The following is a 72,089-nucleotide window of genomic DNA, read 5'->3' as shown; positions in this document are numbered from 1 at the left end:
CCGTCTATGAGAAGGAATGTTAGAAAAAATGCAATACGAAGCGGCTAAAATTGTAACTGGGTTAACCCGATCAGATTCTAATCATAAATTTTTAATGGAAATTGGTTGGATTCCACTAAGTGAGCGCAGGGAAATGCAAAAAAATAATTTTCATGTATCGTCAAAAGTTCGGTAGCTTGCCACAGTATCTTCGCGAACAAATACCACAGACAGTTGAACAAACAACCAAGTATCCGCTTCGATACAGACATAATAATGTCGACATACCTAGACGTTTAAATATTTACTCGAAATCAACAATCCCATTTTCCATAGATGTTTGTGGAACCGGCTTGATGTTCACCTTCGTAACAGTAACACGCTTAATGAATTTATGGCACGTTTAAAAGATACGTACAAAGGCTCAATTGTTCCGAAATATTATTTTGTCGGGGATAGACTTTCAAATATACACCATACAAGAATCCGAAATGCTTGTAGCAGTCTTAGTGCACATCTCCACATAAACTTTCTTCGTGATAATCCTATTTGTGACTGTCGACAAGGCACAGACGATGCAAAACAGTATTTCTTTAAATGTAGTAGATACGGCGAAGAACGCGTATTATTTTTCGAAATACTCGAATATTTCATCCTTTAAGTACATCTAAATTATTATGTGGGATAGAAGATAACACAGTTGATGAAAACAGTGTGCCTTTTCTTGAAGTTCTCAAGTACATAAAATTAATGAAACGTTTCTTTTGATATCACCCTCACTCACGATATAAACGGTCTGGGATGTTGTAATATTGTATTTCCTTTTGGTGGCAACCAATTCTTTTCTTTTTCCAAAAGTAATTAACGTTTTCTCATTTTTCAAGTTACGTTTAATTATAGATTTAAACGACATTGATGCTATATTGACGCCTGGGAAGGGCTGAAACTAATGTTGTAATATCTTGTAGCCCAACCCATTTGTCCTTTTTGTTTTATTTGATTGTAAGTGAATGTGTAAATTATATGCAAAAATAATTCTGTTTACAGAAACAAGCTCAGTAGCAAAATGTTTAAACATAAACCGAGTTTACATAAAAGTGATGTTAACAAGAAATGCATTTATATTCACAATGTTCTATCAAAAATTATCACATCAATGAAATATTGAAATTACTACACACATTGGTATAAATTAAACTTAGGCTTCATGAGTAAAGCTCACTAATACAATAAAAAAATACAGGGACAAGCCTAGTAATCGAAAATTCAAATATAAACCCTGTTTGTAGCCAAAATGCAAGGAACAAAACGACAATGAACTATAGACATAAATATATTAACATCACAAAAACAAACACCAAAATCAAACTAACACCACAAACACAAATACAAACTCCACAAACAAATCATACCCTTATGAAAATTGCTTTATCGTAAAATGGATGAACAACCGCCCTGGGACGGTCAGTGAACCAACAGTACGTAGGAACTCGAGTCTACTGCTGGCTTAAACTAGTGAGCATAACCTTACACTTGTCCCATCATATATCAATATTTAGTAAATTAAAATATATAAGCCTCATATCATTGTAGTGGCATTCTTCTTTCAAAGCCATATTCCTTGGCCTGTGTCAATATATTTGTTATATTTTCGAAGAACATCTACATTGGACGCTGCTATTTACCTAATAAATAATTTATTAGAATGTATGTTTCTTACCATAAACATTCGAATGTTGACTACCTTTGTAGCACTGTTTACAAAATCTTGTAAACGCTTGATTGGTGTTGATTATGTTATAGTAAACATACATAAACTATTTTCAGCTGCGGTCAAGCGGTAGAGGTCTTGTTTCTCATGCTTGAGGCCCCGTCATCGAAACCTGCTACCGACGGGTCCTTGTATTTTTGTGAACTTTGTTCTTTTTTATTCATAGATTTATATAATTATTTCTTTTCTAAACTTCATAGTTTTTAATGTAGATCAACATATCAAATTGTTTTATAACTTCCAGACATTACCTTATGTACTTTAGTTGGCTTTTTGGTTCAACATTTATGATTCAAATAGTTTCCAAAATCATGTTCCCCCTAGGTGCAATTATATTATGGATTTAACGATAATGAAATAAGATTCGGATAATTTCGTCTGATGTTGTAAATGATTTTATTTTGTGAAAATTTTATACGATTTCTGTTCATTGGGAGTTCCAAATTACAATAAATATGATTACAGCAATGTTAAAAGTTAGTTACTGCAGACTGTATTTGCAGGTAATGAATGAATTTCCATGCCAGTAACACTGACAAAATAAAATTGACAGTTTTCCGCATCACTTTCTAGAAAATAGATGCAGGATTATTCTGGAAACAAGTCGACAGATGATGGTTCGCAAGCGCAGCTTATACCTTTTCTAGTGTACACAGCTTTGTAATTAAATGTTTATACGTGCTATTTAGTTGGAACAGTAACCAAATACTGTTGTCTGAAGGCTGATGCCTATAATCGTGAGACTAAAATAAAAAGTTTAATTGCAAATATGGAAACACTACAAGTTGCAACAAATGACTGCATCATACAAAATCATATTTGTGCAAGCATTGTTCCTTACGCCCTTGTCAATTTCTCTAATATGTCTTCTGATAATTTACGCAACTTCTTTCAATTCTTACTGATATGCATATGTTTTGATGTTAACACAGCTGATGAATTCACGATCAAATTTAATTAGCATTGCTCGCGACAAACCTATATACTTGTAGGCTAACATAAAAACTCTATAACCATCATTAATCCGTACGCAAAACATATCGCAAAGAAAATTTCCGTAATTCACTCTAATGCAATATCTATGCGAAAAACGGACCGCAATTCCACTCTGCTGACGTCACACCATAACAAGTATCTTTGCTTCATATAAAAAAATCCTGCAAAATTGTGCTTAGTGTTTATGTTTTTTTGAAACAATGATTAAACCCGTAATATATTTAAAAAGTAGTCTGCTTTGATCCGGGAGGTTGTATTCGATTCAAGAGACCTTTTACAGATTCAGATTTCATTAGGCACTTTCAACCCGTTTTGATCATGCAATCCAATCATATCATATCAAATATCAATTATATAAAATGACTGTAAGCTGAGGCATATTAGTGAACAGTTAAAACCCGTGCTAAAGTTAATAGTAAGATCATTTTGTGTACAATATTAGGTATAAAGAAGGGCGGAGCGAGAATGGCAAGCTCTTTTTACTCATTACGAAATTACACGATGATATTCTAAATGCCTTAGAATACGCTGTGATTATGCAAGCGGGGAACGAAATTAATACGTCATTTTTGTTCCGTTGGAAATATAAAAATCTTATCTATTAGGCATTGTACTTACTGGAGACCGATACGCAGCTTTGGCTATAAAAATGTAGGCTATAATTATTATAATGCTGTCAAGTTGTTGACTTGTAAACATTTGTAACCAGACGGTTTGATGGAGGAAATTACTTATTTTTCGGAGTGTTGATCGAAGACATGATAACATGTTTGTATTCTGAGTGCTGGCATGGTTTGGCACAAAACATGAATAGAGTGTTCGTGGAGGAAGTTACGACACTTTAATAAATAGTACACAATTATTGTATGGTTGAATTTCTGCGCACCCGATATCACGATAAATGTTAATTACTGTTCATTTTAAAAGCTTCTTTCGATAAAGCATCTATTTCTCACTAGAAAGCAATGTGATACTCATACTTGACGTTAACTGATCTGTTACCTCAAAACGCTTTCAAAACTTCAAAGGAGCAGTGTTTTTGATTCCATACAATGGGCGCCCGGGTATTCTAGAGCTTATGACAATGATAATTAAAACAGTTTGTGTTTAACATTCCCTCTTTATCTTTTATTCATTGCATTCACTTCTCGGGCGGTAGCTGTACGCGATGGTAACGCCGCAAAGTAGTTTTCTAATTCTTAATATCATTATGATCTAAATTTGTCTTTCTTCGAATAGCTGACGAAGGTCGCACAATCAGAAGTGAAATGTGGAGTAAGGACAGTGCAGTGAATAACAGATATTTTTAGTCTGCAACATATGAGCATACGGAGTATACGGAGTAGATACGTTTCTAAGAATATTTCCAGCTGAAAGAAATGTAGAAAATGTTAAGTCGAGAGACAAAACTAAATATAGTTCGATCTTGGGATAATCATGCAGGGCTAAACGTCATCGTTGCAAGTTTTACATCATTATTAATACGGAACTTAAGTGGCCGTCATACGATCTAAAGTCCTTCTAATGATGATTCATTAAACCCTTTACGTGTTTTATACCCTATATGAGCATGTTACAAAATAGTTTTTCCTTTAACAACAATGTTATTTACAACGTTGTTATCTCAAACAAAGCTCTAAAAATCAGCCCGAAGGAATTGCCAATTTATACATTTGAATAATGTGGCTGCTAATTGTCTGTTAATAAAACTTACTTTTTCGTGTAAGTTTTCTCTTTTTCTTTTCGCATTGATGCAATTTAGACCTCTAATGAGCAACCATTTCAAGATCAATCAAGATCGAAATTTCAAACAGCCAACTTTCATATTAATTGCTTCATATAGTATGTTCCAATAATTGTCATACATGGCCGTTACGTTAAAGTTTTAAAGGCCTGGTTTAACCATTCCAGACATTGTCACAAAATTTATACCATACAAAAATCAATAAGAGAGCCATGAAATCCACAGATACAGCATTGCACATACTTGATGAAAGTAATTTGATTGTTAATTCTATTTCTTCGATGTGCCGTAAAACACGGGTTTTCGTTACCTTCTGTTGCTGTTCAGTCTGTTCATCATTTTCATTGAATCATTTATATATGATACTATGTTTCAGCAAGATGGAGTTGCCGTTTCTTATGATAGGATGTAATGTGATACACGATTTCATTGCAGTTTCTTTTAAAGAATCATTATCAGCGATTTTCGGCCGCAAGTAGGATTTAAGTGAAAAGTAATAATACATAAATATCATTTTCTTAAAACCCCTTTTATGGTTCATTGTTATGTGCTCACATTAAATGTTTATTTTGGCACGGTTCAAAGGCTATACCGACGTTTGGCATTAGAATATCTTCATACTACCAAGTGGTTATAAGGCTAGAAAGTCATTGAGACTGTTGCCCTTTTATACCACCTCGTGTTTCTCAGGGTAGAAAGCCATTTACCATGAGGATTTCGTCATCATACCAAAGGTATGACATCTGTTATTGTTATGTCCTCAAACTACCGCGTGTTTCCCAGGCGTAAAAGCCATTTACCAGTGTTCCGTCTCTTCATAAAACATGGTTTTCAGGCAAGAAAACCATTTGGCATTGTGCTATCTTCATACTACCGTATGATTCTCCGGCTAGGAAGTCAGCTGGCATTGTTTCGTCTTAATACCACCTCATGTCTCAGACAAGAAATTCATCTCGCGGCTGTTGATATACAGTTAATAAGGTTCGCATATCTGTCTATCGATTATACCTTTGTCTATTTTAGTATAATTGTAGTTTCTTCGACAAGACTCAAAACGTGAACTCAATCTTAAAGTACCACACACTTAAAGAATTGAAGGATTGTCACAGAAGCATGTTGACAACGTATTATTATTGTTTACAAATGAGGCTCCTTAATCCAATTATGTTATAAGATCTACGCATCTAGTTAATACATGATTAATCTCTTTTTGTTTTCTGGCCTATGTTTTAACGAAAATAAATCGATATAGTTTCACGGCCTTTTAATGGTTGATGTTTTCGTTAGCGTGAATAAACCTTGGACATAACTCAAAAAGGATATTGAAATAAAATTCAGTACACATGTTGTCATCTACAGTAAGGGACGGCAAATTATGTCGTGCTTCTATTCACATTTCAGGGATTACTGCTTTCTTAACCACACTGTTCATTTAAACATAGCTAGCTCCAATTAAGCACGACACCAAGCTAACCAATGACCGACACATGTGATTGATTTGCTCACTCATGTGATGACATTTCGTCATAACCCGTCGAAAACATGGTTATTCACATTAAACAGTATTTCATTCTCTCGTATAATACCAAAACGGCCAGCTTGTGTGTTTCCTCGAAGGCAAATCATGATTAAGTAAGCTTTAATACTAAAGCCCTGAATTCATCACAAGGACAGTGGCAAATGTCATCATGGGGAGGAGTGTTGAGTCGAAAGTCATTCAAGGGCAGGGGAAACTTTAACTTTAAGTAAATGTCTTGTTAAGTGCGAACGTTTATTCATAACGATAATTTAATATCCATGTAATCATGGATATTCATTGTCTTGTGACGTTAAATTTCTCTCATACCATTACCTGACATGTCGCTTAATTTTCAGTTTGTCCACAGCACTTTTTATAACGGTGGCCTTTTTTGTTTCGTTAAATATTTAAAATATCTCTGGAGCATCCTTTAGTTATCGTTTATTAAACCATTGATTTCACGGTTTCGATCTCGTACAACTAAGATTGAGTGAAACAAATGAATGAAGAAAAAACACGAACAAGTAATAACTTTCGTCAATTTAACGATAATGTTGAGCATTAAATATTAAAATATAATTATACCTTCGCAATTCAAAATGGCAAAATTTAGTTCAATTAGTCATAACTAGTGAAACAATTATTATAGATAGGTGAATACTATATTTAAAAATGAGCTTGTAAGTGTTTATGTGTGCCGACTTATATATCAGTATTAATTGCATGCACCAGAATGCCATTACGCTATTGCTATGTACCGAAGTGTAGCTGACATGCTAGCAGATATCAAAATATTCTAGTGTTTGAATCGGGATAAAAGCCAGAGTTTGGAAAATTTTGAAACGAAATAGTAGCAAACTTGAAGTTAATGTGTTTTTACACGGTATCACATTCTTCTCTTACCTAGATATGTACTTAACTTAAAATAGCATACGTGTATATACTAGAACAAATAATGTTTTCATTTGAGACATAGGTGAATTGCTTTCGTGTTATTGGGTCCTGGTATTACAGCACAGCAACAGCACAAGTAGCTATCATGAACGTGTTGTCCTGATATTTGACGTAAACATCAACATATCACTGGTAATGTGTTATATTTTTTGCTGGGCGATCAATTACCAAACTGTAGCACATGTACTTAAAGAATACTAAATCAATATATATGTTTTGTTTCAGTTTGTATGAGCCATAGTGAAGTATTTAAATATTGGAATTTTATTGCAGAAAAATTGATATTACACCATATACACAACTTGACACAATATAATATATTGATGAGTTACGCCTGGAATTAATAGTCGGCATAAGACGCTGACTTTAAGTGTTTTTATAGGCACATGCACAGTTGCAGACATGCACTTAACACTTTATATAAAAAGTGTTTAGTTTGTGGACACCAAAACACTGGTTCCACTACAGTTTCAACCACAACACAAGACCGCACTCTCGAGTATCTTCGTGCCACCGATAGTGATTATCTTGTTGTGGTGACTTGTTTCACAATTGTTTTATATTAATATTATAAGTCAGTTTAAAATACAACTAATGAAATAATGGTATACCTATAAAATACAGCTTTACCTATAAATGTACAGATGGCGCGTATTGGCCTTTTTAATACATCATAGAAAGCACAACAAAACCATGAGCTGAACTATACAATCTATACACAAACAAAGTACTATATCCATCGCCATCAGCCATTCGGACATTTCAAGGACGATATATTTATGTACCTTATCTGGTGTTGTCTCTTAAAACTTTTGTAAATACAATATAAACGACGAATAAGAATAAACGGAGGTTACATACATAGAAACAATTTGTTAAAGGGTGGCACGTTGTACTATAATATATATGTAGTTTTATAAAGAAATCAGTCAATCCTGGACATTTGTACTGAATTGTTAAACAAAGCTCTTACAAAAGCAAACACATAGCATCACATCGCATTGGCGACGCGCATTCATGTGTCTGTTATATGTAGATCAAACCAATTCATGTTTTGGTGAGTGGCCTTAAAATACCGTATCAAAATAAAAGGTAACTGTTAAATTCAGTATTGAATCAGGTGGAGTTATTTCCAGTAAATAAAGCAGGTTTTAAAGCGGCACCAAATAAGCTTATGCATCACAATGATATATTTTTTTGTTTTGAATGAATTATTATCTTTTAACATTAAAAACATCTTTAATTATAAAACATTTTAACGATGAAAGCATAAAAAACTACAGTGTGTGTATTATAGAGAACAATAATGTTAACCTTTATAAATCAAAACTTTTAGTCAAAAGCTACGCGGCCACAATCAGCAATGCACCACAAATATCGCTAATGCAGTCGAAACCCGATTTTCCAATGCTGGAGGTAAGCATTCATGCTTGGCTGGAATTCCCCGTTGCCCGAGGTATTTTTGCCGGTCCCTGGGAGTTCGAGTAGACGGGTTCGACTGTATCTTTTATTTATATATATATGTACAAACATCATCTTTGAATTTAACATAATAATTCATCAAAATAATTGTTCTTAAGATCAACCTACATTGTGCCCATTTTGCCACGTTCAATACTGTAAACAAATGACAATACAGTGCAGTGTTCTAAAATACCAGTGAAATTAACGTTTCTAAAAATAATTTTAATATCTAATCGAATTTGCTTCACAAGGTTTTATCCCTAATTGCCAATTAAGTGTGAAAATTGGTCTTTGACAATATATGTAAAATTCTGTCATAAGATATTTGTTTTCCATGTTTTAGATCGACAATAATGCAAGCAAATACTATATTAAGATCAAATACAATGTTATGTTGTTATACGACAAAACCAAGGATAATGCAAGTTACCGATGAGCTTGAAAAATAATTTAAGTAACGCTTACATGTGTCGCCGTTTGTATATAGTTGGAAAATTGTCCGATTTCCTTCGGTTTTGCCGAAATCAGCCTAGTTATCAATTCGACGCTACCATATTTACATTCGGGCAATCATGTTAGGTTTTTCGAACATATTATACACTGTAAATGCAATTGTCTGAAAATGAGTTTGTAAAAAATGTATTATTAATACAGTCTTGATTAAATATTTGTTAAACATACCTGATGTACTAAAACGAAAAAAGGGCATTGTTGCTTGCAATGAGAATAAAAATGTGGTGAATGTGTGATTATTGCACATAAGATTTTGTTAATCAAGATATAAGGTTCGCATCGATTCGCCACCAAGTTAGCAAGCTAGGTTGTTAGCTCGATGCGGTATATATGAAGTTTAATAGAATATTGCACTTTACTTCGTAGACCTATACTTCTCTGGATTAGGCAAAAACTTCAAACCATGACTTGGCCAAAAACAGGGTTTCAGATGAGTTCAGGTATTTATAATAATCTATTTTCGCGTTGTTCTACCATAAACCATAAACATTCAGCATTAGTACAGATTTATTTGAAATACAGCAACACTAACGTGTATATGTATTTAATTTTAATATTGCCTCAGTGAAATATGCCCAATAGAGAAAATACTTATTGAATGCCCGTGTTTCTTTTGTGATGCAAATATCAATGAAACAGAGATCAGCACTGATAAAAGCCACTTTTAGTCCACAGAAAATCAACACATCACGTGGACATTTCGTACATAGAACGTATTTCCTACAGGAAAACTACAAAATTTTTCTTGGTACAAAAAATGATCCCATGATTAATGATGAATACCCCCACCCCAAACATACACACCCTGATATCAGATCCATAAAAATTCTAAGACTACAAAATAATTTCCCGCCAGAAATCTAATATTCATATTAAACAGTTATTATAAAAATCTAATTATACAGGCAAAACGGCATTGCTTTGTCTCTTGGACAACAAAGGACAAAAGGTTGTTTGTAAAACCAGACAAAGTTCCACTTTCCTAATTTCATTGCTTTAATCACCTTTTCCCATAATATCAACTTAATCAATGAGGATATTTTCTGAATTGAAAAAATGAATAGGTTTCAAGAATAGTTTATACCATTACATAGTGACAAAGCAAGATATGTCGTATTAAAGTGCCACTGTTTTTGAAAACGTTTCTGTTAATCTGTAAAATGATATTCCATTCTATACAATAATGCATTTCATAATCAGTACATGTCAACGGCAATGACATTTTTATTCTGTTGAAAGAGTTTTATTTGCAGAAAATGTCGCTTTCCACTCTGCGGCATATTGTTTTTTTATGTTAACCGACAAGAAGTACATTGGGTGTGAACAGGTCAATTAAATAATCAAGAACAATTGCCTGTCATTGCTCTGTATATATTTCAAAAGAACGTTTCGCGTGGTAATGGATGAAAAAACAATTTGCCGTGCTACGTGGTGACGGTTCTTTAATGAAAGCAACACAATGGTGCCTGATCGTTTGAGATTAAAGCATCAATAGATCCATTTTGCCGACTATTAAAATCAAATTCATGCAATACTTTGAATTGCATTTCAATCATTTTCCGGATTTTCTTAAACAAAAAGCTTGATTAAGCAAACATTTGGATATTTCTGTAAATAACTGTTTTCATTTTGTATTGTGATAGCAGTGTCTTGAAAGTTTCATACAAAAAAATAATCAATCACGATAATGGATGAGTTTTCACTCCAAATCTAAATATGGAACAACAATCCCAAAGCGTCTTAATTTGTAGTCATATAGTTATAATGAAAAGCGAAAAGCAAGACGATCATTGACTTAAAGCGTTGAACTTTCGTACTTTATAATTTTGTCACTGTACTTTATGAATAGTTAAGTGGAATAGGTGTCCATCTCTACCTTAAACCATAGTAGAAGCCAACATTTGTTTTTGTCTGTTTTATTTTTACTGCTGTACCTTAGTTTAGAAACTGATCAATAAAGGATATACTTACCGCTTAACTATACTTATTTGTTTATATGTCATACAAGTAAATGATATATAAAACATAATTGTTATAGTATATCAAAACAGTCTTTAATGTTATCAAATTATGATATGAAAACAATCATATTATGATTTTAACATCTTTATAAACAGTACACATGTAAAAACACTGTCCAGTCACTATATCTGTAAAGAGAACTTAACGCATATTGTATTGTATTTGTTCGCTGCTGTATCACTGAAAGCTTTCTGAATAGTAAATGCTATCTCCTTTTAACACACTTGGTCGTGATGGCATCACTTTTGGGTCAAGCCATAACAAAGCCAATACCGCAGGGCAATCTTTCATGAACTGTTCAAAACAACTTTGCTTGATATCATTACTAACTACTTTGATACGATATCGGCCGGTTTCGTTTTTCAGTGTTTGTGAATTAACTGGGCACAAGATAGGTTAATGCAAAAACATTAGAATAATTATAAAAAAAAATGTTTTAATTATTAGCTACGTGGACACAAATTCCTAAGTTAAAAAAAGCTACAACATAGCAATTATATTTTATATATATTCAAATTATTTGTTTTTATGTTCAGATCATTGATGTCAAATAAGTTAAGCATAATAATGCTTTAAAGTTAAAAACATATTTTAATTAACAGTTCTTTTTTTCAGCACTATAACAATATTGCGGTAAAAACGTTCGAGTTTTACTTCTAATTTGTCGTCGCTTGGGATGTTAAATGCCAAGTTGTTATGACTTTCAAGTTTTTGTTTAATTTGTTTTTAATCTTGATTTTACATGAATATAAAAAGTATTTCCTTTTAGATATCATATCAAACACCATTTTGATATTGTTATTCCCGTCTTTGTTTTATAGCACATACTTTATATAGACTCTGGTGTTTTAGAAGGAGTCCATTGAGCACGTTGTTCGTCCTCTCTGGAACGTTCATCAAATTAGGAGTTAACGATATTGCCCAGTATGATATCCTTCAGAGTTGTTTATGACTTCTTATGTACATTTGTCAGATTACAGTTCTTCCAAGTGTGCCTAAGATTCATGAAAATGTCGGAGTTTAAAACATAAAAGGATTCTTTGGATTTAAGCAAAACAAAAATTTAAAAAAGTTTGAATGAGGAGATGTTTACCCATAACGTCGCACGATTATAAGATATCAGGCATGCGATGCCAAACGTTGTCAGAAACAGTAAATTATAAGATTTGAAAACTGTTCCCAATATTTTTTATAGAATCCGCTTTTCAAATAGCAAAGTTATATTGCATATATAAGTTAAACTGATATTTTTTGTAAAAGAAATGTTTTGTTACTAGTCAATTTCAAAGTTTATATGATTTTGCAAACAGTTTTTACCTCATAAATACCTTTAAATTAATGTTTTATTAATGTTTGCTTTCATACCAAACATGATGGATATTTGGGTAACATGATTGACGTATTTGTGTGTTTTCCAAAAATAGGTATAAGCTGTAATAAAATACCCATCTATTAACAAACTTTTTAAACGCACAATAATGCATATATTTATTGAATATGTGCGTTTATTTTGTGTGCGTTTATTTTGTATCCGTGTGAATATGATGTGTCGATGAGCTGTTTATCCTTATGTCAATAATATATGTTCTGTTTCTGTTTCATATTTGTCCGTTATTTTGTGGCTCTGTTTTTATCGTTCGGTGGATACTTGGCTTTAATCCTTGTGTTTTTGAATTTTTGGCTAGTTCCTGCGATATCAAATTTTCTTTTTATGGCACCTGACCGGTAATCATCCTATTGCATGCTTCAAAAAAGCATGTCATGTAATGGAAATTGTCAAATTTCAAGAATTGTAAAGAACACATCATGATCAATCAAATGCAGTGTTAGAGATTTAGTATAAATGATCGAAAGCCTCAACTGTTGCCCTTTCCTCATCTGGATTTCCGTAATTTCCTGGTACACACACATGTGTGTCCAATTCTAAGACAGTTCTATCTGCGCGACAGATTCACATTCAATTATATTTCACTGTCTAGATTCAATTTCCTAATCGAGTTTACAAGAAATGTATTTATCCGTAATGTTTTATTGAAATGTATTTAGTGAATGAAATATTGAAATTACTACATACACTGGAATAAAAAAAAAATAATTTACGTTTTAGACACATATTTTAAGCTACCAACGGGACCATTTCTTTTAATGGTCTTTGTTTGTTTATACTTATAGAGTGATGTTATTCTGTTCTCAACTTCGTAGATGTTAATGTAGTTTCAACATTTTTTTTTTTTTATAACTTCCAAACATTACCTTATGTGCCTTCAAATGTTTGAGTTCAACATTTAATATTCTAATACATTCCAAAAGCATGTTCCCCCTGCCTGCGTAAAATTCAATTATGGATTTAACGCTACTACAGTTAAATTCAAAACTGTTTTGCATTTAGATAATGAAATCTGATTTTGCAAATGATTTTTATTTAGGACATCTTATACTATTTCTAGTCTTCGGGGTCGCAAAATTACAATATTTTTGATTACAGTAAAGTTAATTGTTAGTTATTGCTGACGGGATTTGCAATAAATTAATGCATTTAAATTTAGAATTGTCTTTGTCTTCTGATAATTTACGCATTTCTTTTCAGATACCAGGTACATATATGCACACTTTTCGTTGCCACAGTTGATTCATCACAATAACATTTAATTAGCAGTCCTTGGTATCATTGCAAACCTGTATAAGAATCATATTAAGTGACAGGTAGCTTAGGCATATCAGTGAACATGTGAAACCCGTGCTAAAAGTTATAGCAAGCTCTTCTTACCAATTACGAGTGTACATTATTATTTACTGACTTAGAATATACTCTGATTCTACAGGCGGGGGACAAAATGTATGCGTCATTTCTGTTCAGTTGCAAAAGCTTTAACGATTAGGCTTTGTACTTACGGTAGACCGATAGGCAATATCGTCTGCTGTAAATGCAGTTTATTGTAACTGTATGTTGTTGAGTTGTTGAATTGTCAACATTTACAACAAGACTCGCTGTTTGATTGAGAAAATTACTTAATTTCCGGAGTATTGATCCAAGACATGATGACATACTTGTATTCTGAGTGCTGGTAAATATAGTACAGAAGCACGAATAAAGTGTTTATAAAAGACATTAACGACACTGCAGTATGCGGTGAACATTTAATGTATGGTTTAAGGTCTGAATACCTGATATCCATATTTGCATGAAAATCAAGTATATTTTGTTATTTTTTTAAAACCTGTTACGATGATAAAGGCATTCTCAAGTTATCACTAGAAAGCAATGCAGTACTAATATTTGACGTTAATTGATTTGTAACCTCAAAATGGTTTTCAATAATTCAAAGGAGAAGTGTTTCTGTCACCAAAAGTATTGAAGTATTAAAGAGTTTATGACAATAATATTTTGTTTGTGTTTATCATTCGCTCTTTATATATAATTCATTGTCTTCACTCCTAGGAAGCTGCACGGTGTACGCGAAGATGACGCCGTAAGGAATATTTGGATTTCTTAATACAATTATGGTCTAAATTTGTCTTTCTTCGAATGACTGACGAAGGTCGCACGAGCAGAATTGTTGGGTGAAATGTGGAGTAGGAACAGAGCAGTGAATAACAGTTAGTTTAATTCTGTAACATATGAGCATATACGAAATATGAATATTCGGAACAGATACGTTTCTTAGAATATTCCAGCTGAAAGAAATATGGAAAATGATCAGTCAAAAGACAAAATACTTTTGGTTCGATCTTGGAATAATCATGCAGAGCTTAACGTCATCGTTGCAAGTTTTATATCATAATTAATACGGAACTAAAATGGTCCTCATGCGTTCTTCTGTCTTTCTAACAAGGTTTTATTACACCTTAAGGTTATTTATAACTAATTTTGCCTTTAAAAACAATGCTAATAACAACGTTGTTATCTTAAACAAAGTTCTTAAAATCAGCCCCAAAGGAATTGTCAAATATACACTTGAATAATGTTGCTGCTAATTGTCTGTAAAAAAACGCATTTTTCGTGTGAGTTTAATCTATTTTCTTTCGCATTTAGGAAATTTCGACCTTCAATGAGCAACCATATTTAGACTTATCAATATCGAAATTCCAAACAGCCAACTATCATATGTATTACTTCAAAGGTTATGTTCAATGATTATCATAAATATCCGTTACTTTTAAGTTTTAAAGACCTAGTTTTACCATTCAATACATTGCCAATAAAGCTAACACAATAAAAAGACAAGAAGAGAGCCATTAAATCCACAAATATAGCTGTGCACAAACTTTATGAAACTAATTTGATTGTTTCTTTCTATTTCTTCGTTGTGCAATAAAATACAGGTTTGTGTTACTTCTGTTGCTGTAAACTGTGTTCCATCACTTTTATTGAATCATCTTTAAATGATGCTATGTTTTAGCAAGATGCAGTGGCAATTTGGTATGCCTTAGATATAGTGTAATGCACGATTCCATTGTCGTTCCATTAAAATAAACTTTATCAGATATTTTCGACCGCAAGTAGGACACACTATCACGTGGTTCATATGCTAGGACGCCATTTGGCATTGCAACATCTTCATTATAAGCACATGTTTCTCAGACTAGAAAGACACTAACAATAATGTTACTTCCTCGTACCACCGCGTGATTATCATGGTAAAAATCTATTTACAACTGTTACGTGGCCATCATACCGAATGGATCCAAGGCTAGAAAGGCATTGGCATTGTAACGTCCTTAAAACACCACTTGGTTCTAAGGCTAGAAAGTTACCTTACATTGTTACGTTTTCATGCCACCATTTCGTACTCACACTAGAAAGTCATTTGACATTGTTAAGTTTTCATACCACCAAGTGTCTTCGACTAGAATATGGACGCTTTATTTACATTCGTTTATCAGAGCTGTTTATCAAATTTTCCTTTGCCTATTTCAGTATAATTGTTGTTAATTACACGACAGAAACCTTTTTACTCGAACTTTGCAATATTGTGTCAACTTCTTAGAGCCATTCAATAAGGACTGTCACAATAGCATGACGTCAAACGTAGAATTATTATTGTAAACACATACATATTACACAAAACCGGTATCCTTTGGTTAATATGTTTATATTTGATATAGTTTTCTGGTCTGGTTTTCGGCAGAAGAGCAATCGAGATAGTTTAAAAGCCTGGGCGTCATTGTTGTTTTCGTTGACATGACGAAATCTTGGACATTACCCAAAAAGAAGATAAAAATGAAACATAACTCTGACTGTAACAAATGTCTAGTCATTAAGTCCATAAATCGGCCTCCACAGAATAGAACTATACATTTGTAATGGTCATTGAATCTGAATGCAGCTAACCATTTGTTGATTTAACGGACCAATACTTTTTCATGCATTAACACTGACAGTGTCGTGTTCAACAACAGTACATACGTGTGAATAAAAATATTTGTCCCGAATTAGATCATAGCGTTATTTTTAACTCGGGTGTAATGTAACCACAATAGAAGATTTAGTTTTCATGCAGATGACAACATATGTTGTCAAATTGTATGTCTTAGTCTATACGACCATAGCTTTTTGAATAGCTTAAATCTTTTCTGTTTTCAGAAGAAACTTTGATAAAAATAAATTAGTTGTATAATTATTTGTTCAGTAATTGCATTCTGATTTATGCAATTGAGTGTTAAGAAAACGCCGAAGATAAGGAATATGTGAAATTCATCATTACCTCCTCTAATCGAGAAAAAACCCCACACTCAACATATGTAGAAAAAAAACAAGTTAATATATGGACCGTTGTTACAAAGCACACGAAGGCATTCAATTGCTTTTTCCAAATTTTAAACCAAATCACCTCAATGAATAATTGACTGATACAAATGGAGCTTTGATCAATTAGAAGACGGATTAAGATAGTAAACGGTGGTCTTTCAAGGTGAATACCTGGAATTCGCGAAAACAAAGGCATGTTGCTGTTGTGAAGGGACTTGTAGAAGAGAATGAGTGATAAATGGTATTAAATATATCTTATAGAGATTAGATTTCCAAAGCGATTATATACATTATTCTGTGTTAAAATTATGGATTTAAAGGCAAAGTTCTTGCTCAAAAAATAAATTGATGGTTTGATTTCGAGACAAAAAACGCACGGTTGGCTAAACGTCGTGTTTATTCTATATTGAATTCTTTGAAACTTTCATTTTATTGTCACAAAAAAAGTGGTGCGGATATTTGATACAAGAAATGTCTTTGAAACAAAATGTATTAGTTCCGTAAACATTTATGACAGGCCGATCACTAGTGCATTTCTCGACAGTTAATAGTAGAAAAAGAAAGGTGTACAGGGGTCATGTTATCTGGAATAAAAAAAATTGTATTCATCTTGTGTGACTTTTATTCCATTTGTCATATACTATAAGGGTTTGAATCACCCTCGTGGGTAGAATATTCACATGATGGCATGAACCGCATACTCGCGTCATGTTATTCCTAAGATATATGAGTTAAAGTCAATTCACAATCCAATTGCCGGGCAGTTGCGAGTAGCAGGCAGTAATGGCTAGGGCATTAACGGTTTTACGTTTTAAATGTTCTTGGTTTGAAATCCTTTCTCACCCGGCATCCTGTAGTTCATGTTAGTAGCAGGGATACATCTTGGTGCTTTGAATGTATTTATGATGCCTACCACTGGCTTGGCTTATTGCTGTCTAAGATTTCATGGGATTGTTTGTTTATTTAGGCTCAAGATAAGTCCAACTGTCTTAAAGCCCAAGGCGGCATGTAATATTATCACTGTAGAAATCTTACATATTACATATTAATGAAAACATATTCTCACATTGATATGCTGCAGGCCCGTATTTTTGGTTTAGATAATTGTTGCCCTTTACCCTTTGTTTCACAAACAATCGGACGAGTTTTGGCGTTCGCTCTGATGCTTTTTGCTTTACAGTGTCTGTCTTTGGACGGCGCTTCGCGCACTGCAATTTTATGACGTTATTCGATGACAAAGTTCAAACTTAAAACGAAACAGAAAAACATTAAACTGAACTATTTTGAAAATGGAATTCGGAGTAATTTAACACGGTTGTCCTTGCATTGTATCAGGTTTATGTCTGTGTTCGTCCCCAAGTGCATAGACATTGCAGTCATTAAATTGTAAAGACAAAAATGAAGTTATTTTTTACCACATAAACTATATAACACATACTTAACTTCTTGCAAGCGACAATTCCAACGGTCTCCCAGGCTGTTTCTAGTTGTCGCACCCCTCCTACTGACGTCATTGGCGTCCGATAAAATAAGACGGTTTTGTATCTGTTACCAATTGATTAAGAATATATATCGTTGCTCAAGAGCTTGTAAATACAGTATTTGTATTTCTGTTCTCTCTGCTGTTTATATAGAAGTTCTATTAAAAGATAAAATTGCTATTATTAAAATTGTTTTGAGCTTTACTCCATTATATTTTTTCCTCATGTTTCTAAACTATTTATAAATTGCTTGATTCAAAATTAGCTAGCGCTACACACAGGACACTTCAAGCTGATCCTAGCACACATTTTCAATTGGCTCTAGCATGTTTTTATTAAACAGGGCCTTATAAATCATATCCATATAAATGCTAGTGTTGTTCCAGTGTTAGATCGAAATATATAACGTTCCCAAGATTAATGACGCCATTGGTCCAGGATTAGTCACGCGTTGACCCTTATTATGTTCTATATAAAGTCAGTAAATTATATCGTACCAAAATGGCACAATTTTGCAATTCCGATGAATAAATGAAACATTTTCAATACATGGATCAATGTTAACAGGCTGGCGACGTAAATTATACTTTTCTGTGACCCGATATGGGATATTCCGGGCGCAGGAAACAATGTTCCTTTTCCTTTTCTTTTGAAATACGGTTTCCTTTGCCCAGCCTCGCTTTTACCCGATATGGTTTTCTTTGCCACGTCTATCAATTATCGGGCGGCCTACTACCCCCGTAACGTATATAACTTATATTTCGACGCCTGACCACCGAAAGCCATGTTGCACAGGTGGCGAACCCACGAGTGAAATATTAGATGTTGGTGTTCAGTAGAAAAATATAAAAAAAATCTTACATTGAAACACACATTTCACAAGATAGTTGTGTATGTGCACTTAACCTCATTTCGGCAATGACGTCGTTGATATTGGTTCCCAGCTATGTGAGCGTTAATTTTTGTTTGGATAGCAAAACGCGCTAAACTTTATCGAATCAGCGAATTATCGCTTTAAGTTCACTGATAAATATCTTTTAAACGAACGGAATCAATAAAATAACCTATCATATATAAATATACACCACCGAGGATCAATCTATGCCGTATAGGTGCAACATGTATGCTAGAGTGTCTCGGAATTTTGAGATTTTGTTTATGGTGCTAAAATACTTACGTTATGACTAATTGAAAAGAGCACTTGTCGTGCAAAATATATACGATATATGTAAAAGGTCGAATTTTTAATTTGCATAAGCTTCAACATTTTCTTTCACATTTGAAATAATATAAAATTGAAATCCACAGTACATTAAAGAATGCATTCCGAACCAAGGAAAATTAAAAAATAAATTAACACCTTTGGTTCGATATTTATTTTAAACTTTAGATTATATAATGGTACATAGATGGGCCGAAAATAAACAATAGTCGAGTTCTAATTCTACTTTGAATTGTTAAAACAAACAGATAAAAACATCACAAACACCGACTGTATTATTCCATTTCTTATGTGATATGTTAGATGAATAATGTGTTTGAAAGCATAAAACAAGTATTTTCCATGTATAATTAAAGACTTTTTGGACACTAAATGTATATTATACAGTTGGTGACAGTAGATCAAAACCGGCACCAGTTTTTGATATAATGCATATTATTCTGATATTTTGATTCATACTTTTAAATGATTTTGAAAGCTTAACATTAATTATCTATTAGGTCACTATATGTATTTTTTGCAGTAGGCTTTCTTTAAGATATTAGATTTTGTGTCATTAATGTGTAATTTGTGTTTAAAACTAGTGCGCGTCCGCGAATTCTTATAACATCTACAATACGGGTACGAACTTCTGACAATTGAAAACATTTTGCATACACATTTTGTAAAACAATACTAGCAGTCCAAATGGCTTAACGTCTAAATCAAATTGGTTCAATTTTCTGAATCAGTTAAAACATATTTTGGTGGTCCTGTTACTTCTCACATATGCATTTCCATCCACGCCTCAAAACGATGATTTTGGAAAGATGGCGTTAATGTCTCCCTGCAATAGAAAATAAAAATATTTTTCGAATATAACGGTTTTGTTTCAATAAAGCATACATTATGTAAGTTATGGAATCGTTTATCGTGTACACTGATACTGTGATCATGAGCTCAGGTCGATTTGATTTATGTCGACTTGAAGAGTTATATTAACATAAATTGTTAAAATTTTGTCGACAAATCTGGTATGCCTAACATCAATGAAGTCCAAATAGTGTTTTGAATTTGTTTTGACGATAAAAAACTTTAAATATGAAAAAGGTGATGGATTGCCCCACATCCCGCCTTTTCACATGATTATATTGCTTACACAATGCAATAACTTAACTTAACCAATATATAAGTATATATTTTACATGATGGAAGCTACAAATCACAAATCAGTCTAAGTTTTAAACTGATATTCAAGAGCACATTGAAGCTTAAGAACCCAGGTGTCATCTTTTAACGATGGTCATTTTTGTCCAAATATTTGGGAATTTAGCTATATATGGTATTAGTAAGCCAAAAATATTACAAAACTGATCCAAAGCGCGCACAGATCTTGAAGGCGATATGTGATCTTAGAGTGATATTGGAGATATTGGAGATAACCATTTCTGTTTTCAAAGATATTCATGTAGGATACACCTACAACTATTCGAACCTTCAGTTAAAATACAAAGTGAAATTATTTCCGAATCCTACCTTGAATAACCAAGTTATTAATCAGATGCAAACTACTGTCATCCGTCAGGCTTATACATCAATAGTTCAGGATATGGACAAACTACTGTCACCCGTCAGGCTTATACATCAATAGTTCAGGTTATGGTCGGAACAGTAGTCGACCAGACGGACGTGCGATGCGCGTGATTTCTATATAGTCACCGCTTAACTTTGTTTAGCGCTGATATTTAAGTCGTAACATTCATTTAATTCGCGGACAAACCTTCGCAACATTCCAGGTTGTAAATCGTCAAGTCAACATTTACCAAGTCGACAATATTACACGATAACATCATCAGTACCTACGATATGGGCTTCAACAGTAGTCAACATGAAATTACATGTCAGAATAACATCTTCAATGCAAAGAATTCAGGCAAAAAGGCATACATCAATACATTTGGCCATTTTATGCGGTATACAAAGTACTAAACATGAAAACATAAATAATACAGTATGGAAAGAATCCAAACAAAAACAACGTTTGCTGATATATACACATTTACTCATTATGAGCAGAGCACGACATGCTCAAATGTTTTCACAAAACAGGTTGACAACCATCGACTTGTATTTTAAACTTACAAACTAATATACCAAAGTAAAGGTAATAGTCGATTTCTCTTTTAAAACTAATGAAAGTGTTATAAAAAATAAAAAATATACCTATGTTACGAAGCTAAACAGCCGGAGAAGAAATGTAATTTTTAAGTATAGGTTATCACAGCAATATATCTTGTTTCCTGATTTGGTTTAAAATAATTATGTTCTGAATCGCTCATTAATTGACAAATGCTTACATGTATATCGGTTTAATGGGTCAAAGAACGAAATATTTACGAATGTTGTCATTTTTTCAAACGTTTCTTAGCCAGTCCGTGGTCGATAATTGTTTTTACTATTACCATTTCATTCTCTACGGAAAAGGTCAACAGGAACGCATGTTAATGACGATGTCAAAACCATTCCTGATGTCAACGATAATCCTGTTGGATGCATTTCCATTAAGTCCAATCTGTTTAAATAGAACCCCTCGAAATTGATCACAATAGTTTGCCTGACTTTGATAGAAAACAGGCTGAAACGGAAGGAAAAATAATGAAACTCCTACCGAATTCAGACTTGGTAACCGAAATCATGATCCGATAAAATTTTAATTACGGATTGTCGTCTGAAGATATGAGATTTTTTGAGAGAAAATTGTCACCTTACACTTCGTACGGGTAATGACATTGAAGCATTACAATTCAGTTGATCAATTTGAAAATTTAAACTATTTTATGCCTAGTAATTACTGCGCAGTTTCGCGTGGATAACCTTTTTCACAATCCTCATTTAAGTTCGTTTTCTCGCTGTCACAATCCATAAAAGATTTGTAGAAATGACTAAAACAAAAATTCCAAGATTTCTTCCGGTTAACATTTTTTAGAGTTTGCAAGTTTTAATTAAATTATATAAGATTAAGAGATAGTTAACAAATGATTTCTTGGCAAATTCTGTTATTTTGAAGATATGTACCCAGACAAGAACAACGATCTGAAATTAGTCTTAATCATATGACATGTGTAAAAGGGTAAACAACACATTGTAAAAACTATAGTCATGTTTTGTTAAGCGAAGCTTTTTTAAGGTTTTACAATTTAACCTTAGACCTTGACCTTTGTGAAAAGGCCCGTGAATACAACCTTAGACGTCTTGAAAAGACATATAGGTTAGGGAAATCGATTTAAAGCAAAAATATGTAAGTTTATAATAACAATACATTGGCGATGATAGAAATACCTCGAAATAGTTGTACTGGAATGTTAAACATTTTATTCATCAGGTGTTACTTTCAGCAGTTGAATAAATAAAAGCATATTTAATGTTCATGAGTGAATATAATTGACGGTAGCAAAGTAAATCATCTGCATGCAGTATATGAAACAACTGAGGAGGTATATTTTGTGCATCTGCAAATTATAAAGTCATGCTATTTAAGCCTGTTTCGACACAGCATATGGTGATGTATGAGCAAATCCTAGTTCAGTATTCTGGGATCTAAGGCCATACCAAATCGATGTTATGTTATCTGATGGTTTCTTAAGCGTTAGTTTGAAGCGAGCTAATGTCTTATATTTCATTATTTTTTTAAAGAATGCAGCCTTATTATTGTAATCGCATTATTTCATACCCACACTCGACATTATGAGTAATTTAGGCAGTTTCACATGATTCGAGTAAAAATGACTTCAGATTTTAGTCAGTGTTGTGTGAATGGTATTGTTCCAGTACAAATGCTTAATTGCATTAGAATGGTAAAACTGATTTTTTCCGGCATATTTAAACTTATCCAAAAAACTCAAATATCTTTCATGACACATTTTACCCATTTTACATAGTGTGTTGAGTTTCTATAATAGTCTCCTTGTGCATCTAGTACAAATAATGAAGGCTAGATGTTTTTACGACATTTTGTATTAGCAAACGCATACCTATTATCGTTAATCAAATCCGTCGCGATAATAAGCTCCGCCGATGGTACCAACATTTTTGATATTGGTAGTTGAAATTCATATAACACACTTTTCCTATCCTTTCACTAAAAAAGTATTTTAAAGCAAATCATAAACCATAGAAATAAATATAGTATAAGACATACAAGACTAAAGGAGGTGTCTGTTAAAGCTTTTTTTTTGAGTTTTACCTATAATGTGTAAATGATGAACAGATGTTTCACATGGCCGATTTAAAACAAAAACAACAACATACTGTCGAATTAAGAATTGGACTACTTATTATGTTTTGGCATGGGAATTCATATGAGAACTGTTGCTTCACAGGGAAACAAACACATGTCCGAATAATAAAGGGATGCCTATTGTGCAACAGCATTCCAATGATTCACACTTGCAGTTGCCTAGAAATCTGCTATGAGCACTACTAATTCATATCAAACTGAACGATTGTGCTCCTCTACTTTATGGTAAAAAAGGAAAGACAAAGATTACCGGTGAAGCTAATTGTTTGAGAACGGTGATATACATCTGTTATACTATTCTGCTAAATTATATGAAGAATTCACATTTCCATTTGCAAACCTAGTTTAAAACCAGTTGAACTAAATCCATTTCAAAGACATCGACTTCATAAAGTAACACCACTGTGTGTGCGTGTCTGATATTGATAACCGTTTGTGTTTCCATTAAATTATTCGATTCTACATTTACTGTCTTTGATTTAATGGTTTTAATCAATAGTTTAAGGATACACTTCATAAAATGTTTTTGATTTACTCATCTTCGAATACAGGCTTATGAAAATGTATCCGCATCAACATTCTTATTTCATATTGATTTCTATGTGCGCATGGATACCTTTTAGAATTAAATACATAGTTTCAACTGAAAAAAAACCGGCGCGGATAATTAAATCCGATAACAAAGACATCAATTTGGTGTGGCCAAAGTTTATGTATATTTGCATTGATATCATAATAGAGAGTGAAAAGATAATATAATTGCTTCGATTCATGTGACAAAATGCTTTCAAGCTCCCCGCCTTTCTGAATAGATACTTGATAAAATGTAAATATTTGGCCGATTGATCAGAACTTTATTTTGACCAACAACTTTACAGAAAAACTATCGTTGTCAATTGTCAAATTCATGTCCAATTGTCATTACTGCTCTAGAAGTTTAATGGATTCATACGTGACCTATATTTTGACAATATATATTTCAGCAGTACCTGTTTGATTTAAATATGAGCTGATTATAACAAATACATTCATGTGTTAACAATGACCTCGTTAATCACGTTGTAAACTTTAACAAAGTTCTGAACAATAGGTCAATGTAAATAAAATGTTATATATGTAATTTGATATTAAAATAATTAAGATCAGTGTCTGAAGCTAAAAACTGCACTTTTACATCATGACATTGATACGTTGCAAACTGGGCTTATAATTGGTACAGAGTGAAAGAAGTACAATGAGTAAGAAAACAAAGATATGAATATGTAAAAGATGATCCATTAAGCATATTATTACAACGTCAGAACTCACCAGCTACCGCCAAAAATAAGCGTTTGATCTTCCTGAATATGAAATATTATATTCTTGAATATGCGTTCGATGATCTTGAATATGAAATATTATATTTTGAAATACGTGTTCATTGATCTAGTATATTACATATATAATAATCTTAGATAAGCAGTCGATGATCATGAATAAAAAACAAAAACAATGGGCTTAAAGATATTGTAATGCAAATTTTGTTTGTAACGTTTGTGTCCTCGTTAAATGACTGCTTGGCCTGAACCTTATGCTGCGAAATCATTCTTAATTCACTGTGTTTGTATCTGTGTTTTCAATTGAATTATTATCATTTAGAATTCAATATAATTTATAAGTTCATGTCGGGGTCAGTACATTGAAAGTCAATGTCAGTGAGCAATACAATTTGAGTATTCAATTAAGCATATATTCTTTAAACAAGCACTATTAGAATAACGTTTTTTGAACTCTACTTAAACTTTGTTCATTTCAATAGAGCATCGACTAAGCAATGCAATGTAGGCTAAATCGACTAAAATCGTATTATCTCAACAAGCTTAATGAGGAAAAAAATAAGAATGAAATCATATTAAGTTTCAAGCTCTGTTTGTTTAATTACATCGGCACAAACATGCACTTAAGTATTCATCATCGATTTTGATATAAGTTATTGCATCTATTAATTTTAATGAATTAATCATTTTCGTCGTATGTTGTCGTATATGGGACTAAACCATGCAAACTATCCTTCTGTGACAAATCATGCACATTTGAGAAAATTTATTTTCTACGTTAAATGGATTTCATTGTTCACAAACGTGGCAAATGGGTGTGTACACAGTAAGCCAAGCCCGTTATTGTTTAAGATAAGAAATTTTCCTGGAACGTTAAGATTATGAAACTTTAATTGTAGTGATAAAATATGTCACCTGACCATTTATCTTATAACAATCGGTATTCCTCTTCAATGTTACTGTTCAAATAATAAGGACATTTGATATCAGTGCGATAAAACGTCAGTGCACAAGCGGAAGATGTTATGACATTAAATGAATGCTCAAATATAAACGCGGATTGCAAAATCACTTGTCACAATAGTCAGTTCAAGAAAATTGTACACAAGCGTGCAATAAGCGTGCAATGATATTATTTGGTTATAAACTATTTTGAATGAAAACGAAATTTTTCAGTGTGTTTTTTAAACAAAGTAAATAGATGCTAATGTTTCTCATAAGGACATATTTTTCTCAAAGTCTTAAAACACTGTTAATTGCCAAATGAGCTTGTGTCCGCAGAATTGGCGTTGTTTAATTTTCGCATTTTTTCGTAACATTTAATAACCTTTGATTGCGTATAATTTGCTTTTTCAATTTTGGAAACATAATTGAACCTCCCTTTTCGATTAAAGTTCCAGACTATGATGATGTTGTATTATTAATGAATAAATTTTAACGTATTCTTGGTAGTGATAAAAACAGAAAATAGGAAATATGACTCTACTTTTTTGTATCAAAAGCATACTCGAAGATATGAAAATGACGTTAAAGAACAAACACTCTCATTGTGTTTTTATTTCAAAAGAGGAAATTTTAACGAGGAAAAAACTTATTGTTTATAAAAACGATAATAAATATGAACGACGTTGGCTTCGGCTGTTTAAAAAAAAATAACAGTCTGGGAAATAGACCACCATCCCAGATTACTTTTACGAAACTGATTATGGACTTTGCATATAACCTAGACAAACGGCGCCGTTTTAAGTCGAAAACGAGCCTGTTAAGAAATTATGGCTGTTTAGAATGACAAAGCAAGAATGCACCCAGATCAAAACTCAGAATAGATTATCATCATACACTCATATCAGAAACTGACATGCGGTGATCAAAAACATATTTAAGTGATATTCTACAAACAACATAATGTAACATAATTCAGAATCATTTATAATGGTATTATATTATTTAACATTTTCTACACACAAACAAATAAATTCGGTGCTTTAAAACGGACTGAAGAAAATTAAAACAAGAACTAAAATAATACCAATCACAGCTCCGACAACTTGACGACATTGAATCGTATTGTAGCCTTTGCCATCACCAACATATTGGGCCGATGGTTAAAAGTCAGTACTCATAAAGCTCATTTGTAAAAACATCAACTTAGTAAACCCTTTCCAAATTTAGCCAAAGCTTAAAAATCAATTTATTGTCATATTATTTTATGATTATGACTATTTTCTTGCTTTTTTATCTTTATAGTGCAAAAACCTTGTTAGTTTTCATCAAAATCAGCTTTAAAAACAAAGTTTTTAATCAAATGGATTTTCTTCACTCACATGCTTTCTGAATACGACCCCATGACTTTCAGAACATTTACAATGGTGTAATGCACTGGAAACCTGCTTTATTTCTTAAACGATTTTAAGACAGCTTTACAGCGGTATTTGTTCATATTGAAACAAATGAAATATATAAACATATTATCCAATATTTCGCGTTTAAAGGTTAAGAATGATGTCGTAAATCACATTTAATCTATTCATCTTATCAGTTAAGTTCTATACAATCGGCCCATTATGTCTACTAAGACATTTAAGACGTTAAAATGAATGGGTGGAGGGTAGGCATAATGCCCTTAAATCATAATTGTGTGCAGGAGCTGTAATGGTGTTACCAGTCATAATAACATTATGAAAACATCATTCCAAACATCATGTTCTCTTACCACATATATCTGATTTTAAGCTGAAACGGAAAGTTCAACGTTTCTAAAATCAAACACAGAAACTGATAAAAACACTTTATCTTTTGGAACTAATTGTCAAATTCAAAGTACTCCGTTTTGTTTTAATTTTACATGTGTTTTTACAAAGTGCAAATAAAGCGTATTATTGATTTTAGTTCAATAAGAATGACAATATTTTAATATAGAACAATTAAATTAATTGCTATTTTTACACCATCAAGAATTGACGATACATCCTTGGAGGAAAACCATAAAAGAGCACTTGCTACATCTTATAGGGGCACAATGTCGGTTGAAGGGGAAGCAATGAAGTTTGATGTAAATATACCTCTTTTTACAAATTGTGATGCATATTAATAATGTTAAACACAATTTGCTAAATCGGTTCAATAGGATCCAATATTCATTAAGACATATCCAATGGTTCGAAAAGATCAGACACCTAAATAACTACATTTAACACTTAAAAGATGATGGATGTCTAAAATAAATGTTAAGCGAGTAACATAATGCAAAAAAGTAGTATGGAAGCTGATCGTTAGATATGTTTGTCTTACAAATTTTGTGTTTGTGATTGCCATTTTGCCTGGGAAAATGTAAATCGAGGATCTTTAAGTATTCAATTTAATAATTAACTTAGATTGATTCACGAACACAAAATGAGTAAAACTTTAATTCTTATGTTACTTTTAACGCTCTACAGTTAATAGATGGCGGGGATACCTCATTCTGGAGTGCCGTAATTGAGCATAGTACTGTAGTTAAAAACTAAATACGAATGCAAATGATGATGGTCTACTTAAAGCCGGTATGGGTTTCATTCAGCTATCAGCTTTGCTTAACGGGAAATTATGGAGATTAATCACGCGTTAAACTTATAAAGTAGTTTAAATATATGGGAAAAACTATTAAAGGGCCTTCAACAATACCAAGGCAAAGTGTATAGGGACGGCAAAAAAATGATACGTTTTAAAACGTCTTTTTAATGGAGTTTCAAGTGACAATCATTTCCAAGGGTAGAGAAATCATCTATCGCAACAAGTTTCGGTGTAAGAAATATTTGAGCAAATTTTACGAATGCGTATTGTGTGCAAAAAATCCGTTTTCATTTTTGGCAAAGTCTTTCGGCAACATGTTTTGTTTTAAAAATGTGTCAGACTTTCCATTCAACAATGTTTTGTGGCTTCAGAATGATATCCTTTCAAAAAAGAAAGATGTTAAATAAAATAATGACACAAAGTTTTGTGTTTACATGCAAATGGTTATTGAGCCAACATTAATCAAATCTTCTTTCGTAAAATTTGAATAAGCTCATACACACAAGGCTTTTAAAGAATGTAACTACTACGCTTGTGGAAACATATAGCATTTGGGGTTTTGATAGTTTTCCTTCAACTTATAATGTTCTAAAAAGGAGAGCACTAACACAATCGGATTATGACGTAAAGCAGATACCCAACTTCATAACAATAAGATTACACAAAGTTCACCTACCAGACGACTTCCAGCAAGGTTTGGCCACGAATCCTCCCTGTTGATTCCGGCGGATGCATAGCTTCAGCACAGCGCGCTTATTCTCCGTCATCGGCACTTCTGTTGCGGGTTCAGGTTTTGCCAATATATCAGGATTAATAATACCCTCGTCAATGAGCTGAAACAACAAACTCAAAGTATTCGACGTGCAATAATGTGAAATTTGGAAACCTGATGGCATTCTATTTTCTAGTGTTATTAACACCTGAAGTATACGATGTACACTAATCAGAAATTTGGAATTCCGGTAACCTCATATCTTAGGGTATCATGAACATAAGGTGTAAGATGTAAAAAAAAAATTTCATTCTTGGTGATCCCATATTAGTTTGACATCATTGGACGTTATGGTATAAGATGAACAATGATATGAATTTGGAAGCCTGATGTTCCAGTATTATTTTTGCTTCATTTGAGGATAAGGTGTAAGATGTAAAAAAATGTGTATTTTGGGAGTAAAACTTAAAGCATAAGATGTACAGTAATATTTAATTTGAGACCTGATGACCCAATACTACTTATAATTTATTTGCGAAAGAATTATGTGGAGGGAAAAGAAAATGTTAATGATACAAATATTGCAAACACACTGTTTTACCCTTAAACATTGAAATAATAGTTCACTCCCGATTTCATTTCAAATAAAAAACAACATTAAAAACTGTCGTTAATTGTTATGCAATATGCTAACTATAATTCATTTTACATATCCTTAATAGTAGTGCATTTCTAGAAATTCTTATTAAGTGGTAAGTTTTAAATCAAAAAAAGAGATTGTTTAAAGTTCCTTGAATATTGAGACAGTCACTTTAAATACTGCAGGATCTAATTCGGGAACACTCGTTTGTATGTACTCCTAGACAAGATTTACCTTAATTAATAATATTGTTTTAATATTCCAAAAAGAATGAATTAATGTCGAACACAATGGTTCTTATGAAGGATACCGAGTTTAAATTGAAAGAAATGAGCATAGAACACGGTATTTCTATCTTATGCAACTATAGTAGACCACAGTAAATCTTTTAGCATTCACCAATCATTTAATATTTTTTGCGCTTTCTGCTTTAAAATAAACGGTTACAATCTTGTTAATATCAGTAAAAAATATTTTCCATAAATGCATTATTTAGTAAGTAGTTAAAGGTTAATCAGTCAAAATTGATGTTTGTTACACATGTGTATGTATTGCTTTTGAATAAGAGTGTCACTTTAAGAATGATATTTCACTTACCTGTGTTACTCACAACAACTTCATTTAACAAAGCAAAAAAAAACAAATATGTCTTTCATCAATATAATTTCATTTAGTTCCTAAACGAAAGATAAAATTTCATTCATTTTTAATTGTTCAGAATACGTGCCCTGGTAATTCTTGAATGCGTAATATATATGTATTGGAACAAATTAGTCGTTGATGTCAGAATTTGTATCCGTATATAGCGCAGTTAAGTATTCTTTCATGACTTGAAAAGCGAAAAAGGTCCTGCCAAAAAACAATTAAGCGTCTTAAAAAGAGCGCTTATCTCATTTGCGGCCAATCTAGGACATACAACCATATATGTTGTGTTCTAAGATTGTCCCATGAGTACGTTGGTTTATAGTCAGGTTTGAGCCTTTGAAAGATAAATATGTAACAGAACCAGACACCGTTTTACCAACTTCTATTCTGTTACTGGCTTCTTGTTTAATAATATCTTATGAAAGTTGGACGAGAAAGACTATTTTCGTTAGCAACAAATATCTACACGTCAGCAATTTATAACTATGAACAGCTGTGAGAACAAGGCAACTTATATATGGAAATCGAAAGTGGAATCCAGTAACAGGATCTGGTTGGGATTCAATAAGCTATCAACTTTCGTCACAATCAGGCAAAACAAATGACCAAGTGTATTCGCAAGGTTGCATACAAAAATGACAACAAGCATCCTCATTAAGCAGTGTTCTTTTGGCTGAATAACAAGGCTACTTATACATAATGTACCGTTAAATGGCTAGTCATCGTCGGCAACCACGTTACTTTCTTCTTTTACACTATATATATATATATATATATATATATATATATATATATATATATATATATATATATATATATATATATATATCGTTGGAAAATTGACTGACAAAGTCTAGTTTGTAAACATATGAATGATGCAGGGGAGAAAACTCTTCTTCAAATGAAATCGAGTGTAACAATTAAATACTCATGAATATAAATGTATTTTCAGTTGTTTCCGCGAGTGTGTTGCGTACGACGCTGATTTTAAAACAAATATTGATCCGAATCCAATACGAACTTTTATCAGAATACTATGTTCTAAGGTTAAAATTGGTTTTTAAGTCTGTGCATATGTTAGAGTCAGATTTCTGGAGTAGTTTCCTTGCGGGACCAATCAAATTTCCTGATTTATCATTTATGATTGCAAGATTTAGCCAAATCGCAATACGATACACAACGAAGCATAGAGGCAAAAAAGTGTATCGGGCGAATCCGCAATCTACTTATCCTGCTTTCTGCAAAGACCAGTGGTGTTTGTGTAGAAGAAGAAGAAGAAAGTTTATTCAAAAGCAACACACAACACATTACATATTTGAAATATGCCAATATGACCCTTGATCAAATTTTTACATAACATAATACAATAGCTTATGTATACATGTATGGCGAAGCATATTTATAAATAGGTTTATCTATATCACAATGTTAACAACTGTATCTTTATGATTCAATATACTTTTCTAAATGCATCAACTTTGAAATATTTTCTCTGTTGTATACCTATTATAGGGAATACATACGCTTGTAAATACATATTTAATAATGAGCAAATGGCCCATGATCGAAATTAAGAAAAATAAATAAAATCAATTAAATTATTAAACAAATGGACAAATCATAAGACAACAACTGTATTCAGCATATCAATATGATAATAATATAATGTTTATAACCTTAATAGTGAATAAAGATTTAAATGAAACTGGTAAAATATATTGGTCGACCAGCATTAAAGCCATTTACACGTATATTTAACGACACTGCGAAGCAATCGACACACTGAACGAGACATGACCCGGAGGTGAGTAATTCGGGAACTTGGCTCGTCCATATTCTATTCCATTGTATATTGTTATCCTAACCGCCCTGTTCATAATCCATCCGATATTTTCATGTCATTAATCATTTGTTTAACCTGGTGTATAAATTCTTTAAAAAATGAATAGGTCCTAATCAAAACTTTATGTATCATGTTGATGCCGTGTCTTCTCCAAAATTCTTCAGTTCAATGTACTTTCCTTTATCATTAAACAAACGAAAACTTCTAATAAGAGTATTGTTTCATGTTAAAAGTTATACAGAACATTGATACCAGCAAAAGTAATGTGCCATAGTGACTACTTTTACTTTTTCTTAAGCCGATGTGGAAGAAAATATCCACGACAATTGATGGCAAACTATTTTAAACATATAAAAAATTATAAAATGTATATTGTGGTGTTTTTAATCATAAAACCATGTATATACACACCGATTTAATAGCGTGTGCTCCGTTAAATTGTCAAAACACTCATACGCTACATTTAGTATATTGTTCCTACATCATCTTTAAAAGATTTTTTTTATTTAATCATCAAATGATATATAAAGAAGACGTCATTGATTAATAACTTTTTACAGACGATCTACGTTTTTATGGCCTTCGTACATTTCATGTTTTCAAGAACACATTTATGATGTATTATGTGATGTATCCGATAAGTAATTAATGTTCTATAAATATTTATTACTTAATTATTCTGTGCACGGATATAAGGGGGTGGTGTCGGAGTGGTGTCATGGGACTTTTCTCCAGTTTTGTTTTGTGATAAATCGTGCGTTGAATGATAATATAATTGCATGTACCAAAGGGTAATACGATCAAGCAATCAAGAGGAGACATGAATACTAATTGTACAACAACTATAAGAGACCATCTACGTGTAAACAGTTTTTCCCCGATCAATTCATAACTTGAGAACTGCTTTGTAAATGAGCTCTACGATCTAAACAAGAACTGAAACGTACAAGTTTAGGTTTGTTTAAATTTGATATGACTGACTTATATACATAATATGAATCAACAAATCTTTGCGTCACTGATCGATTAGAGTTTCATCAAACTAGTTTGGTCGACAGAATTGCAAAAATACTTGCATGTGGAGAAAGTAACCCTCCTTAATTTGCTAATTTATAACAAAGGAATTGACAACAACTGTCTCGAAAGCAAATATATCTTGGATAAGTGACACCTCAAACAGACAAAATATGCATGGACAAAGCGCTTTTTGGTTTTACTGCGCATGTTCATCATCCGAAATTACGTTATACAGAATTAATGACAACATAAATCAACAACAGTGTCGGTATTTTGTTTTGTGCATATATTACTATTGTTCATGAATTGTGGCCATTGTTTATTCTTTGATTGTGCTTAAATAGACGATCTTATAATGGAACGCATTTGGACATCCCGTATTCCAAAGTGTTCATATAATATGTTAATAGGGACGATAATGATTGTGCACATGTGTATAAAGAATATGTTTATTGTGTACATGTGTATAGAAAAAAAGTTGATTTCGAACATGTGTGTAAAATGTTTATTGATTGGCACATGTTAAAGAGTAGACAAATTAATCGTTCCTGCTTATCTGTATGTGAATCATTGTCACGTTAGGTATGACCTACATTATGTGCAGAAGAATAATACAGTATAGATTAATCATATAGATCATCCATCAAAATTCTATGTTTAAAAACGCAGCGAACGTTATGAAGTTTATCTTAAAACGACGGTAGAATAAAAACTTCATATGTGTTCGGATTATTTTGTTTTGAAGTGTTTTCGATTTACGAATGCAAGATCGTTATTTTTTTAAAGATACGGCATTCATTTGGTTATTTATATAGCTTTTTATGATTAAAACAATTTCATTTAAGAACGCAAATTCTTCAAACCTCGTCTATAGCAACTAGCATCAGGTCTTTAAAGTATGATAGATCACGGGTGTCCATGTACTTTGGCCTTTTATCCGCTGACAGTCCATTCTGTAATGAGCAAGACATAACAAGTTAAGTATTTCAATTAAAGTCACTATACACTATACACATATGAACTTTAAAGCACAGCCCCCCCCCCCCCCCACACACACACACACGAAAAACAAAATATTACAACTAAAACAACGCTTGACATATGTTCAAATTATCTTGCCTTTAAACAGTCGTATAAGATCTGATTCATCAAATGCCTTATTAAAAGAGGAAAAATACGTTATTTGAAGGTTAAGCGGTTATATGCGTCTTTCAGAAAAATAACAACGTTTGGGTAAAAACATACGAACGAGTCTCTTTAACAGCGCTGATTTGGACAAAAAGGATGATGAATTGAACCTTAATATATTCACCAAAAGAGAAATCTAGCTGACAGTATAAAGTCACTTAAAATATTGCTTAAGCCATAAGTAAGATATGTTCGTCAGCCGTTTGAAGCCCAAGAGAAGCTTTTACAAAAAAATCCTGCGGCATCAAACCAAATTTACAAAACAAGTCTGTGATATCCACAAATCGCTTCGGGATTTAAGTCTGAAAAAATGGCGCCCTTGAACAGGCGGCATCAAAAAGGTGTAATTCTTTAATTGTTAAAAGGCAGGTTCAATTCAAAATCAAATTCTAAGAGTAATGGCGTAGATTGGATCCTGATTTATCCGACCAATGCACACCATTTCTGCATTTCCGATCGTCCAATTATTCATGATTACGCTAGATCAAGATCTAGGAGAGTTTGTCGTGCTTTCATTTATATTTCAACGATGAAATGATAGTGGCTGCAACTTTAAAATAACTACACTGGTCTACACATAGCTAACCCAAATCAAGCACGACATAATGATATTCAATGACTGGCACAGACGACTGATTAGCACACTAATATGATTATATTCCGTCTAAACCTCTAGAACACATGCTTAATCACATTAATAAGTATTTCATTTTCGCATAAAATACCAAAACGGATACTTTGTGTGTTTTCTAGGAAACAAAACGTGGTAAAGTAATAGTCTTCCTCGGAAAATATGACTTGCGTTTGCATATATGATAATGCCCAACAGCCATCACATTTGTAAAAATTAACTTAACGTTGAAAGAATGGTTTTTAAGAGATCAAAAGGCCAAAAGGTGCATTTAAACCGATTGTATATATTAAATAAAATGTGCTTATTTATCAGTTTCAAAAACCTCACATAAATTATTGTAGTCGCCGTTTCTTTGTTATGTAGGTATGAAAACGTGCTTCACCAGATCTATTCCATCAAAAATGCAAAGTTATTTGTTATCAAAGCACTGAATTACGCAAAAGAGCCTGATCCGAGGACACGTTAATTAATATATAACACACAATGGTTAAATATCAAATGCCAAAACACATCTTTCCACATCTTTATAAAACGAACTCCTAAGTATCTCTAAAACGTACAACCAAAGATTTTCATTGATGCAATATGTGTTTTATATATGTACAGTTAATCACCAAAAATAATGTCAGCAAACTATGGACTTCCCAAAATATTCAGTTATCTTCATTCCCAACAGAATTCACACATCCTAATGCCTCACATTTATATTCAAACATGCGAATCTTCCCAGACTTATAACATTTGCGACTTTGTGTATTGTATTTTATGGTGTATCCACATTGAAACAAATGTAAACAGGAGAAAGGTCCTTAGGGTTTGCTCATCCAAAATGGTTTTTGATACACACGATTCTAAAACCCAACAGCCTATATATTTCGGGTCCTCTTGCATCAGCTGCTTTCTTCTAGATCATTGCTCGATAATCTGTTTTATTATTGTGAGACATGAATGCATCTTGAGTTGGCGCAAGCAGCTCTAAAGACTTCCTGGCTTTTAGGAATATTCGAAATCGCCAAACATCAACACTTGGTTGATGGGCTTCGGGATTGCATCCATAAAGACAACACGCAACTTCTCGACAGAACCAATATCTTCACCGTGGTCAATTAGAGACACCGTGTCTTGTTACCAATTCCTGAAAAAGGAAGTTGTGGTATCGCATCTTGTCTGGGCGCGAAACCGAGAATGTTTGCTTTCATATCAGCAGTTAATTATTAACTAGAGGATATTTAGTAAATATTTAATTCTTGTAATGAGATGTTGAGCCCTGGTGAATACTTTAAATCTTGGACGTTCAAAAATAAATATTGTTATTACACAGCTACACAAACTGACTCAATTGAATATTTCTAAAAGCTTTTTCTGGAATTTCGACTTCTCGGCATAACGAGATGAAATTCAGTTGTTTTGTACATGCACAGCTGCTGGCATTTACTTAAAACTATAAATGAATAGTGTTTGGTTTGTGTTCGCCTAGCTTCACCACAAAACAAGACCACACTCTTGTGTTACATTGTGTCAATGAAAATGATGACTATAATGTGATATAACTTGTTTTACAATTGTTGTATATACAGTTATTAAGTGAGTTTAAACTAAAAGTTATGAATTTGTATGAGTCATGCAACTACAAAATTCCTATTAGAAATATTTCTAAAACAATGAATAAAGTGATTAACATGATCCCAACAGGGAGGAAAACAAATGCATTCTAACACAAACATTCGACGGAAACTATAATTCATCGCTTAAGGTCTAAAACCGTTTTATGTTGAATAAACGTTCAACATATGCTAGTCATCACCGGGTGCGGCAACGTCATATAAAGTGTATCTTTGACAAAGGCAAATCTAGAGTAAGTTTATAATATTTTATACCACTGCAAATGTCAACGTCCTTTTTATGTATTTTGTTAATATTGAAACAAAATCTAGTGTAGAAAAGTATAGCAGAGAACACTAAAAGTGGGTACTTATTAAAGGGACTCGGTGAGATATATTCGCTACACTATTAGTAAAACGGGGGAGGGGGATATACACCCCGGTGCTTTTACACACAGCACGAGCATCGCTGTCGCACGGTATGTTACAACTGGGGTGTACACCCCCATACACCCCCGTCCCTAGCTTCTTATGGTGTAACCAATAATACAGAAATCATTTACTACTCGACGATTGTACTAAGTCGTTAAACGAAATAAAAAAACACATTTAATTGGCGCCACGGTTAAATTCGCCTATTTTCCTTTGATAAAATAGAATATTACATGGGGGAGTGGCATTAAAATGCTGTATTTAAATAAAGGGACAGTTGATAAGGGAAGCTAATGTATAATTCATGATAAACAAATAATTTGCACTAAAATATTAAAATTTAACTTTCATTTAATTTGCCTTCGATCCATGCGATGGCTTGTATGCGTATACTTTTTGTAACTTCACTAAGGCCCCTTTAAAGTTGAAATCAAATCATTCCTTAAACAAATTATGATTATAAATACAATTAAACATGTTTACAGGGATTTCATGGTCAAGTACTATATCAACTTAGTCTCGCACCGAGCCAATTTATCGTACAAATGCTTAGGTTCCCTATTGAATCGGGGCTTGTTTCGCTTACGATCAAAGACGAGAAAAAAGTTCCAGCCTGAATAAGCCAGTAATAAGAACAGCACAAAATATATAGATGTGAGGCTTGCGTTTAGTTATGTAAACGACTTTTTCTGTGCTAAATAAGGCTCTAATCTCAAAGAAATACAAAAGGGGAAGTGACTTACGTCTTCACTTTGAGCAGGTATGGCGAGAGACTGAACGAGCATGATACATGCTACGAATGTGGTGATTATGGCGATCGGCTTTACTTCCATCTTGTTTCTGAAAGTAGATTTAATATGAATGTTTATATGAATGAATAGAACATGTGAAGGTCATCTGTGTTTTGCCCTATATTGCAAAATATTGGCAAGATTACATGATTCGATTTTAGGTAGAAATAAAAACAGAACAAGTGTCTTTTCTGTGAGGATAAGAACACTTTTCCTTGGTTAGGATTGATCTGAAAATCTCTTGGGCAAGAGTCGGGCCGATTTTAAAAACGGCCACGTGTCTTAAGTAGTTCACATTTTATTTTTCTCTCTTTCATTTGTTTTGTTGTTAACAAACGACATCACTGTGCAGTGTTCTAAAATACCGCTGAAATTACCTTTTTGATACCTAATCGAATTTGGTTAACAAGGTTGTAACACTAATTGCCAATTAAGATTGGAAATTGGTCTGCGCCAATATATGTGAAATAATTTCCTAGGAGATTTGTTTTCCATGTTTTATATCGATATAATTTGACGCTTTGTACAGATTAAGAAATGCTTTGTTGTGTTATGAAAAATGAAAAACCAAGGACAATACAAAAAAAACTGGTAAGCTTGTAAAATCCTTTATTCACAAGTACCGTGTATTCATCGTTATTTGCACGTTGTCCGATTTTACCACAAATTTGGACGATCTCAGCATTTCCGGCCAGTGTTTGATTCGGGGCCATCATGGTAGATGTCATTTTAAATATCTTACTGGCCATCACATTACACGCCATCATGTTTGATTTGGCGGCATCATGGTAGATGTCACTATAAATGTTTTAGTGGCCATCACTTTAGACGCCACCATGTTTGATTTGCCGCCATTATGTACGCCAAACCCATGATTTGTTTTGGGTCATCGCTTTAGACGCCACCATATTTGATTTTGGATCATCTTGACTGTAAGATTAGATTGCTCCTTTGATTCTTGATAAATAGAACCCCACCCCCCTTACACACACCCTGTGATTAGCTCCAGAAAGACGACAAACTAATTTCAAAACTCATTGCTTAGTCCTTTGGGACTAGAAAGAACTAGAGCTTGTTTGCAAAACCATACCCAGATACAGTCGGTCCACTTTCATAAAGAAAGTTTTTAAAACATCTTATTAAAACACTACTTTAAAAATTGCAAAAGGAAAACCGGTTTCATAAATGGTTTACAAAATTACACAATGACAAAGCCAGCTCTGTTGCACATAAGGTCCATTGTTTTCAACAAACCAATGTGTCAGTACGTATATGATATCCCATTGAATAAAACTACATAACAATACCATTACTTATAAACGGCAATTTTTCTTCCATTGAAATTTTTCATTCGCATGAAATGACGCTTTCAACTCTGTGGAATATTCATTTTTCATGATAACTGGCAATAGGTATATTAGATGTGAAAAGATAAATCAATTGAATAATCAAGATCAATTAACTCTCATTGTTCAGTGTATTTCAAAAGCACGCTTCGAGTGGTAATGGATTAAAAACAATTTGCCGTGCTTAGCGGTGACGGTTCTTTAATGAAAGTAACAAAATGGTGTTGATCCTTTGGGATTAAAACATCAATACATCCATTTTGCCGTTCCCTTCTGATTCTACGAGTCATATGTCATCCTTAAAAAACTATTAAAATCAAGTTGATGCATTATCTGTGATTTGCACTTCAATCACCTACCGGATATTTCTTTTTAAAAAGCTTGATTAAGCAAACTTTCGGATAATTCTGTAAATCATTGTTTTCATTTCCTGCTGTAAAAGCAGAGTCTTGAAAGCTTCATATACAAAATAAATCACGAAAATAGATGAGTTTTCACTCCTAGGCTAAATGTTGCACAGAATTCCCAAAGCGTCCAAGTTTGTAGTAAGATAATTATAATCAAAAGTGAAATGAAATACGAATATTGACTTAAAGCGTTGAAACTCCGTACTTCACATTATTTTACATTGTTCTTTAAAAAAAGTTCCGGGGGAAAAAGTGTCAAATGTCTTCAATGCGAAGTAGTTGTGATTTTGAAGCAACTGTATAATTTGTTTTCATATTTTTCTTCAAATAAATATAATTTCCTTTCAAATATCATTTTCAATCTCTTTTGGTAATATCAAAGGACTTGTATTGGCCTTTTTATGCTATGAACGAGAATTGTACCATTGTTCCTTCTGTCTGGAACGTCCATCAAATTTGGAGAAAAAGACTTGCACCATAAGATATCCTTAGGAGAAGTTTATGACTTATTAGGTGCGTCCGTCTAGATAAAACTGTCCCTAGGGGGCCTTAGATGCATGACAATGTCAGAGTTCAAAACATTAAGAGATGCAATAGATATAAGGCAAAAAAGAAGAAATGCTTTTTTGTAACGTCGCAAGATAGTTATAAATAGGACGCTCGTTGCCGAACGCAATATAAAATAGAAACAAGTTTTTTGAAATATTTTTGATGTATCTAATGAGAAATTATATTGGAAAATATCATACACTCATTTGTCCCAGTACGAATAAAAGGGAACAGTATAGGTAGGTGCGATTTGTTTTAATTTCAATGCATGACTGTGTTTAATGTTATTATTGAAACGAAATAAAGAATATGATTTGTTTGCAGTTCAAAAATATTAGTTGTTTTTTTTAATTAAAGCTATGTGGCTTTAAATAACCTAGATGAAAATGCGTCAAATATTTCTAATGTGTTTCTGTCTGTTAACAAATCGTATGGGTTAGTTATCCTTATTTTCCGCCTCATTCGCATCAGTTCAGGTTAAAACATTTTTGGCAAATTAATAAGGATAAGCTTAAAGTTGAAAGATGGAAAGGGGTTTAGTGAATTCTTGTTTCATTTTATCGTTTTGAGACATATCATTTATTGAATATATGTATATATCATTTGAAATACTATATGAACCTGTAATCTTGTGGCGTTGTGTGTTTCATTCAGTGTCTAGTGGGCTTGGATCCAATGGATTATTAAAGAAAGCCTTTTGTAAATGTATGAGTTCTTGGTATGTCCCTGTATATTTTTTTGCGTGATTTTGTGTTCTATGTCTTTGGCATTTGCCCAGTGCCACCAAACCGTGTCTATGTTTAAACGTTTTGTTACTGTAGCTTTTTGCATGAATATTACTTGTAATAATCCTATTTCACGCTTCAAAATGCATGGCGTGTAACGATTATCGTCCAATTTCAAGAACTGTAAAGACCACCTCAATCGAAAGCAGTTTTATTAAACAACTGACATGGCCCATTTAATCATAATTGATCGAACACGTCAACTGTCGCCTTTTCAACATCTGGAAATGTTTCGATTTCCGTTATTTCCTGGTACACACACTTGTGTGTCAAATTCTGAGACGATTCTATCTGCGCGACTGATTTAGATTATTTTAAAGTTCACAACATTTAAAAGAACCAGTCTATTTTTTTTATAATATTGTATTTAAAAATACAATCAACCTTACTAATATTTCATTAATTACCTTTCATTAATAAACGAATACAAAAGCCTTCACTTGTGAAATAATATGTGAATTTAAAAAAAATAGCATACATGTTGTGACTACATTATACTATTACTTCTTCCCCAAATTCGACTATGAAGAAGTAATAGTGTAATGTAACCACAACATGTATTTTATATTTTTTTAATTCACACATTATTTCACAAGTAAATGCTTATGTTTTCGTGTATAACTGAAAGGTAATGAATGAAATAGGAATAAGGTTGATGTATTATCGAAATACAATATTATAAAAAAAATAGACTGTTTTTTAAAAAGTTGTGAATCGCAAGCTTGTGTTGAGATTTTATTGGGATATTTTCGGAAACTTGATCAAATTTCTCCAACTAGATGCATGTTCAGGTGAGAATAGTGGTTGCAATTGAAAGATTGAAGGTTTATCTGCATGATGGCTGCATGTTTTTGTTGCAACTTTTCGTTTGGGTGCTTTTGTAGGCATGTTTTTCTTAGCTGTCACATTTCGATGAAATTGGAGTTGTTTCACTTTACTCTATTAAGACAATTCGAGATTTTCTGACTTTGTAAAAGTGCAGTAGTTCATAGTTATTTATGCTAGATAGTTGGTAGGAGTGACCCGTTTGATGAATCTGAAGAAAAAAAACATATATTTAAGGTTATTTTAGGTTAAATGTCACTAAATTTTGTAAAGGTCAAAATTCAGCTCATTCCCACCAAATCAGTGTTTTGACCTGGGTCGAGAAAAATGAGCTCGAGTCGAATACTTCCGCCTGGGTCAAACCAGCACGAATAGCCCTTCAGGATGTTGCTTTAATTCACCAAAGCGACAAACAGCGGAAGTATAGGAGTTGACATGTGGAAGTTAACTTTAAGTTAGAATATATATTATTTAGAAGAGAGGCAAGGCGAGCTCTTCTTTGCCATTTCAATTTTACAATTGAATTCTTACTGGCATTTCTTGAAACATGTTTTCTGCCGACGGGGATCAAAGCATTGTAAATTTGCAGGTTTAACAATCATGCTTAGTACTAATTGGAGGCCGATTTGCGATTTGTTAGTTGGGTCCTGATGAGCATGGTACCAAAACACAAATAGAGTGTAGTAATTTTTTTATAAAATGTGAAATCTGCGCACCTTATATCGTCAGAAGTATAATTTCATTAAAATAAATTATGTTACTTATGTTAAACTCAAACGAAAATGCAGCTTTTTAAACTATGTAGTGCTGTAGTACTTTTATTTCTTATTACTATTATCGACTGGTTACCCTAACTGCCTTCAATATATCGATAGAACAGTGTTTGTGTTTATAAAGTTTGTTTAGTATTCAAGAGCTGATGACGACAATAACTTCAAAAGTGTTTTCTTAAATGTTCCCTATTTATCTATTATTCATTGCCTTCACTCTTCGTGGACTCTGCAATGTGTTTGCGGTGAAAACGCCGTAAAGATGTTTTGTAATTCTTAATAGTATTATGGTTTAAATCTGCCTTTCTTCGAATGCCTGACGAAAGTCTCGCGTTTTCACATGGCTTTTAGGCTAGAACGCCATAAACCATTGTAAAGTCTCCATACAACCACTTTGTTTGCAGGCTAAAATGACATTTGACATTGTTACGTCCTCACCCTCCCACTTAGCTATTCAGGCTAAAAAATACATTTGGCATTGTGACGTCTCCCTGACACCACGTGCTGTTAGGCAAGAAAGCCATCAGCACTTTTTTACGTCTCCATGTCACCACGTGGTTCACAGGCTAAAACGTTTTTTGCCAATTATACGACCTCATATTACAAAGCGGTTCATTTGACGCCTGATGTTATATTGGGTGTTGCACAAATTGTTCAGTCTAAAATGATTGTTTGTCTCAATCAATTAAACTTTAATTTCCGACAGCAACAGCTAACCTAAAGATCGCAAGAATGAAATATTTCCAAGTGTAATTACTTGGCCGGCCATCTGTTTTGCTAATGTTGTCAGCCTGCACAGACTACAACACACGACTGCACATTTGTAATTGTCATTACATTCTGAATGCAACAAACCATTTGTTCTTCCACAACACCAATACCATGATTTAACACAGACAGTATTATGTTCAACAATAGTGCATACGATTGACCGAAATTTCTGTATTGGAATTGGCAAGATCTGGAATTGCGCATACCGTTTTATTGTACTCGGGAGAACTATTACCGTAATAAAATCTGCAATTTTTGAAGCAGACGATAACATCTTTTGTCACATTCATGACTTATTTAATACAATTTTGGCTTTTTGAATCAGTGTGATCTCTTCTTGTAACAGTATTAACTTTGATAAATCGTGAAATTGCTGTGTTTGAAGTTTTGTAGTACTAGCGCATATGGGTGTCAATCAGACACCAGAGGTAGGGAATATATGAAATTCGTAAATAAATTATGAAATACCAATCTTTCGAGAACATAAATGACACTTAACATGTGTAGAAAAAGAGACTCACATCGACAGTAATAAAACGTGCAGTACGATCCAGGCCTGAAGCATGTATTAAAATAAACGGAAAATGCAGGAACAAGGAGCATTAATATTGCCGAACCCTTAAATACGGGGAGACTCAGTATTAAAACCGAACTCCCAACAAGAGGGACTTTTCTAGACATAAAAATGAAAAATGAAAATACGGGGGAAAGCCTAGTATTTAACCGAATACAAAGAACCGGGACGCCCAGTATTAAAACCGGACCTCCTTAGATGATGGACTTACTTAGAAATAAAAATAAAAACAAAATTGAAATTACGGGAAAAGCCCAGTGTTTAACTGAATTCAAAGAACCGGGAGCACCCAGTATTAAAACCGAAATAGAAAATACGCGGAAAAGTCACAATATTTAAGGACGATCCTAGAATTAGAAACGAAAATTGGGATACAGGGACAAACAAAGAATAAAAATCGAAAATAAAAATAGGGGGTCTTGTCCAGTTCTTAAACCGAAGTGACTTTCTCTTTAGTGTTCACGAAGTTAATGCATATTGAATAGAACATATATAGTACTACACGTTATGTTCAGAACTTCAGATGTGCTCACAAATTTAGATTCAAAAAGTTGGCTGAAACATATGTTACAAATATTTTTTAAAAACAACAGTTTAACAGTTTTTCCGTTACACTACCTGAGCAGTAGAGATTTGAGATTTAATAACGCTTATGTTAAAAAACGTTTTTAACAAAAAATAATGATGCTTAGTTCAGGCATTATTTTCAGAACTTAAATTGCGGAACTATTTTAACAAAAACAAAATAAACAGAAACAGAAAGTTTGCTTTTACTAACTGTTATTCGAACTGAAAATTTAATTTATTGTTTTAAAAAAGTTACACAAACATAAAGTAAATCCTTCAAAATCTTATTTGTTCACATACATATCAAATAAAAACATTGTTTCGACATTTATCTGGTCAACAATGCATTTCTTGTTCTGTTACTGCACTTAATACAAACTAATAATAGCTAAAAAAATGGTAAATGTTGTTTCATGCACTTCTAAGAATCTAGTTTGTACGCGCAATAATTCCACGAAATTCATAACATGAGACGGGAAATTTGATAGACAATGATCTTTTCTATATTGCTGTTCCTGTTTTGTGTCGTAACTTCATAAGAAAATACGTCATACTACTTTCCTTCAGCTAATTAGGTTGCCATCCAAGAACATCGACCAGAAGGAGCATATATTCATAAAGCATCTAACGTCTTTTTATAAATCATGTCATTTTTCTAAGTTAGGTATCACCCAGTTGATTTACTTTAGGAACCGTATTCTGTCTTAACTACTTTGTTTTCATTAATTTCATGAAATATAAATACTTTTATGCTGAAACACTTTCGTGCTAAATTTGGAGACGAACATTTTAAGAAATTGTCTTTAGGTGAGTTATGTATACTAGTCCTGAACTCGAATATACTTAGAGGAACGTTTTACTCATAAAAATAGAAAATCTGCAAGGTAATAAAACAATGTAACATGTATATTATTGTCACTGGTACAATAATATCAGAAGGTGTTGTTTTTCACAACCTACTTGTTCGACGTGGTGACCATATGGTCTAGAGTCGGGGTTTGATGCGTGTCATACATAAGTATTTCTAACAATACAATCGTGCAGAATCGTGAACATTCCTTCTGCTAAAGTTTCAATCTTGCTATACATGCAACAACCGCAACAATATTATGTTTAAACATTGTGTGGATGTTTCGCCTTGTTTGTTTCATGTTCGGTGATTCGGCTTCGTCCGTGCATATTAAACGGAACCTTGGTTGACTATAAGGGCTTGATTCTGTGGTTTCAACTGCTTCATTAGTGCCCAAGGCGGCCTTGTATCACGCATGTTAACATGCAAACAATTTAATAATCACTAAGGCGTGTGGCTTTAAGAATATATCATATAACTAATCTTTGCCTGTCATTTTGTTAAGTTTATGGAGCATTCCTGATAAGCAGTGGCAATACGCTGATGTATCTGTTCCAAGCTCCTTTTATATAGGTGTGAATGAACTTTTTTGACCAGGAACCTTTTCAAATATTCGGTGACAATGCATATATACGTATTTCTTGTCTGTTTTATTATGTTATGACAGTGATATATGAATTTCTTGTCTGCTAAACTATTCAATGATAATGTGTAGATGTATTTCTTGTCTGTTTTGATATGCAATGACAATGCATGTCTGTATTCCTTGTCTTTTTAAACAGTGACAATGCATATACGATTTCTTGTCTGTTTAAGAATGTAATGACAAAACATTTATGTATTTCTTGTTTTTCTAATATGTAATGACACTTCTTGGATATAATTCTTGTCTGTCTTAATAAAGAATCATTTCTGCACTTTTAACGTGAAAGGGTGAGAGAAAATCATATATCTATAGTGGCACGTAAAACGCTTCTAGCAGCCAGGACATTGTGCTTTCCTCCCTCATTCATTCATTTAAACGATCTGTGTAATTTAGTTGTTAGACGCTAAGTAGGCAGGTAGACTGTTTAACATTAAATCTAATAGTTTTCATCAAAACATACTAAAACGTTAAATCTCTTCTTTTTTCACAATACCCAATGAACTGGACATAGAAAGACCATGTGCAAATATGTCTGTTGTTTAAACATCCTTTATTGACGTTCTGTTATAATTGTTCTCTGTTCATACTATGTTTCTGTTTTGTCTTGCTGAATTGAAATGATGGCATGGCCCATGGCCTATTTCTGGGTACTAAAAGCATTTTATAATTGCTTTTTTACAGAAACAATATATAACACATCTATCTAGAGTGGTTAATCATCACATGTGTTTTTATGATAATCACAGGAACAAAGTGTCATCGAATAATGGAATGTAACAGGGTATGCAATATAACTCACTTAGTCGAGCGGTTTGATTACATAAGCCCATTGTTTAGAGTGTTTATTTTGGTACTACACCCTAATGTTCAGGGATGTCTATACTCATGTAGTCACGTTGGACTATTGTTATGAAGTATGTTTTTGTCTTAGGTTACAAGTTCATTGATGTAGTTTCAATCTATGAAGATTTAATAGCTGTTTAAACGTATCCCTGTTCTACACAAGTGCTCATCTATCAACGTTTATGGTTGCAAATAATTATAATTATGTTACTTGTCAGAAAGCAATATAGACAACGCGTCCACAGGAGTAGACATTTAATACTATAACTAGTTAAACGATGTGAGAGACGAATAATGAATAAAATAGAGGATCAATACAGCAAGCGATTGCCGCGAACCTTCGGTAATATCCGAAATTGAGTACATAATTGTTTTGTCTACTTGTATCCATTATAACGTCTCACTTTTGATGTATACATTTTGTAAGCAATATAGAATGCACCGGGAACAACGTATTATGTGAAGGGAACACGATGCAGATGTCTAGTTTGTACTTTTAACAACGATCGTGAAAAAAGTTATTACCACTTTTTTTTAGTTTTGGGGGTGACAGTGGACAGAGTATCTTTGTGCGGCTTGATGACCGCAACCCACGCACTCAGCACTCACAAACCTTGTCCAAAATCGAACCTTAACTTGTATGTGTTCCTGCTATTCGCTCGCACTAGAAAAATAGTAGTAGTTAGTAGTTTGCGTCTCATCGTGTGTAAAACCTGTGTAGTTGTTTTAATTCAAGTTAGTGCTTATATGTTGTGTTGTTATATTGTAGGAAGCTGACTATTTTACTCGAAAAGTACCTGCGATACAATGTCAGAGTCTTACATATTAGTCTAATTTAATCAAATTATTTTTACGCAGTGGTCTATGTGTATAGGTATATTTTTACTTACACATTTAATATACATTTTCAAACAGTTAAAACGCAGAGTTAAATGATACGAAATATCATATTAAAATTATTTAAAAATATCAAATTATTCACATATTTATTTTTGAAGTCCCTCACTATTTGACTACAATACAAATATGTTGTTCGTTTGTTTTGAAGAACGTCATTCTGCTGTTTCTTTTGCCATACTTACATTGGAAATAATAAAATAAATACTAAAGATTGTTTTCAATACGTACTATTTGAAACCCTGCATTAACTGCACTGGCTTTAACATAGACATTATTTGTAATGACCTCATGTTACGGACATTAAATTGAAACATGCATTTTAGTTTCAACATCGATATTACAAATAGGGCATGGTCTATCCTGAACATCAAGTCGTTCATACCGACCGTTATCAAACCTAAATGAGCCAACCCACATCCAAATTTAGCCATAGCAGATATGTAGTTACATGGCATTAATAGTTGAACATAGTCTTCAGTTTCAAAACTGAACTTGAAAATCATGTATGTTCCTAACTTATTGTTACCCGAATTGCTGAAACTATGTAAGAATTGTACGCATTACATATAATAGCAAAATGAAATTGTCTTTTTTCACACAGAATTTTATGCAAGTGTACATGTTTAACCTATATATTTCCCACAGTCATACTAAAACTCGTTGACAATAAAAATCTAGTTTTTACACTGTCAACTAGCCATATATAAGTTTTTTAACTTTCTGATTAGTTCTGGTATCGCTCATTTCTGAGAATTTATAAAACTGACTAACACAGATTTAAATTGTCTAGATAAAGCTGGTGCTCATCTCCGTCATCAGCACCAGATGTATTATGTGTTTATTTGCCTGTCCCCATGTTACATCGCATGACCCTTTTTTGAATAGCATCAATACATGCAATAAGTCTTGTACCCCCTGTAGCTGCGCAATATGCAATTACAGGTCAGACTTAGGAGTCATAATGTTTCGAACAGTCACTCTATTGCCTTGAATTGTGCTATAAGAAGGCTCTAAGCTCTACTTGCTGCTTGTGATACACGATTTGCCCTAGCATTATAATCAATAGATTCATTTATAAACATACCAAGATATGTATAATTGTCGGAATACTTAAAAACATGGTTATTACGTTTCAAAACGCATGGGTCTTGTTCTAAAACTTACAACGTTACTAACAACCTAAGGCTGACCTTGAGAGTCAATACTCAAACTTGCATTTTTCTTATTTTACAGTAAAATAATTATTAGTTGTGAAACGATGTAAAAATTGCTGCAAGTGTGATATTGGACCATTTTTCCTTTTAACCTTTTCTCATGTTGTCAATAGGAATTATATCAATGACTTTTATCGAATTTAAAAATGCATGTTGTTGAGTGTAATTCTCTAGCTCAGAATCAAGAGGTGGTTTTAGTTATATTGACGTTTATAAAGAAAGCTTGACAAATCTGTTTACACTCATTTAAGTGAATTGCAGTCACGTCTACTATAAACATTATACCATGTTTCCACTTATTTTTTACTGATGTAGATATAAAAACTCGTTTAAACCGTTAACTTACAGCTGTGGATTGTTACGATATTAAAGGGATCTTGATGAATAGTTGACGTTGTAGAAAGTTATAGATTTTAATCACAATTATGTTTACATATTTGTAATATTGAAAAAAAAAGAAATTAATTTTTTAATACTATGTGAATCGGGGTATGAATTTGCAACCCACAAGCATTCATGTAACTACCACCGACACACATTTTCATATTTTTCATTCAGACTGTTCTCATTATAATTGAATACGGACAATGTTATCTTCAACTAACATGAATTATTACAAAATATTTGTCCTTAATTCGGCAGCATCTAGAATCTATTATTCTCAAGCGTATTATTACAGTAAAAGAAACTGCATTTTTGTTTTGAAGCAGACGAAGACATCTACTCCTGATTCATAATGTGTGTTTATGCAACCATGGCTTTTAGATCATTTTTATCAGGCACAAACCACAAACCTTACTATTGCTATCATGTGTATGTTACTGTTTATGTTTTAAAAAAGTGTACCGTGCTGACAAATATGAAATGCATTGCCTAGTAACTGTTCCTTAATATTTTTTCTAGCTTTCAGTATGTTATTCATCGTAGTTATGTTTTTATCAAATTAATCATGAACGTAGTAATCATACCAGGTGTACGGAAATTGGTTATCATACCCGTTGTTACGGTTAAGTTTTGGATTTCATATTCATGTACAATATATAATCTTTTCTCTTTTTTTCACAATACGCTTTATACAGTACTATACCAAAAATATTACATGAGACTTGGGGACATTATATATGTTAAATTTGTCATTATACAGATCTCCTTGTGTGTTGCTAAAGGCAAATTTGATTGGTATGTATAAACACAAGCGCACCCAGCGTGGACTATAACAGTTACTACACATTTTGAGGAGTTTGGGAAATTCCCCTATAGTGTCCAACGATTCAAGATTCAATGAGCAATTGGGTTTTTTTACGATTTTTTACAAGTAGGCCAGTACTTGGTAGTCTGTAATATTTCCTATGGCACTGTTCTAGTGTCGGAAACTCACGACATTGGAACATATGTCACCTACTTACATCTTTGGATATATGTCAAGATAATAAGATTACTTACAATGACTCTTTAGTGGAAGAGTAAATTACTCTAGTCTAACTGGAGCAGGTGTGAATAAAACAGGGACGTTATTCATAATATATCTGAATTCATGTTATACTTAAATAGTATTTTACTTATTAAAGTATCTCACTGGTCATATAATTAATTAATTTCTGAAATACTCTATTTTATTAAATTTATTTATACTGCCTAGTATCGTGATATACGCACGCTACATTTTAGGGAATTATAAAGGATTTGTTATGATACCTGCCCAGATTGTCAGAACTTTGTTGCAGTTAACAACGTTGTAAGCGGCAACGATGTTAACTTTCTAAAATTCAAATAGTTTGATGTTACGTTCATATATCTAAATTAGATTAGCTCAGATGAATCAGTCGTATCACAATTTGCAACAATACAGCAGCTCGAACGTGTGTCCATAAACTTCCCGAAAAGTAACGATTTGAAAGATAAGAAGTGGCCACTTTTTGTACTTTACTTTCGTGGTAGTGCTTTTTACTTTCCTTACACATTTTAATGGCATTCGGCTAACTTCAGATTAGGAAAAACGATTCCTAGCGTTCCACGTCAATGAAAACCATACTTTTCCTAGACATTTTATTCAAATTGCTTAAAGAACTAAACTAGGTATGTGATGTTTCTCTTTAGAGAATCACTAAATTTGAAGTTAAGCACTGTTAATTGTTCATGCATTCCGTTTGCATTAGGCAGAAAGTTAGCCAAATTCTAAAAACAACATCATTTGAATAACTGAGATATCCCCATATAACATATTTTGACCGAAAAATGAAAGACCTTCAAATATTGATTTTATGCGTTTTTATATGTGCGTGCAACAATTCAAACTTTTCCAGGTACGCATCTGCCATGATTAATTATGGCTCTAAAAACGGCAACGATTTCATTTTCATACTCAAGCGAGTAATAAACTTTGGCAGATGTAGTATGCACGCTCACAACATCACGTGTGGTGTCATGTAAACAATGTAATGAGCACGCAAGCCTGAGCTTTTTGACAGGACGTTACAGATAGCGATGGCAATGCTTGGATGTGCTTCTTGCCTCTTTTAATATTCTTTTCCTAGAAGTGTGAGATAAATTAAGTAATGCATGACGCATGTGTTGCTGTTGCTTTTTTGTAAAGGTTGTCCTTTGTAGGATGCTATCTCTTAATAAAACTGTAGATATGGAACAATTGGTGTAGCTATCTTGAATCTATATGTCCACACACTAAATTAAAACAGACAGTAAAAACGTACATATTTATGAGCAGTGAAATGCTTACAATGAAAGGTTTTAAACAAACCTAGAATTAACTATAAATTAATATATAAAACATTGAACTGTTTTAATTAACTGAACCTATGAAGTTGTTGAATAAACATGTATTCTTTTTTTTACTTTATTGTTTAATTTTGTTTTAAGTATGCATTGATTCGTGTGAGCGTTTTTTAAAAAATACAATAACACTTTGCCAAAGTTAATATGTAAACAAAAGTTGTTTTTTAAGTTTCAAGAAAGTGAGTATCAGAATAAACTGTCAAGTGATTTTTTAAAGGTGAATTTTATTATATTATAAGTAGTATATTTCAAATGAATAAGTTTATAAAGGTAAAAATCAAAATGTAAATTAGAGAAGACAAGTCACTGCGTCTTTAAGACAGTTGTGTATGTAAATTTATTACATAATTCCGGCTAAAATCACCAACTCTGAATCACCATTTGTGTCGGTATGTTCCAATACCAGTAACTATAGTTATTAAAAAATCAAACCGTGTTTATAACTTCCTTATGAAGAAGTGAATATTAACAAACAAAAAATCCCAAGACCTAATTGAAGGTTCTTTCAGCGCTTGATTTTGTTCCATAAATGTTTGCCAGACGTAAATCTTCTTTTTGCCGGTTGTTCTGAACCCTGTTAAAGTTTACAACTTGATTAACGTCATTGTTATTAACTTTTGAACGTGATCTATTAGATAATGTGCTCACATACTATGATATTAACAAGTATAATATTGATAGAAATACAGCAAATCGAAAGTGTATCCATAAAACCAGAGCAGAAACGTTTTGAAAGTTTACAGAGTAGCCATTTTTTCTAATTTCTGAACAATTAGCCGTTTGTCTCTTTTTCATTTAATTATTCTACATTGTTCTAATCCGTGTTTAAGTTTAAAACTTGATCTACAACATTATTGTAAACTTGAACGTGATCTATTTGACATTATGCTCACATACTAATATATTAACAAATATTATATTGCAAGAAAAACAGCAAATCACAAGTATATTAGTAAATTTTCCAGAGCAGAAACGATCAGAAAGTTAACAAAGTAGCCAACTTTAGCCAAGTTTTGAACAATCGGTCGTATGTCTCTATTTCATTTAATTATTCTACAACATTATTAAAATTTGTTAAAATGTCACCAAGCCCCACGAGTTTAATACATAATAGGTATATCACAATATTTAAACAATTTGTTTCTGAATAAGTGTGGAAAACACAGACAACGACAAATGATTTACAACATTGCCGTCGCATCCATAATTTTGTGCCAGCTTCTATTCAGTCTTGAAACAAATACTCAAAACAGTTATGCTTACATGAATTAAATGATGAAGTCATCATTAATTTGTGGAACAAGAAAGCGTCAAGTATTCAGCTCCGGTAACGGTTTTAGTACCCTGGAGAACTATTTGATCAGAGCCTTTTGAGATATCGCGAAATTTCATGACATTTATTTGCATTTTACCGACATATATGGACGTCGCACACGATAAACTGTTTTAATTACGACCAAAGTCAACGAACTTTGTGTTTTTAATTTATAATTAAATTGATGAAACCCCACATTATTCTCTAGCGTTTTAATCAAAATCTTTTATAAACATCGATTTTCGATAACTGTAAGTCTAGTGGTGCAGGAGAATATGAATATAATTTAAAACGAAATCAATAGAAATAGATATTTCATTGATGGTTATCAACGATCCATGATTAATATAAAGCAGTTCTACTGGTAAAATTTATGTTAGAATTCAAAAAATGCTAAGTTTGAATATTTTATTTTTTAAATGTCAGCTTTTTATATATAAGCATTATGCTATTTAAGAATCTTAATAAAACTTTTGTTTTAAACCGTCCTCTAATAAAGTATACCATAAAATCATCGTTATTATAATGTGTTCTTTCAAAAATATAAGCTTCTTTTGTAAAAACATATGCTATTTAAAAATATATATTAATAAATAAGCTACATAATTATACTAAAGCTTTTGTTTGATTACCTTCTTCTAATAAAGCATACCATGAAACCATAGTTATTATAGTGTTTGTTTAAAAAAATATAGCTGTTTTATATAAACATTATGTTGTTTAAGAAACATATTAATAATTATTAATAAAAATGATATATACTCATTATAACACTTTTGTTTTATTATATACCTCTAATATATTATACCATTATAGCATCGTTGTTAAAGCGTTTTACTTAAAATGAATCCACAACCAAAACAAAAATGGTTAATCAAATGAATATAGAAAAAAATAAAATGATATAATCTGAAATTAACTACCGCTCTTATGATGGATTGCTTGCCTTAAACGTTTTTAAGAGACGTTTGTTACGTAGGGCCTTCATTTAATTAACAAATGTAATCTAAGATTCTTTCCTTTAAGTACATTGCAAATACGATGCCTTTTTAATGAAACTGATCGCAATATATGACCGTAAAACAAACAGAAAAATAGATTGAGTGTATGTTTTAATTTCAAATCGATAAAATCTAATTCGATAGCAGTGGAAATCACACGATCTTTCCAAATTGAAACAATCGAAGTATTTCCTCAATTATTATTCTCGAATTGAACAGGTTTTTATCTAACAGAGGTGCTTTCTGAAATCCATTCAAATATTAGTAAAGCATACACAATATTGTTAAAATGTCACTGAAATTGATAAATTTTACAGTATACTAGACGAGATATTAATCACAACGCGCTGCTCTTATGCAATTATAAACTATAGCTGATATCAAGAAGTAAAGTTTATTTAGGCACCATATGCGAAAATAATTATAATATTCATATTGGGTATTTGGCCAAAAATGTTGAATTTTAATACTTGGTGGTCCGATACAATTTTGGTATAATTTAAAAATAAAATATTGCCTGCTGATAATTACGATTTAACATCAATGACTGAAAATACATTTCAGATAAAAATTATTGCAGTTTCAACTGAATACCCCTTAAATGACCTAAAAATCTCGTTTGAAATTTTATCTTTCGGTATGCTTTTTACCCATTCATTATTACTCATTAAACCTATTTAAATAATACCAATATAACACGGGGTCCAGACATCAAAGGTCACATAAGGATAAGTTAATTATATGTTTATATGGGATACTTAAATAGACTAAACAGACTTGGATGATAAAATACAACATTACATAATGGAAAGCCATAAGGGTGTTGGACGAAACCTTAATAAGATTTCCAAATAAATGAAAAACAACTCTTCATTAATTGTGGGGGACATCTAATAACAAGTGTCTGAAGATCCTTGATCAAGATTGGATGACAAAAATTGGATTAACTATTCACAATCGTGTGAATTACAATGGTGCGTCACTGTAAACATTACTTTGCCTTGTATTTGATGGAGATAGACGCAGAAGATAAATGTTAGATTTGAATTGCAGACTGTATGAACGAGAATGCAAACGAAAAACGAGAGAGAATCAGTCTAGGAATAAAATTAACAAAAATACATCGCAACAGGATGTATGTTCTAAAACTCTAGCCACTTTGGAATAAACAGCAGCGCCGACATAGATGAGCATCTCTTAATATAGAGGTGCGTCTCTGTCTGGACTTCTATATTCATATTTGTACCTCTTAAAATAGTGGAAAACTGCTAATAATGAATAGAATCAACCTCTATATTCAAAACCGTAGACAGGCACCTCTAAAATAGAAATGCATCGCTATATCTGAGATAAAAATAAACCTGTTTTTTAGACCTGCACTTCTAACAAAGAAGTGCATCGCTATTTATGAGATAGAAATATACCGCCACATTAAGACCTGCACTTTCCAATTACAAAGAAGTGTACCTCTGTTGTAAATATTATAACTAACAGAAGGCGACTTTTGACCTAAATGGTAAGACATTTATACCATATGGGGCCATCAATACGAACAGTATCAGACTCCTGTGACAAAATTGCAAAACTTCATCGTATTGTAACGTTTTATTTCTAGTAGAGTTTTGATAATTAAATTTGCTGAATTGTATTTTTTCACAATTAACGTTGTAAAACTAATGAAGTAAAGATGATATTTTTATCAAAGTGCTTTCTGTGTCTGGGTCCAGATTTCGGACATGGGACTGTTCGTTGCCCTAGAGCCCGTTATCACTAAAGTAATGAGAAAAACAAACAGTATTGCTGTAAAAATGCTATTACAGGAGCAAATATGGCAAAACTTGCTGTATATGTAACAATTACTCTTTTCATCAATCAAGCACACACCCTTTGTCAAAATTATTTTTTAAATAAATAGTAAAAACATTTAAGAATTCCTATTAATTATTCTGAGGCTGAACAGTCAAACTCTAGCTATAAGTTAATTAAGACAATGCTTTGCTGACCGATCGTAAGCGGTAACTCCAATATTTATTGATACATATAATTTGATTAACGTGTGGTCTGTGTGTGCTGCTTTTTCCTTGTATGACCCTCGCTAAAATACGTTCAGCCTATTGCCTTGTGCAATGGCGTTGTATATGGCTTCTGCGCTTGTCTTATAGATATAATGTGTTCTCAATGTCGTATATTGGGACCCGGTGCAACCCTTATTGATTGCTCAATTCTTATCCATAAGACAGTTCTCGCAACATTCAAGAAAGACTATATATATAACACGTCTGTTGCATCCATCCTGGTGCTGAATGTAAGATTTATATCTTTAACAGTCTAATCCACTGCCAACTTGGCTTGGATAAATGATGACAATACATTTCCTTGGCCTAGTAAAAAATCTTGAATACGATTATACTTATTGCAATGTTTCTTGCAGGGATGTGTTCTGTATCGCTATAGAATGACTTACATTACGTTTGTATTTTTGTTAAATGCACCGTGTTATTTAAAATGATGTCCATATGGACATAGTTATCAAATAAATTAAAAAAATACATGACACCTGAAACAAAAAATAGTCGTTCCTGTCTTCTGAGTATTAAAAGAGGTTGATGGTTATCATTTGCTTAAACTCATAGTCTAAAATTCCTGAAAATATCATGCCCCTTAAGTCAAGAACAACCTAAGGGTTAGGGATAACTTGTGTAATTTCCTTCTTTTATAGAGTTTTAAAGCTTTCAAACTGATTTCAATATCCTTAAAATAAACTTTGTCTTGCTGCATAAAATCAAGGTTTAGAAGACTCTTTGACAAAATGAAATATGGTACTTATTGCTATTACATTATTTCGAATTATTCTAGTCTAATGTACAAGAGTTTGGCTTTTAGTGGCAAATACATTGGAAATTAACAAAATGGAGTCATGCCCTTCGTCATTTAAACTTAGAAATATTTTTTAACTATATGTAAAATAATCATTATGAATGTTAGCTACACCCTAGATAAAAGTCAACGCTCAAGCCTCCGCTTATTTGATTACCGGTAAGATCAAATGCGCAATGGCAAGTACAATGGCAGATATATTTCGCACTCAGCATGTAGATATTTGGTATCTATTTTTGGTCTTGTGAACAATTAGATGTGCCCGGGCCAACTTAACTGTGTAGAAAACCATAAATATATATTATTTATTACTTATTGTACACTTTAAGACATAACAATTTAATGATGTATATAACGTTTGAAGAAGTATCATAATATTTGTCAATATGAAATGTATCTGTTAGCTTGTGATTCACGAGTTATTTAAAATTCTTGGATTTCTGTTTCATTTATTAAATTAGTTATGCGAATGTCATGGTGTATTAGATTGAAGGCACTAATGGCAATATGCAAAAAGAAAGTCATTACTAGCAATGAGAATTGAACCAGACGCAAATTCTAGTTAGATTGGAAAGTGTCAAACACACCAGAAATAATTAATTGGTTATTTCGTTCGATACATTCGTGCTGCCTTTACAACAATTACCGTACATGCGCAGCAAAGAAAATGGATTTTTCGGTTCGAGGTAGATCTTTGCGCTTGAAAGTAACAAAATATTGTTCATACGTACTAGCATATCCTCAACTTTCATCTCTCACCCTCAATATTTCTACCAATCAACATCAAAACCGACCAATAAAACTTTTCTAAAGCATTTCATTGTTTCAATGACCTTAAATAATTACTAACAAAATTAATTTTAAAGTGAATTCAAATTTTCTGCAATGCCCTTTTCAATTTTTTGAAAATGTTTAGCATTTATGTTTAGCAATTTATACTAGCTTTATATCCTCGAGTCATACAATGATGCATGTTTCATCTGTGTGTTTCAATATAGTTCATGAAATAGATAACGCTCACACTAAAATACACTCAAATATAATCAAGTCTACCACGCATTCACAAGTCCACAAATATAAGAGCGGCTTTCTTCAAAGAATCTATAAAACTTGTGTCTAATTTGCAATTAGTGTTTCTATCTAAAATTGAAAACAACAACCACATCCTCTCTCTATAGATATAAAATTCATATAGCCAACTCTTTGATATCTTTAAAGCCTCATTTAGAGTAATTATCAAAATGAGTTTTACTCCTTTTATCTGTTTTCAAAATAAAGCTCAATGCAATCCGATTATCTGCGACACCTATTCGAAACAAATCTGAATCAAGTTTTGTGTTCTCTTTTAGCAATTGTTTTGCAGATGAAATGTGTTTGCTTGCTCTTTAGATGTACGTTTCAGAATCTGTGTTGGGTTAAGCGATTGTTAGAAAAGTATATTCGCACAGTCTAACTTTTTCAATAACGCTATAAGATTAGTATTTGTTTTTTTCAGGCAATTTAGTTCTTGATTTAGCAATGAATTAAGGATTTAAAAATAGATTTCTTAATTAATCTTGTATAAAAGTATTTTTATTTGGAATACTTTATTCAACAGTGGGTAAAACGTTATTCACTTTCAAAATCTGAAAATGCTACTGAAATAAGGTCAGTACCTTTAACATTTAAAAAATGAACAAATAATACGGTGTCGACAAGCGCAACAGACAAACTTTTACAATGATCTGGTTCAAGATGTTCTGTTTGATATTGACCCCAAAATGTATTGTCCCCACAAATGCTTCTTCTATATATATATATTGATACACTTCTTGTACACTGCTTATCGATTGATAAAATGATCAGTGCCAAAAAGTTAAAACAAATGCAAAATAAGTCTTAATTTCTAAATCCATACGGAATGCCCGGTTCTATTTGTAGACTTGAAATACTTTGTGAACTGTATGCACCTAAACCAATAATGACCATAATAAAGATTTTTTTATCCTAACCAAAAACTGAAATCCAAAATTTTGCAACATATTGCATATATGGAATTTGGCCGATTGTTATTTGATTTTCTTTAATTTGAAACATTATTATGAACCATTCGCTAAAATAGTTAAAACACCTATTGCTTTATAATTGTAAACATTAAGAAATATACTAGTTAATATAATCCCATTTGTCTGCCTCTATATAATTGGATTTTTAATGTGTAATAGAAGGTGTATATAAAACGTCCTTTGGGATATTTTCTCCGTGATTTTGAAATAAAACAGAAAAAGTTTAATTACATAATCTGAGGATTAAAGAGCTTTTGCCAGAGTAGTCATGCTGTTTTTTTTTGTTTTTTTATATCGTTCTGTATAAAATGTCACAACTTATTGAATAACCTGGGAATGTACCAGTCGTAATATTTGTATTGCTTAAAGCATTATTTGCGCGATGCTTCAAACGATAATGGAATGAACAAGGAACAATCCTACAGTTGCAGGGAATGGGAAAAAGTAGCGTTATGTTTAAATATGCAATATTACTCCCAACTTAGATTTGACACATTTAATACACTTGTTCTAATATACCCAAAAGGATGAACAAATGTTGAAAAGAATGGTTCTTATGAAGGATACCGAGTTTAATTTAAAAGAAATGCGCAGAAAACACGGTATTTCTACCTTATGAGACCATAGTAAATCGCAGTAAATCTTTTAGCATTCACCAATCAAACTAATATTTTTGCGTTTTCAACTATTAAATACACAGTTATAATATTGTTAATAGTAATTAATATTTTGCAGAAATGAATTATTTACTAAGTAGTTGAGGGTGTATCACTCAAAATTTATGTTTGTTTTACATGTGTATGTATTGATTTTGAGTAGAGTGTCACTTTAAACAGAACCATGTAACGTTATATATTTTAGATCCAGACAATTAAAGTTGTAGTTACGGTACCAGCAGCCCGAGTTATTGAGTGTATACAAAACTATACAAACAAATCATTTTAAATGAAATAATTGAATGATAAATAATAACGTTATTTTGTTTAAATAGTATACATAGTCAAGTAAAACAAGATTTCTGAAATTATTAATAGACAGAGGTAAAACAGTCTATAATCTATCAGTGATTCCTAGCTGATCGAATATGTATTCCAAATTTTATGGGGGCTTTTAATCCCTGCTTTACGAAAAGAAAATTATTAAAACGCTTAAATATCATTTTTTTATAAAATGCTTCATTAAAAGTAAATAATAAAAACGCTTAAATATATGTTTTTATAACATGTTTAATGTAACGAAGTAAACAATTAAAACACTTAAATAACTGCTGTCGTTGTTTTTATTACATGCTGAACGAAAAGTAGTTAATAATCAAAACGCCAAAGTTTAATTAGCGAAGTAAATGATTAAAACACTTAAATTACCGCCGTTTTTTTTAAATTTCATGCTTAACGAAAAGTAATTAAACATCAAACCGCCTAAATAACTGTTTTATAACATGCTTTATAAAAAATAAATTAAAGTAAATGATTAAAAGGCTTTAATATCATGTTAATTTTCATAACAATCATGCTTCATTAAAATTGAATAATTAAAACATTTAAATAACAATTTTATAACATGGTAAATGAGATGAAGTAAATAATTAAATCATTTAAACTAAGTGATGTTAATGTTCTTTTCATTACACGATTAACGAAAAGTAGTTAATGATTGATACGCTTAAATAACTGTTTTTATATCATGCTAAGTGAATAATTAAAACAATTATATAACTGTTTTTATATCATGCTTAATGTTACGAAGTAAATAATTAAAACGCTTCAATAGCTGTTTTATAGTATTCTTCATTAAAAGAAGTGGATAATGAAAACACGTATCAGATTTGCTTCTTTTAATACGAGCCAACGTATTCAGTACTGTAACCGTTGACACAAATGAAATAAAAAAATAATTTTATATTAACAAGAGTAGCATTAATATCTTACTTTGTTTAGTCGATGTTTCCCCCCTTGTATGCGCTGGCACAAGTTTCAATTGACACAAGCCTGACGCTTCTACAGAATTCCTCTGATGTTAATGGAAGAGCCAACACGAGTCTGCCAGTATTTATAGGCGAGCAGTTCTAGAGAGCATTAATTATTTATTCTTCGTCAGCCATCAAAACTCAAGCCATGAAATTGTTCATGCTCCACTCCTCTAAATACTGTCTTTAGATTCACATCTGATGTAATTGGAAAGACGGTTTAAAACGTATTTTGATGGTTATTTGGTAATTGATTCTTGAAACGTTTTACCTAAATAAGGAGGTAACACCCTTAGTCTCAAAAAGCACGCCGTTAAAACCATTCAATTATATTTAGTTGCTACAAGTGAATTCTTATAATTGAATTGACCGACTTACAACTATAACCACACTAACATGCTTACACTCATCCGAAAACGTTTTTTATCAACTTGTATGTATTATTCAAGTTGTTTGTAGACAATAATTAAAGAGGAATTTGTATGATATATTGCAACAAGGCTTTTTGAAGTACACCTTGTGGTTATTCATAAATTGGGCCTTTGCGGTCATTTATTGATAAATTTCCTTAATATATAAATGTAGGATGGCGCTTAAAGCTGCACTCTCACAGATGGACAGTTTTGACAAATGTTTTATTTTTTCTCTTAGAATGAACCAATGTTTGCGTAAAAGTCTTTAAACAATCCCAAGACTCACATTTATGTTTTTAAATTGATGTTTTATGCCGAAAAGCTCGATTTTCGTGAAGCGTTAGTAACGCATTAAGGAAGAACACTTCATTTATTGAACGTTAATATGAAAAACTGATCTTATATAACCAGTATGATATCACTAGTTTCAAGATATTTACGCCCAAATAATTTCATTTGAAGACAAAAAAAAGAGAAAAAAGTTGTCAACATGGTCAATCTGTGAGAGTACAGCTATAAGAAATCCCGTGTACTAATAAGCTTCATTTTATCGAGCCATGGCAATCATAAAAATGTGATTTGAAATCACTCAACAGGCGATGCTGGCTAATTACTTGATAATAATTGACCAAAAAACATAATCAATAAAGTCATTGTAGTGCTTATTTTTCTATTTCAACTGAAACCGACCTAAATATGATACAGTTTTTCAACATTTCAGGGCCCTGAAATCTTGTCCCTATTTTAAGCGGTTTGGTGATAACTTATTTCTTCTTTTCACATAACACCCTCCCAAAATTACATGGTCACAAAGCATAAACATATCACATAATCATACAGTGATTACCTTAAGCCGCTGTCATTATTTGTTGACAGTGTTGCAATTTCCAATACTTCAATCTATGAACTGTCACAATCTAATTGAGAGTGGTAATATCCATATCTGGAGATTGATGCCTAACAATAAACGTGTGTTGTTGGTTTATCGAATTTAACCTAAATAATTGCACCTACGCTAATTTGTTTTTGACTTTGGAAACATGTTTTGTGACCTTAATGGTTCTCATTTAGGGTAGATATTTTAATGAAGTATTCACACGAGAATAATTCCTATATGTACTATTTCATGTGCTCGAAAACGTTGACCCGGTCTAATGGGGTACGGTTTTAAGCGTTACTATATTTTTCAAACACACAGGCACATATGCATACATGCATGCACGCATCCCATCACACGCATATACACACGTCCTACATACGCCATAAGTTAAGGGCAGTGCTTGTCTTTATGGCTCCAGATGTATTGGTAACATAGGCATGCGAACTGAAATTGCAGAGAGTTTGATAATGTAGTACTATATACATCTACACTCAAGGGAAATACGTTTTTACAAACACACACACACGCCCACACACAGTCCCTTAAGACTAACATATTTTCCCCATCATTTCATTAATAGTTGCTCGTTTTCTTCCGATAATTATTTTTCCAGATGATCAGTTAAGAAGGTAATTGCACCACATAATTGTACCAAATATAGAAGAAATTCAAGTAGTCATTTCAAGTAACTTAAATCGATATTTTACGAGCAAGGCGCATCTTATAAATATGTAGACCAAACTAAGACTTAACTTTGCTTAATATAAAATGCAAACAAAGCTTGTCAACGGTAGGGTATTATAATTACGACTCAAAATTATACATATACTCACATGTTGATTTTAAACTATAACCTCACCAAAAAGTATGTTTTCCCATATTTTTGTTATAGCCAGCCAAAGTTATTTCGTTTGTATACGGCCCCAGTACTTTCAAAAAATGTTATATCGCATGGATATTGGCCAATCGTTCAATGTTTTTATTCATGAAAGATTAAGGCTATAATGGATTGTGTATAAATGCATTCTATAATGGATGTCCTTCCTTTATCTTTAATATAAAAAAGGCAGAAAAAACATTTTTTACACGAGACATCATTTAACTAAATCTACGCAATCAGTTTTATTTTAATTTTAAATGAAGGATATTTTTCTTATCAAAAATGCATTCCATAATTCTAAACTAATGCTTCATTATCAAATAGGACTTGCTTTTATTGTTAAAAATTAGTGACATGTTTTTTGAAACAAAGTACAATGGTTGTTTTAAGCTTAAAGATGAAGCAACGTTATCCATGCGAAACAAACAAATATCATTTTGAATATTTCTGACTAAAAGACATGATCCTACATTGCTCTTACTAGCGTGAGCATCGCAACATCTGTTAATGGACACGTCCGCATTTAATTTGACCCTCTTGTATGGTTCATCTATTAGCTTTATATCATGAAGCGATGCGACCTTCTCATATTGACACTGTTTCTTCCGCATTATTATTGCCATATTGCTATTATTAATGGATTGCTTTTTGATATCGGGAAACAGCGCATCCCGATCGGGAAGAATTTGTCAATTTATAGCCCGACCGGAGAGGAAAACGCCAATATTTAAGTTTTACTGTGCAAAAGGACATTTAGTTGACGGACAATCCTTAACCATGGGTGCGAACTAAAACATTTAATACAACTTTAAAGTAGTATTTCAAATTCTCAAGTTCTTACTCAACTGAGAACACTATTCTAGTAATGTGTTTATTGTAAATAGGATGGACATAAATTCTGGTTCATACGTATCTCTGTTTATTTCTAAAATACCTTTTATTTTTTTAGCAATGTTGTTTCTGTTTAAATACTCCCTTAATAGTCTAGTTAAATCTGAGGAAAAAAACGTTAAGTACGACTTAAATGTTTCAGTTAGTATTCGTATCTTGCTCTAAAACAATGATTTTATATTTTTAACACAAATTTACATAAGTATATATTTAACTATGCAGAGTCACAACATGTGACAGTTTCAATCAAGATATGCAGTAAAATTGTGAAATGAGTAGAGTTAGTAATTGAGTAATACTTGAATATTTTTGAAAACGTGGGCCTTGTCGTCATGGTACCTGGCCGTTATCTACTTTTGATTTGTTTCCTTCCGCTCAATCTTGTTTTCTTTGTTCATTTCGTCGCGACAAAATCATCAAAAGATATTTTAAAGTTAATATAGGCTAGAAAGCTCATCGTATTCAGAAAAAAATAAAATATCTTAAATTCAATAACTGTCTCAGAAACAACGTGGGGACCAATCATTCTTGGAGCACCCTAAGGCGCCATTTATTTTCTTTGTTATGGAGCTTTATCCCCATAGACTGCAATTTATCTTTCTGTCCAATCAATCATGCATATTAACGGTTGGAATAGACTTACTATCATTGCACTTCATATATCTTCACCCGTGCGTTTTGTTGCATAGATATATTTCACGCATGTAAGAAACAGTTTAAAATGACACAGTTTTAAACAGGCGTTTGTCCTTTTTTCAATTATTTATCACATCTTAAGTTTTTTATCATAACCTTAGCTTGTTCGTTGATTTTGTTCTGTATTGACAATTGATTATTTTGTTAAGTAAGGCAAATAATGTATCAAACATTTACGAGTTTATCGTTTGGTGGTCAAATTACTTAAAAAGATGTAAAGCATCTTTGGTTTTTTGACATGTCAATGCCCAACACCTTTAATGATAATCATAATGTAACATTGTCAATATCTATAAAATGTATTTAAAAATGGGCTATTGAAATTGTATTATTCTAATATAATTTTAAATAACCTGTCGACTTTTGATGAAATGGGCTTTTTCCTTAGCGGCCACATATTTGATCATGTTGGCTGAAATTTTGCTTATGGAAATTCATTGTTTGTATTTCTTTTCAAAGTGCACATTTTTATAATGAATACACAGTTCAGATGAACCTTTCTCCCAAAGGATCGTACATTTGAACCACAAACAGTGATAACCCGACCCTTGGTGACGACCTCACTCTGATATCACCGAACAAAGCCGCGCTACAAAATAAACATTCTTGTTGTGTACTCAACTTAATAGTGATATAAGTTAAACGAAAGCAAATGTTCGTACTGTATTTTTTCGCAAATCGTCAAAGATTAAACGACTTCACAGTCATAGGCCATACAACACAAGTCCAATCAGAGTCCATTACACACGTCGGTATCCATATTCACAGGTCTTGTAAATGTGTCACAGCCTTTGATACCAAAATAAGAAAAGGACGATGATCGATCTTTTCCTTGCTTACAATCAGAGACTTAGCTTACGATGTCAATCCGTTAATGCTTGCTGGCTTAGTGCAAAAAACAATCTCTACACCAATAGTCCTATATGTTTCTGAATTATGGTTGTCACTTACTGAATCTGACATTTGACTTTTGATGAAATAGGCGTTTTCCGTTATATTATATAACACGCAATGCATATCAAATACCCTAAACTTGGCCTGATTTTATTGTACGATGTACATGTTATTGCAATCTTAATGTTATGATTGAAACAACTTACGTGCGAAAATCATAATTAAACGCTATATCAAACTGTTATGACAATTCTCCTTTAAAATAGATGATGAAGATACATTTTTGTTTATATTTTAACGGAAAACCAAACCTGTAGAGACCTTAGCGGCTACATATTTGGTCATGTTCGATACAATGTTGCTCATGGAAATACATTTTGTCTATTTCTTTTCATGGGGCCCCTTTTTATATTGAATACAACTTTCAGATGATTAAGAACAAGCTACAGGATACTCCCAATGGATAATACATTTGAATCACAATTACTGATAACCCGACCATTGGTGACGACCTCTCTTTGGTATCACCGAACAAAGCCGCGCTTCAAATTAAACATTGTTGTTGCGTACGTAATAGTGCAGTGTTCATTTACTTTTGTACTTGCGCAATTTGTCATGAATAGTTTGCACCCAGTGATCATATAGACACACGTGTCCGTGCAGTATGTAGGCATTTCCATACTACGTTAGGCCAACATACCTAGACATACAAAGGATCCCACACTTATTGTTATTTTTTTCGCATTTGAAATTGTTATTATGTTCGTTTTTCTATGTTTTCTACATATTTATGTGTTCTATCTTGAATACAAAATCTTTAATATTAATGTTATCCTACGTTTTGGTAATCATTTGTAAAAAACGGTTTATTATCAAACACTCTTACACGGATGCAGGAATTTATTATTTTAAAAGCAGTTTTATTGAGCACCCTTACTTACTTGCATTTCTTTTTCGGCAAGATTTTGAACCAGGTGCTATATAACGATTACGTCTTCAGTGCATTGTACATCACGTTAATCATAATAGCAACACCTTCAGAAAGTATACAGTGTAGTCCATATCTAAGTACAATAGTATTACATGAATATCGTGATCTTGATGTAGTAACAAGATTGAGTCTCCTAATATGCAATAGTTTCTGTTTTATTGACTGTATATTTGACAGTTTGAGAGTTTGATATGTGTAATACACTATCGGGTGGAACCACAGAGAATGTATAATATACAAACGTTTATTCACCATCTCCAAACATCATCTGCGAATTATTAATTTAAAAACATTTTATTTTTTCTGCCTAAAATCTCTTCGTTGTTTGATAATTGGCCCGAGTGACTGATAACTTTGAAAAGATTGATACTCAATATATCTTCCTTTACTTCGAGTTGCAGATCTAAATTGGATGCTTTTAAAACGGATGTATTAGATTTATTAAGTTGCAGATAGAGTTGGGATCTCTAATCATAGAAGTACTTGGAGTGTACCTTTTCGTTTTTATTATTATTTGTTTAATTGATAAGTTTCCTCAAGTTAATGCATACTTTGATAAGATTTACCTTTTGTGTTTTATCTTTATTTAGGATTGTTGGGATAAGAGTGAGGTTTGTGCACATACACTGGTTAAACCCCCCAGTAAATTTACATTTTACTGACCGTTCCAAGGCGGTACCTAACAATCCTTGATAAACATACCTAGTGTTTTATATATAGTGTGTATGTATAGTGAGTTTTTTGCTGTTCTTCCATGTTTCTTGTTTGTGATTTTATGTTCTATGTCTTTGGCGTTTACCCAAGTGCCATTAAACCGGGTTTATGTTTTAACGTTTTGCTACTGAGCTTATTTCTGTAGCTTTTCACATGAATATTGTCTATACCTTCACATTCTCTCTCTGCGTTAATTACTTCGATAATTAAAACTTCTGTGATATCCATGTCAATTCTTTTTCATGTTCATGATATTTTGGTTTTCATGCTTCGGGGTCCTCCGTTTTACTATCTTCGACTTTAAAAACAACAGGAGCTCAGATCCCTCTTCAACACTCTCATTCAATTTAAACTCTTTTAATTTTGTGTTTCTTTTATGGTATCAATACCTTTACCTTCGTAGTGTCGAATGGCCACTTGGGTGTAACTGTGTTTTGTTTTGTTTTCAAATTCACTCCTTTGGATGAGAAATAGTGCACTGTAACCATTATTCCGCTAATGGTGTTCTGTATAAAGTCCAATGGCTCTACTTTACGGTCTTGACGACTGAGGATTAAAGATAGCGGGTCTATTCCCGGTGTTGATATTGAAACATGCGAGCTAGTGTATTTGTTTGGTATAATTTTCCCGCTAGCGTTGTTTTAGTGCCCATATCTATGCTGTTTAATTTTCTATCATTTTTCTTATGAGTTGTTTCATCTATGTATGTTCACAAGAACCTCAGTAAAATCATTAACACGTCCCTGCAAACTTGTAAACCTTTCTATTTTAGGTCAATATGTCCAAAATGTATTACAATTGTACGAATGAATTTTTGTTACTGTTATCTATTAAAATACTTATCTTTTGGACTATAATATCATCATGCATTTGCTTATAAAGGAAAAACATGATTATTAGTATGTTTAATTATTGCAAGAGATATATGTAACACTAAGTCGTTTATATTCGTGTTTTATCTACGTGTTTCATACCGATAAGGTAGCCAGTTATATATATAAAAAAACGGATTTTTGTTGGAGATAGCAGTGCTTATGTTTTTAAGATATGGTGTTGTTCAATTTATATTTTTTACATCTAAAACACTCTCATTTTGAACTGGCCATTTACCTCAAAAGCTTTAAAACGCATCACTTCAAAAGAGCTCCATTAAGTATCATAAGGATTGATAATAAAGTATATAACTCACTGGTGAATTTCAGTGGTTTGCTATTTGTTGTCTTTAGAGATAACATTCGAGCGCCATTTCACCCTTAGATGTTGACGCGTAAGGTTCGTTCTGGGAGATCAATTACCGCCCAATCATTCCGCTAATTACTAATAGGACGAGATTGAATGCAGCATTGAAGGCGTTCATGCTAAGTAATATCCGTGTTGATCGAACGGTACTCCTTCTTTTACTACGATGTATTATAGGATTATTCTATGTATTTTAATGTCAATTCTTCTCATTTCCTGTTAAATGTAATTTTCAATTTCAATAACCCATACTCATTTTTTTCCAATCTCGACTGAAGTGTAATCTGTCCTTACTCGAGGCAGCAAATGGTTTGTTATTGTCTGGGGACCAGAAGAGAAACGTTCTAAATCATGCCTGGATGTCATTAACCTCATTATCATTATTTTCAACCTTAATTATCTTTGAATATCATATTAAACACAGAAATATCCTAATCATATTTTACAGGTAAGTGAAAAAAATATTTAGATGCTCACTTAAATCATACCACAAAAAGAGTAAAGCAGAGGGCACCATATCAGGTAGGTATGTATGATGTTAAATTAAACTTGTCTTCTTTGTAGGCAGATTGGGTCACGTGACTTGACAAGGAGACAGCTAATTTGTGGAGAACCTAACTAAAGTTATACTTTGGATTTTTAAATGACTTTTTGTACCATCACTCATAATTATTTCTAGTTTAATGTAATACTGAGAGAAGTACGTTTTTGTAACTCTTGATTATTCTTAAATTCCTCGATTTTCCGTTCGACATAAAGGTAAGTTTTAAATTAATAATAAATTATTATAGACATGACAACACAGGCATTATAAACAGCAATTTGGGGCCCTGAAACGTTTATTTATCTATCAATCGTATTGGTGTGTTTCGACATGTCAGTGTTTCGTATCCTCGTGATATAACTGTAGCAAACGAGGATCAAATACTTTATTCATACAAAATCAACGTAAGCCGGAAAAGGCCGCAACATGTCTAGGGTCATGCCGGTAAATTTCAAATTAAGACTAAGACTGAATACAAAATGGCAAAACCGATGCAGAAGCTACCGTTATATTGTTTGCTGCCATAGGACAAACTATTTTAAAGAAAAATATGAGATAATATTTTATTTATCTTAATAATATGTTAGGCTATGTTAAAGCTTCCACTCGTCGTATACACTATCAACTGTTGACCAGGGCCCATGCTAACTAACGCTTCGGATCTGAGTTTGAGTCTCACGCTCAGAAAACTGAATTCCACCAGCAGTACAACAACATTTTCGTTTTTTATACATCAATATATCCCATAATTTTGAAATAACCTTTCTACAAAAAAAACCTTTCATTTAGTCATGAGTCTCAACCTAGGACTGAAAGATGTAAGTTGTTATGGAATATACGTTGTACATTTTTTTTTCTCAGAAAATCTTTTAGGAGTTTAGGAATACGTTTATTTCCTAACGACCAATGGAGGCTGGTTTTGTATTAAAGACAACAGACTGAAATCATATTTTTAAAGCTAAATGATTAAATTCTTTGACTTTTCATTATTGTCGAGCCACTTTGTCAGAACGATACATGCATGGAATGATTTTGATATATTCGACGTTGAAACTTCTTCGTTAGTTGAATCATAGTGCAATTCAAGATGGAATATCGGATATTTTCAATGTATTTTGGAATGTATGAAAACGACCAAATACTGAAAAATTTCACCTTCAATTTTTTGTCAAAATGCACACCAAATGATGCCTCAAAGACCCAATAATGCTAACTATGTGCCTCGCGCAGTTGTGTTGGTAAGATACAGAAATATTTTAACCATTAGTGATGGGTGTTCAGGGAAATATTTTCGTACTATTGTATCCTACGGATATGTTCATATCTCCCTGACAGCAGGAGTCTTTCTCCACTGAGATAGTAAAACACTCTTGGCGTCTAATTATACTACACTTTAAGTACATTGCTATGTTATATGGTGAAATTTGCTACATGATAATGATTGCTTTATGCAAATATTTTCGTTGTATGCCGATTATACATTTTTAAAACCATGTTTTCATCATCGTTCCCTGGAAGCCAAACTTGACACATGATAACAATTTGTGAGACTTACTAGGAATTAAGTGATATATGGTGTTGGTACCATGACAGAACAAGAAGTACACAAGCAAACCAGATGCATCTGAAGACAATATAGGGATTTGACAGGAACTTAGGAGAAACAAAACCAGTTATTTCTTACTTTCAAAAGAAACTTTTAGCCACTTTTGTATCAAGTTATAAAAAAAACCGTCCGCTTACCCCGAATAAGATTCTGTCGGATGGGACTTAATGTACCGTAACAGTATTCTCGTACATGCTTTTGTAGTTTATTATCAATGTTTGATGATCTAAAACGGTTGTCAATTTATTTAAATAAGAATAAGAGATTGTCGTTGTTAGATTATATGAATATATTAAATATATTATACGATTTAAGATTATGTATATATACTTTATTAAGACTTCGTCATATCAGGTCTTATGCACTCTTCTTCATGATGAACGTGAAGTAGGCGAAGCGAGTAAAGTCGCCTCCCGCATTAACACGACGCCATATGTATGTCGTCAAAATGCAAAATTGACAATAACAAGGTCCTTGTATCTTATTGATAATGTATTTGTTGGGTGATTTTGATCCAGATATTTTAACAACCATTATTTTTGTATTTTGTCATTAAGTTTGATCAGTTTAGAGATGTAAATATGGATTCGAGTACTTCTTCAACTGCCCCACCAATACTCAGTTGGCTCGAACTCACAGGGACCAGCAATATATTGTTACGACCTAGCCCCGTGGTCCGTCGACGCTATCAACTGTCCCTTTTAGGATGACCAAGTATTTGAAGTGTTCCCCTCGTGACTGCCCCTCAGGTACTGGTAGCGAAACCTCTCAATGGCAGTTAAATTTTATGTAGTCTAACCATTGCGTGTCAAAAACTAGTTCACCGGGAAGACAACTCAAATCGATGTTTACAAGTTTAATAAACGTTGAAAAACAGTACACCAGCGGAATAAATCATCATTTAAACATCAGAAGACGAAAATGTACAGTATTAAATCGCTGGGTAGACACAGGAAACGCTATACCATTGTGTTGAATTTTATAAGTCCCTAAAACATTAATTTTCCGCTAATTTCCTATTTAATTCGTTTTGGATTTTATCAAGGAGACAAATCAGTAAAATCGTTTCTGTTAAGATCGTTTTCTATTTCCAGATAAATGTCAAAACCAAATGCCAAAATGGACGAAACGCCCGAGGGCGAATCGTACGGGATGTGCTTCAAGCTATGTCCAAGTTACGTCTCCTCATGATTCTGGAAAACCCCGCCTTATATACTCAGATGGGCGTACCCGAATAAT

At 32.6% G+C, this 72,089-nt stretch overlaps 1 protein-coding gene across 4 annotated transcripts; it reads right to left on the bottom strand.

Moving 5' to 3' along the window:
* Positions 1-19,553: 19,553 nt before the first annotated feature.
* On the bottom strand, positions 19,554-61,145 carry LOC128238164 (uncharacterized). 4 transcript variants are annotated; one of them, XM_052953802.1, is made up of 7 exons: positions 61,065-61,145; positions 38,014-38,110; positions 34,279-34,368; positions 29,235-29,391; positions 27,720-27,739; positions 24,999-25,030; positions 19,554-20,240 (listed from the first exon to the last, which is right to left on the bottom strand). In XM_052953802.1, the coding sequence occupies exons 2-5, from the start codon at positions 38,101-38,103 to the stop codon at positions 27,735-27,737; spliced, it is 342 nt and encodes a 113-aa protein (XP_052809762.1). In that variant the 5' UTR covers positions 38,104-38,110; positions 61,065-61,145; the 3' UTR covers positions 19,554-20,240; positions 24,999-25,030; positions 27,720-27,734. The 4 variants fall into 4 exon arrangements, with proteins under 4 accessions (XP_052809762.1, XP_052809753.1, XP_052809739.1 ...); XM_052953793.1 differs by lacking the exon at positions 24,999-25,030; XM_052953779.1 differs by lacking the exon at positions 27,720-27,739.
* Positions 61,146-72,089: the final 10,944 nt, after the last annotated feature.

Source organism: Mya arenaria, chromosome 1 (genome assembly GCF_026914265.1).
Source record: "Mya arenaria isolate MELC-2E11 chromosome 1, ASM2691426v1".
Lineage (NCBI taxonomy): Eukaryota > Metazoa > Mollusca > Bivalvia > Myida > Myidae > Mya > Mya arenaria.
This window is presented reverse-complemented; position numbering and strand designations above follow the sequence as displayed.

Coding starts and splice junctions, on each gene's coding strand:
- LOC128238164 (XM_052953779.1), bottom strand. CDS start 38,103: ATGGAAGTAAAGCCGATCGCCATAATCACCACATTCGTAGCATGTATC. Junction 29,392..34,278: donor TGCTAGTTGCTATAGACGAG/GTTTGAAGAATT, acceptor TTGTTGTTTCAG/CTCATTGACGAGGGTATTAT. Junction 25,031..29,234: donor ACCTTGCTGGAAGTCGTCTG/GTAGGTGAACTT, acceptor TTTCATATTCAG/GAAGATCAAACGCTTATTTT.